The sequence below is a fragment of the Sus scrofa genome, chromosome 15, assembly GCF_054392235.1.
Source record: "Sus scrofa isolate SSC_HxYL_T2T_F1_AM1 chromosome 15, Sscrofa_HxYL_maternal_Yorkshire_Landrace_v2.0, whole genome shotgun sequence".
NCBI classification, from domain to species: Eukaryota; Metazoa; Chordata; class Mammalia; order Artiodactyla; family Suidae; genus Sus; species Sus scrofa.
In genome coordinates this window covers 70346801-70407748 of record NC_139397.1, presented here as the reverse complement: position 1 = coordinate 70407748, position 60948 = coordinate 70346801, and the positions used below count along the sequence as shown (strand labels likewise).

The 60948-nt window shown below is 38.9% G+C and overlaps 1 protein-coding gene and 1 long non-coding RNA gene across 15 annotated transcripts; one reads left to right on the top strand and one right to left on the bottom strand.

The window, feature by feature from the left end:
• Nucleotides 1-7801: 7801 nt before the first annotated feature.
• Nucleotides 7802-27447, bottom strand: LOC106508273 (uncharacterized). Of its 4 annotated transcripts, XR_014829983.1 has the most exons (5): nt 27172-27447; nt 25947-26075; nt 25553-25630; nt 12517-13294; nt 10901-12192 (listed from the first exon to the last, which is right to left on the bottom strand). It is a non-coding gene; the product is annotated as an uncharacterized LOC106508273 (long non-coding RNA). The 4 variants fall into 4 exon arrangements; XR_001305011.3 differs by lacking the exons at nt 10901-12192; nt 12517-13294; nt 25553-25630 and adding an exon at nt 7802-8571 and having other exon boundaries at nt 26583-27447; XR_001305012.3 differs by lacking the exons at nt 10901-12192; nt 12517-13294; nt 25553-25630 and adding an exon at nt 7802-8571.
• Nucleotides 27448-27551: 104 nt separating this feature from the next.
• On the top strand, nt 27552-54245 carry ERI1 (exoribonuclease 1). Of its 11 annotated transcripts, XR_014829967.1 has the most exons (8): nt 27552-27803; nt 33679-33857; nt 37198-37408; nt 41099-41182; nt 42707-42955; nt 43470-46050; nt 46241-46362; nt 46777-46861. XR_014829967.1 is itself a non-coding variant. In XM_021075032.2 (7 exons), the coding sequence occupies exons 1-7, from the start codon at nt 27696-27698 to the stop codon at nt 51364-51366; spliced, it is 1050 nt and encodes a 349-aa protein (XP_020930691.1). In that variant the 5' UTR covers nt 27552-27695; the 3' UTR covers nt 51367-54245. The 11 variants fall into 11 exon arrangements, 3 of the variants coding, with proteins under 3 accessions (XP_020930691.1, XP_020930692.1, XP_084856337.1); XR_014829959.1 differs by adding an exon at nt 51124-51899 and having other exon boundaries at nt 42707-42949; nt 43465-47023; XR_014829961.1 differs by lacking the exon at nt 46241-46362 and adding an exon at nt 51124-51899 and having other exon boundaries at nt 42707-45520; nt 46777-47023.
• The last annotated feature ends 6703 nt before the right edge of the window (nt 54246-60948 follow it).

Below are 60948 nucleotides of genomic sequence, written 5' to 3'. Positions count from 1 at the left end.
AAATGGTGTCATCAACTCATATCTAATCATATACCCTCTGTATCCCATTTTCTCATGTCTGAAATGAGAAGGCTGATCTCTGACCTCTGAAATGAGAAGGTCACTTAGGTTCAAAGAGAAATCTAGCTCTTTCAGAGCTAATAATCCAGGCTAATAATATTTCAGCTCTTTTCTCTGGGTAAGGAAGAGAAAGATAGGTTTATCCAGTTACTATTATTTTTCCTCTCCTCGGTCCGAAAGAAAAGGAAAGAATTTGTAGGAACAAAAATAAATTACTATAATAATACAGAAAAATATATCAAGATTTTTAAATGATACAAAGAAAAAGAGATGAAAGCACATAAATTTATTCATTAATGTCTTATAGCTGGGTCACGAAGTCTATGCAGAACTTTCTAGTGGCCCAAGTGAAAAAGAAAACTTGGTTAGTTACTAAACTCACTTTACTCATAAGATAACAGCAAACCAAAGCAAAGCTTTTCCTATAAACTTGTTCCGAGAAAACCCTCTCCCATAGGTCTTGAATCAATTTCCTAGGGCTGCTGATAACAAATTGCCACAAACTGGGGAGGGGGGCTTAGAACAGAAATGTTCTTCCACAGTCAGAAAATCAAGGTCTGGGCAGAGTTGTTCCCTTGTGGGGGCTCTGAAGGAAAATCTGCTTCACCCCTCTCTCCTAGCTTCTGGGGGTGGCTGACAGTCCTTGGCCTTCCTTGGCTTGCAGCTGCCTCACTCCAAATTCTACCTGTCATCATATGGCCGCCTTCTCTGCACATCAGTCCCTATATCCAAATTTCCCTCTCCTTTCTCTTATAAAGACACCTGTCATTGGATTTAGGGCTCCCATAATCCAGTATGATCTCATCTTAACTTGATTATACCTGCAAAGACCCTATCTCCAAAGAAAGTCACATTCACATGTACCAAAGTTGGGCCTTGAACATATCTGTTTAGGGAACACAATTCAACCCACCACAGGTCCCCATAAAGAAGCCCTGAGGACGTAGGAGAAGCAGGCCTACCTCCTCCAGCTGCTCTGTTCCCAAAGCCCTCCCTCCCATGTTCCTCTCCTCCGCATCCTGCCTCTCTGATGCCAACTCCCTGACTGCCAGGATATTCATGATGTCCTGACAGACTGTTCTGGACTACCTGGAGGGATATTAATAAATAATAGTCACTAGACCAAACAATTCTTTGTGCAAGAGATGGAAAAGTACTATGAACACTTGAAGCCACAGCTCCCTTGGAAGAACACCAGGTTTTAGAATTGTGACCAGGTCATCCTGGCTGACTCTAAGCAAGGCTTTTGGGTGGGGACTTAGCCATCTCTACCCTCACGTTGGGTTACCATTTGAGTAAGTTGTCTTAGTTTTAGGTAAAGTAAGTAAATGGGCAGAGTTTTTGTGCAGAAGCCTAGAGAAGAGGTTACAACAATGGAGGGGCTGGGCTGGCCTGGCATGGTCCACTTTCCAGTTGTAGGACAAGTTTTTCTTTGTTCGTTTGCTTGCTTTTTGGCTGCACCCACAGCATGTGCAAGTTCCAGAGCCAGGGATTGAACCTGACCCGAGCCACAGCAGTGACAACACCGGATCATTAACCCACTTCGCTATCAAGGAATTCTTAGGATGAGTTTTTAGTCCTGTGGTTAGAGGGTTAGAGAAAGAAGCTGGTTAAATGAGTTTGAAAAAGAAGTGAATTGGGGAGCTTTGAGGCACATGAATTTTGCTTTGGGGGTCTAGGTTGTAGCATAGAGCACTGGGTGGGGGGGGGGTGCTTTCTCCGTTTCTCCGTAGAACACAGCTTGGCTATGGAGCAGGGGGACCCTAAGGAACCTGTTCCACTGAGGGTGCAAGAGGATTTAAAGCACAGGGAATTCAGCAGAAATGGAAGCAGCCTTGTGTGTGTGTGTGTGTGTGTGAGAGAGAGAGAGAGAGAGAGAGAGACAGAGACAGAGACAGAGACAGAGAGAAACACTGGGAGCAATGACACTGAATAAGTGGTCCCTTGCTCAAAAGCTTCTGGGCAGAGGGCTTACTTAAAAAAGCCACAGTGGGGAACAAAACCAGATTTTCTGCTGAACAAATATAAGACAAATCTGAGGTGTCCCAGGAACAAGTAGGAGAACTTTTCAAATTTTTTTCAAATGCCAACTATTTTTTTATTGTAGTAAAATATGCATAATATAAAATTGAACATTTTAAAATCATTTTTTTGGTCTTTTTGCCTATTCTAGGGCCACTCCCGTGGCATATGGAGGTTCCCAGACTAGCAGTCTAATCGGAGCTGTAGCTGCTGGCCTATGCCAGAGCCATAGCAAAGTGGGATCTGAGCCGCATCTGCAACCTACACCACAGCTCAGGGCAATGCTGGATCCTTAACCCACTGAGCAAGGCCAGGGATCGAACCCGCAACCTCCTGGTTCTAGTCAGATTCCTTAACCACTGAGCCACGACGGGAACTCCAAACATTTTAAAATCATTTTTAAGTGTGATATTTGGTGGCATTAGGTACACTCTTACTGAGGAGCAACCATCACCACCATTCATCTCCAAAACTTTTAGATCATTCTAAATTGAAACTCTACCCATTAAACACTACCTCCCCATTCCTCCCTTTCCCCAGCCCCTGGTAATCTCTACCCTACTTTCTGTCTCTATGGATTTAACTACTCTAGTTATCTCACATTTTGGAATTATACAACCTTTGTCCTTCTGTGTCTGCCTTCTTTTGCTTAGCATAATGTCTTCAAGCAAGGTTCCGCCACCTTGCAGCATGTATCAGAATTTCCATCCTTTTTAAGGCTGAATAATATTCCACTGCATGTATGTGCCACATTTGGTTCATCCATTCATCCATTGACAAATTAGAACTTCAAATGTGGAGCCTGAGGTCCCACAGCTATGTAAGTGTGAGGGGCCAAGCTAACGGCTCATACATTAATACCAACATGACTTCTGTACCCACAGACCTACCATCCTTATGGATATACAGTTACTGAAGTGTATATATATTTTTTTCATCTGGTATATATCTTAATTTACAGCTAAGGAAATGAAAATCAGTTGGGCTTAAGGTACCCAGCCAGGTCGTGGATGCTCTTTCCTCTAGCCTTGCTTGTCCACTGACCACTGGACATGGCTCTGCCAAGAATGATCATGAGGCCCCTCTTCCTTAAACTGAACAAGGAAAGGTGGTTCCCAGCAGCATCTGGGGGAGTCATCCCACCCAGTCAAAAAAACCCAAAAACAAACAAACAAACAAACAAAACAGAAATGAGTCTCTCCTCTCTGCTCACAATCTAGAGGTTGGATGGCAACTCTTTCTGTCTTTGAATTCTCACTTCCTTTTATGAAAACAGATTCTATTCCAGATAGAATCCTCTCAGATTTCAGATTTATTTGTTCATTTTCTATTAATAGTTATATAGAAATCATAAATACAATACTTCTATTTGGCTCATCTGACTGATGGAATTTTGACAAGATGTGATTTAAGTGCTGAGAGTGACACAGCTGGAGGGCTATTTGACTATAATTACTTAGGGTTTTATCATCTTCACTCCAAATGGAAAGTGCGCAAATGTGAAAGCACCAATTATTCCTTATTACTTGAGATATTTTCTGTAAATATCTAACTCTTTCCTGACTTTTTTTTTTTTTTTTGTCTTTTTGCCGTTTCTTGGGCTGCTGCCAAGGCATATGGAGGTTCCCAGGCTAGGGGTCCAATCGGAGCTGTAGCCACCGGCCTATGCCAGAGCCACAGCAACACAGGATCTGAGCCGCATCTGCGACCCACACCACAGCTCACGGCAACGCCAGATCCTTAACCCACTGAGCAAGGACAGGGATCGAACCCCCAACCTCATGGTTATTAGTCAGATTCGTTAACCATTGCACCACAACAGGAACTCTCTGACTTTTTATTAGTCAAATTAAAAGGAAAATGATCAGATGCTTGTATAGAATTTTTTTTCTTTTTATAGCTGCATTCACAGTATATGGAAATTCCTAGGCTAGGGGTTGAATTGGAGCCGCAGCTGTAGGCCTATGCCATAGCCACGGCAACACTGGATCCTTAACCCACTAAGCAAAGCCAGGGATTGAAACTGCATCCTCACAGAGACAACACTTGGCCCTTAACCTGCTGAGCCACAAAGGGAGCTCCTGATTGTATAGAACTTTAAAGCAAACAAATGGGCCTTTAAAATTTCTCAACAAAACAATTAAGTGGTTAAAATATGATCATCAGAGATGATATCCAGATTCAATTAGGATGGTATGTGTCACATTTCTGATAGTTAATGGAATGGTAAATAACAAATCAAATATTTACATAGAAAATACAACAGAACATTTTATGAACAATAGCTTACTGCCATAGTAAGATGACTAAGCTCAACATTGCAGATAAAAACAGCAAAGGAAAAATCCGAAAGCAAAACTCTTTTTTAATCAATTTTTTCTCCAAAAAAAAAGCCTATTAAGTAAAATGAAATGAAATTACGAATTTTCTCTACCTATTAGTATGTGTCCTTCCAATGGACACAAAAAATTTAACATGCATTGGGCTGTAACAGGTGTCGACCTGTTTAAGGGGAGGTGTTTGATTTTCTTTTTTTTCTTTTTAATTTTTTTAGTATAGTTGATTTACAATGTTCTGTTTTATTTTTCTTTATGTGACCTGGTGTGAATACAAGGGTGCCAGAGTTCTTGAACCTGAAGATATTTCAAAAAAAGTCACAGCAACAAATCTTCGGGTTACTTGTGCTTGTTAGATTGAATCACTATGGGACTTGGACCTCACGGCAGAGTAGTTGTACAGTAAGTTGGCTAGTTGTCCCTTTTGGACAATCTGTACCAAGTGGGTGGACATCCTGGAAAACTCAAAAGTATCATAGTATCTCAGGGTTGGAGAGTACCTTCTATACCACTGAGTAGCCTGCATGTACTTATAAATGAGCTGTTCAGTGACCAAAGTATTTATTTAATTATTGTATCAAAGCATAATTCAAACAGTGATCAGCATTTGGCCACGGCATTTATGAAGTTTAGTAATTCATCTATAGGAGACTCAAACTATGGTGACATAAAAGATCAGGTTGCCATTGGTTGGGAGCGGGATGAAGGAGGGAGGGATAAGTAAGTGGAGCACACGGGAGTTTTAGAACAGTGGAACTACTTGTATGACACTCTAATGACCCATTTATGACATTCATTTGTCAAAACTCATAGAACAATGCAATACAAAGAGTGAAGCCTAATGTAAACTATGGACTCAGTTAATAATATTGTAGCCATATTGATTGATCAGTGGTAACAAAGGTACTACACTAATGTAAGATGTCAATAGAGAAACTGTGGGGAGGGGAGAAGGGACACAGGGAATTCTCCAGACTTTCTGTTCAATTTTTCTGTAAAACTGAATCTGCCTTTTTTTTTTTTTTTTTTTTTTTTGGTCTTTTTTTAGGGCCTCACCCACAGCATACGAAGGTTCCCAGGCTAGGGGTCGAATTGGAACTGTAGCCACTGGCCTACGCCACAACCACAGCAACGCCAGATCCGAGCCATGTCTGGGACCTACACCACAGCTCACAGCAATGCTGGATCCTTAACCCACTGAGTGAGGCCAGGGATCAAACCTGTGTCCTCATAGATACTACTCAGATTCATTTCTGTTGAGCCACCATGGGAATTCCTGAAGCTGCCCTTTTAAAAAAAATCTATTAACATTTATTTATTTATTTAATGGCACTGGTGGCATATGGAAGTTCCTGGGCTAGGGATCAAACCCCAGCCCCAGCTATGACCTTTGCCACAGTTGCAACAACGCAGGACCTTAGCTCACTGTGCCAGCTGGGGATCAGACTTATGTCACCCAGAGACAATGCTGGATCTTTAACCTGCCACATCAGTAACAGGAATTTTTAAATAACTCAATGCTGAATTTTAATATTTATTTGTAATAATAAAAGGTCAATAATAATATAATTGAAAACTAGCATTTCAAAACCAAGCCAGGACTATGATGCTCTGATAATGTTTTATAAGTAAGGCACTGAATACTTTCCTCTGCTATCTGGTTTGTTCAGCCGTCTGGGGACTGGTCCAGGTCCTGCCTCTTGTGGAGCTGGCATGGACCTGGTGAGCATTCGTCCACTGGTACAATCTTGGCAAGAGCTCGCCTTGGGTGCACTGCACCTCCAGGATCACTCTGGTTCCCACCAGGGTGCCAAGAACCAGGGGCAGCTCCAGCATGGGTTGGTGATCGTTGCTACCATGCTGCCCAGCCACTGCATCATACAGCACTGGCTCCACCTGCCTGCCTAGCCTAGCCTGTCACCACCGCCCCAAGCCCCGGCACCAGGGATGGCAAAGATGCTAAACAAGTGGATCTGCTCTGAGCCCCCCTATTCGAATGGTGGCCAAGGCTAACAGGTTGCAGGAGCAGGCAGCCGAGGTGGCTGGGAATGAAGCCCCCACATGGGGCTGGTTTATTTTCTGCCTCCCCAGCCCAGTTTAGGGCTGCAAACAGGCAGTGCTTAGCTCTGAATGTTCAGTCTGTCATTCCTAAAGCCTGGATGACAGTGCTTGCAGCCTAAAAATAAACTCCCACTTCCCTTGGGGGCACTGGGATTTATTCTATTTAAATTTCACAGATTGTTTTCATTCCTCCGGGTTTGAAGCACTGGAGGCTGAAATCTGCTTCTCAGCTCTTTGTATGTATTTGTTTTAGTGACAGAGTCACCCTTGCAACAAGGGCTACTCCTATGGCAACTGTCACAAACAAGATCAGGCTTCTACTGAGGGAGGAAAGAAAGCCTCCCAAGAAAGCCAGGCACTTTCTTCCATGGATATGAATCTCCCTTTTAGGGCCTGGTGAGCAGGAGGTGAAGAAAGACTGGCATGACAAGGATGTTTTCATGATGAAGTCTAGCATGGTGCTAACTCAGCTGAAAAAAATTTTAAAGTGTGCCCTTCCCTTTGGGTTAGAAGTAAATGTTGGAATTAAGAGTTAATGCTTATTTCAAACAGTTACATGAGGGGAAAGTGTTACACCTTAGCTTATATTCATACAATTGCATGCACTGTCCTTGATATTATAGATAGATGATAGATATGATATATATATAGAGAGATGGCTATATATATAGATAATGCATAAGATATAATGCACATATAATATATAATTGTTGCATATAATTAAATAATATTCCATTTATTTTGCAACTTTGTAATTCTGAGAAGATAGTTTGGAAAACACTTGCAACGCTTTATTAATTAATTAATTAATTAGTCTTTTCAGTGCCGCACCTGTGGCATATGGATGTTCCCAGGCTAGGGGTCTAATTGGAGCTGCAGCTGCTGGCCTACACCAGAGCCACAACAACGCCAGATCCAAGCCACATCTGTGACCTACACCACAGCTCATGGCAATGACAGATCCTTGACCCATTGAGTGAGGCCAGGGATCGAACCTGCAACCTCATGTTTCCTAGTTGGATTTGTTTCTGCTGTGCCACAACGGGAACTCCAGCAACACTTTATATTTTGAAGTTTATCTTAAATTCTTATATATAGAGTTGAGGTTCAAGATTTCTCTGGATCCAGTCTGAAAAGCAAGGCTTCATTTCCTTCTAAAAGAAGAGTTCTCAACCCTATTAGATCCTGTGCTCATTTTTTATGAGTATTTTGTAACGCTTCCTTAACTACGCAATTCAGAGTTAATTTCATTTACCTACACCATAATTTAAAAAAAATTAATACAATGCTCTAACTAAAGAAGAGTTCTCAACCCTATTAGACCCTGTGCTCATTTTATTTTTTATTTTATTACTCAAATGAATTTACCACATCTGTAGTTATATAATGATCATAACAATCCAATTTCACAAGATTTCCATCCCATAACCCAAGCACATCTCCCCACCCCCAAACTGTCTCCTCCAGAGACCATAAGTTTTTCAATGTCTGTGAATCAGCATCCGTTCTGCAAAGAAGTTCAGTCTGTCCTTTTCTCAAATTCCACACGTCGGTGAAAGCATTTGATGTTGGTGTCTCATTGTATGGCTGACTTCACTTAGCATGATAATTTCTAGGTCCATCCATGTTGCTAAAAATGCCGGTATTTTGTTCATTTTAATGGCTGAGTAATATTCCATTGTGTATATGTACCACATCTTCTTGATCCACTCCTCTGTTGATGGACATTTAGATTGTTTCCATGTCTTGGCTATTGAAAAGAGTGCTGCAATGAACAGCACTCTTTGCGAGTCATTGTTTTCTCTGGGTAGATGCCCAGGAGTGGGATTGCTGGATCGAATGATAGTTCTATTTTGAGTTTTCTGAGGCATCTCCATACTGTTTTCCACAGTGGTTGCACCAACTTACAATCCCACCAACAGTGTAATAGGGTTCCTTTTTCTCCACACCCTCTCCAGCACTTATTGTTTGTAGACTTTTTGATGATGGCCATTCTGGCTGGTGTATGTAACCTCATAGTGGTTTTGATTTTCATTTCTCTAATAACGAGTGATGGTGCTCATTTTTTATAATGAGTATTTTGTAACACTTCCTAAAATGCAATTCAGAGTTAATATCATTTACCTACACCATAATTAAAAAAAAATCAATACAATGCTCTAACTAAAATATAAAGGTGAAATAAAAGGGAAATGATTACTAAGAATATGGTACAGGGACAGGATGTAGAGTCTGACACGTAGAGTCACATGTGAAAGTGACGGCCACAAATTAAAGCTGATTCAGGTGTCTCATAATGGCAAGCAAATTATCCCAAATTGGTGATAAGATTTTCCAAAATGACAAACAACTCTTAGTAAAGCAAGCAAAACAGTGTAATATTTCTCTTTATACATTGTAGTTGCATTCATGAAATTCAGTGTATATCAAAACCATGCAAAAGATATTTTGTCCTTATAGGTAACATGAATTGGGTTCTAGGCTCATAGAATAATAAATAGGGTGTTCAGTTTATTTGATTTTCCTACACAATTATCAGATGGAATATTCAAAAGTTTATAGAACAGTTCCATGCCAACACCACTACCCCAATATTGTGACAACTAATCCCCCCTCCCACACAGATTTCCAAAACATCCCCTAGGGGTAATTCCAAACCACCCTATCACTGTTCTAAAGACAGAACTCTGACTCCAAGAGGATCATAATGTTAATATATTTTATTCATTGACTTGAGATGTGAATCAAAGAATGGAAGGAGAAATTGCTAAAAATCAGACTGTCTTAAAATCAAATTGATCATAATGAAAGGAGTAAATTCTTAGACCTTGCCACTTTGAGAAAGAGCTGAAATGACTTGTTTATTCACAAACAAAAGGGCTATGCCTCCAAAAGCTTTTCTAAGCATTTTGTAAATGCAGCTGGTCCCAAAGCCAGGTGATGCCTTAGGAGCTCAGTCATGGGGAATAACACAGTAGCAATGAGGCCAGCGATGAGCTGAATGAAATGGGGGCATGAGATGCAGTATTCTCTTCTTCTCCATCTTCAAAGAACTGCCTGTCTGTAGAAACCATATCAAGCCAGCTTGAGCATGGCATCCCTTCTTCAGGGCTAAGTGCCATTTGCTTGTCCAGAAATAGCATAAATCACAAGCATATTCTATATGCAATCTATCAAATAGTGACATGGAACTGTGAGAAGCAGGGAGACTGGATTAAGAGGATGGAGGCAAAGTAAGAATTCTCAACCCTGGTTGCACACTGAGATAGTGTGGGAAGACTTTTAAAAATACGGATGGCTAGGCCAATCCCTTTGGTATTCATTTTTCCCCAGTAAGTCTTAGCTAATTATTTAGTTTTATGTCCATATTTTATAACTATCTGTCCCCATTAAGATTCGTTTTGAGAATTAACCTGTATATTTCAATAGTTTTCTCCCTTTAAATTCGGGGTTCAGGATACTTATAACACATCTTGTTATGAAATAGAAAACCAGTGACCCTATATTTGTTTCATTATCTAATGCCTCTACCACTTAACTTCCCATTCATTGAAGCTAAAAGCTGTCTGTAGTCCTATCCCCTTCTCCCTCCAATTCATATTCTCCTAACCATAAACTTACCATCACATTTTCAATGCAATTTGTGGACCAAAAAAAAAAAAAAAAAATGGTGCCTGCTGTTTCAATAAACAAAGAGTGTTGTCTGCCATTCTGATAGACATTGAATTACACACTCCATCAAGCCATCAGCCATTGCAACCTCCCCTCCTCCACAAACAGTGCCCTCTTGAGGGGAATTCAGGGTGGAGGAAAAACTGGATACTGGCTTTAGGTAGCTAAGATGCATATCAAAGAAATATTTTCAATCACCCCAGACTCTTGCATCTTCCCATACATAGAAGAGCACTAAAATCATTAATTGGAGATGTCTGTGTGACTAGCAGTAATATTTTGATATTCAGCTACTTGGCTTTTTTCCAAGCAATAACTCTCTCTCTCTCTCTCTCTCTCTATATATATATATATATATATATATATATGTCCTGGCTCCTCCCTTACCTCTTTGGAACAGTGTCTCAGAGCTACCTGAGAGGCTATAGTCCTCAGTAAGTTCACTGAATAAAACATAACTTACAACGTTTAGGTTTTATGTGTTTTTTTTTTTTTTTCTTTTAGGGCCACATGTGCAGCATATGGATGTCCCCAGGCTAGGGGTTGAATTGGAGCTGCAGCTACCAGCCTATGCTAAAGCCACAGCAATGCCAGATCCAAGCCGCATCTGCGACCTATACACCACAGCTCAAGGCAACGCTGGATCCTTAACCCACTGAGCAGGGCCAGGGATGGAACCCACATCTTTGTGGATACTAGTCAGGTTCTTAAGCCACTGAGCCACAACGAGAACTCCAAGTTGTATGCAGTTTTTTTTTTTTTTTTTTTAGCCGACAAATCTTTTCCCATCTCAATCCACGCAGTTAGCTTAACTTGGTCTAAATTGATAGCCATGGCATCCTGAGTTCATTGGTAGAGGTAGGACCCTGGCATCAATTTTACAAGCTCATCAGGTGATTCTAATGTGCAGTCAAGGTAGAGAACAGTAATTTGGCAACCGGAAACAAAAGAGTGAACATCTGCCCCTTTTGTAAGTCCAGAGCTTTTACAAAGTAATTAAATACATATGAATGCTTCCACAAAGGAGGTATGGGCCATGATGCTATATTCATTCTGTAATATTAATTTAGCAGTATGACCTTGGGGTAGTTAATTTATCTAAGACTCAATGTCATATGTCAAAGGAGGTTAGCTATGGCCCCTGCCTTACACAGGTGTGAGGCTTAAGTAAGATAATATGCGAAAATCACTTAGCACTGTGCTTGATAGGAAGTATTCAATAAATACCTGCTACTTCATCATCATCATTTTATTATTAATAGAATAAAAATATTGGATTGAAGATTCATACGCAGCATATTTTCCTCCATGAAGGAGTAAAAAATCACTTCGTATTCTTGGTGGGATTTTTCTTTGAATATAGGGGAGGGGATTGAATAGATTTTCAATGTTAATAACTGAATCTGTTCCCAGTCCCTTTGGCATTCCCAGCCTTGAACCTGTACTTGTTAATTCTCCTCCACAAAAGCACATACTAGGCTTTATTTACTTTCCCTCAGAATATCTTGTATCTTAATTTCTATCCATTTACACTCTATAAATACAAATCCCAGGTTTATATAGCCAGCACTTTTCTCGCCCTAAAAGCTCTGCAAAATGGACTAGCAACTTCATGTCTAATGCATAGTCGACCAGGTTGGTGTAAGGGGATAAGACAATCTGTGGTAATGAAACTGAAAGAACAGGGTGAGAGTGTTGATTTCTTACTTCAGTTCTTTCCTACCACCAGGAAGAGAGAGAGAGAGAAGAGAGAGAGAAGCATTTGCTCTAACTTTTTAGAGGGGTGAGCTGGGCTAAATGATGTGAAAGAGTGGACTGGCAGAGGCTAACAGCAAATCCAAGGAGTTGCACCCTAAGAGCGGGATGAGCAGCCTCTAGGGACTCCCCCGCCAACCCCAAGCTGAAGCCTCCAGAGCAGCCCAATGTGATGAGGCAAATCCAAGGAAAAGGAATGCACTCTCTCCTGAGAGCTAGATCAGAGTGCCCCTAAACCCCCAAACTGTGTCTGCTAAGGCTCTTGTTTGCAAGTAAAAGAATTCAACTCGGAGTTCCCGTCGTGGCGCAGTGGTTAACGAATCCGACTAGGAACCATGAGGTGGCGGGTTCGATCCCTGCCCTTGCTCAGTGGGTTAACGATCCGGCGTTGCCGTGAGCTGTGGTGTAGGTTGCAGACGCGGCTCGGATCCCGTGTTGCTGTGGCCCTGGCGTAGGCCGGTGGCTACAGCTCCGATTCAACCCCTAGCCTGGGAACCTCCATATGCCGCGGGAGCGGCCCAAGAAATAGCAACAATAACAACAACAACAACAACAACAAAAAGACAATAGACAAAAGACAAAAAAAAAAAAAAAAAAAAAAGAATTCAACTCCAATAATTTAGGAAGGAAGAACATTATTCAAAGGCTATTGGGGAGCTCCCACTCAAATGAGGATGCTGGAGGAGCAGCCTTAGTGATGGAGTCAAAGGAGGCTGGGCTGCCAGCAGAACCACAAGCCAGTCCAACGAGGACACCACTGCTGCTGTCGCTGACATAAGATTCCTCCCCCTATGCACAACTTGCCCACCACTGATGCTGGCATGAGATGGTGGGTGCTGCTGCATACACTACTGCCACAACCTTTGGGAACTTGACATTGCTCCCCTATCTGCCCTCACCCCTCTGCCCCACCACCTGTAGGTGGTTTCTCCACTACCCTGCTAAGTTTTTAACAGTTAAGTATCCTATGGATTATCCTGAGAAGCTTACTTTCTACTCAATAAAAATAACAAGTGATAGATTCTGCATATATTTAAACTTATATAAGATAGGAGAGTTGCACTGTATTTCCTCCATTGTGTTCTACTTCAAGCTCTCAAGAATTCAAAGCAGAACATTTCTGTAGAGTGAAATGAGTATCTTAAATTAACATGGCAGTAGGACTTGGAGGAGAGAGAAGCAACCTCATCAGTTCTACATCAAGCCAAAGCAGATACAGATGAAAATTTGGCCAGGTTCACTGGACTTTCAGTTCACTTGTTAAGGAGAGTGTGCAATAGCATCCAGGGTCGTGGTGATGACAGGTCTCTTTAGGTGCACTGCTCTGACCCTGACTGGTGCCCCCTTGATGGTGCATAGTTACCACTCTGGAAGCTGAATAGACATTTCTGCAAAGAAGATATACAGATGGCCAACAGGCACATGAAAAAATGCTCAACATCACTAATTATTAGAGAAATACAAATCAAAACTACAGTGAGGTACCATGGTCAGAATGGCCATCATTAACAAGTCAACAAATAACAATTGCTGGAGAGGGTGTGGAGAAAAGGGTACCCTCCTACACTGTTGGTAGGAATGTAAATTGGTACAACCACTATGGAAAACAGAATGGAGGTACCCCAGAAAATTAAATATAGAACTACCATATGACCCAGCAATTGCACTCTTGGGCACATATCTGGACACAACTTTCCTTGAAAAAGGTACATGCACCCATATAACTAATCCATTTTTTATGCAGCACTATTCGTAATAGCCAAGACATGGAAACAACACAATTCCCCAACAACAGATGAATGGATTAAGAAGATGTGGTATATATACACACAATGGAATACTACCCAGCCATAAAAGAACAAAATAATGCCATTTGCAGTAATGTGGATGGAATTAGAAACTCTCATACTAAGTAAGTCAGAAAGAGAAAGACAAATATCATATGATATCACTTATATCTGGAATCTAATATACAGCACAAATGATCCTTTCCGCAGAAAAGAAATGCATGGACTTGGAGAACAGACTTGTGGTTGCCAAGGGAGGGGGGAGGGAGTGGGATGGACTGGGAGCTTGGGGTTAGTAGATGCAAACTATTGCCTTTGGAATGGATAATCAATTAGATCCTGCTATATAGCACTGAGAATTATATCTAGTCGCTTATGACGAAGCATGATAATGTGATAAAAAGAATGTGTGTGTGTGTGTGTGTGTGTGTGTGTGTGTGTGTGTGTGTGTGACTGGGTCACCTTGTTGTATAGTTGAAAATTGACAGAACACTATAAACCAGCTATGAAGGAAAAAATAAAAATCATTAACAAAAAGAAAATGTGGTATACTACTCAGCCATAAAAGAACAAAATAATACCATTTGCAGCAACATGGATGGAACAAGAGACTCTCATACTAAGTAAGCCAGAAAGAGAAAGACAAATACCATATGATATCACTTATATCCAGAATCTAATATATGGCACAAATGAATATTTCCACAGAAAAGAAATGTATGGACTTGGAGAACAAACTTGTTGTTGCCAAAGTGGAGGGGGAGGGAGTGGGATGGACTGGGAGCTTGGGGTTAATAGATGCTAAGTATTGCATTTGGAGTGGATAAGCAATGAGATCCTGCTGTATAGCACAGGGAACTATATCTAGTCACTTGTGATGGAACATGATGGAGGATAATGTGAGAAAAAGAATGTATATATATGTGTGTGTGACTGGGTCGCTTTGCTGTACAATAGAAAATTGACAGAACACTGTAAACCAAATATAATGGAAAAAATAAAAATCATTAAAATAATAATAAAATAGAAAAAAAAGGACCTACGATCATGCCATTTGAAGATTTTGCTGTGTGATTATTGTTGGTTTCTCATTTTTCCTATTGACAGCTTGGAGTTTTGTTTTCTCAGGTCTGTTAAACGACTTACCACTTACCCATAAGTTTTTCAGCTTCCAGAATTTTGTTGCCGTTGTCTCATCTCCTATCCAATGTGTGTGGGTTTAGGTCCTAAAAATACTTTTTTTTGTGTTTGTTTTCTCAAGAGGAAGGAAAAGTAAATGCACATGTTCGATTCACCACCTTAATCTAAAAGTTCAAGAGTCTACTTATTCTGCAAGGTTCTGTTCTTCTGTGAAGCATTCTTCTGATTTAATTTGCCTTTAGCCGAATTAATCCTGTACCTCATAGCATTTGAAGATTTTTTTAGTGTGGTACACAAAAAAACTGGGATGTAATCCATTTGTTATATATGCTTCTTTTCCTGGAGAAAATATTAATTCTAAAATTTTAGGACAAAGTTCTATCTACAGCACCTAAGTGTTTGCTATATTCAGGAATATATAATTAGGTTTACAAAAGGGTAGTTATGAACCTTCTTAAAAACTGAACACTTATTTGGATATATTTTCTACCAAATAAAAGTTTTTAATTTTTTTTTTTTTGCTGTCTTCTCATATTAAAACTGAAAATCTGTTAGCACTTCCACAACATAGACGTCTATTTATACATCAAATAGATTACTTTTTTGAATTGATCGCCCTCTAGTGGCATTTCAAGAAACTAACTTCTTGCACAGCTGGTGAGCGGCCTTTAAAGAGAGGGCATTCCTCTCTCTTTAAAGAGGAATGCATCTCTCTGTCCTTAAAATTTTTCTACTTTAATATTAATGACTTTTGGAAATCAGAGAAAAGCTATAATTTTAATTATAGATTCATTTGATTATATAATCATTTGATGATAAGTTTCCGATACAGGAACATTACGAAGCTGAACAAAAATACAAATATAAATTAGATGCGTTTTTTAAAAAGTTTTTGGCCATGCCTCAGGCATGCTGAAGTTCTCCGGTCAAGGACAGAACCTGTGCCACAGCTGTAACCAGGAGCCATAGTAGTGGCAACACAGGATCCTTAACCCACTGAACTACCAGGGAACTCCTACATATGTTTTAAAAATACAACTAATTTCTAACATTTACTTTGTTTTTCTTATCTCTTAATCAGACCCAGCTGAATTACAAAAACCTTCAAATGAATGACATAATTTAAATTGTAAATAAACATTTGAAGTTCTTTATAACAAAAAATCCATTTTATTTTATATACCAAAAAACCCAAATTGAGTTTCTTCTGCTCAAATTCAAAATAACTCTTTAATGCGTAGCTTTAATCATTTTTCTTTAAACAAAGGCATATAGAATGTGCAAAATAAACTTTCTTGGATGAGAGCATCAAAATTTGTACATACTCCCTTGACACTGATTTGTCACACTGGTCAGTGCTTGTCAGCAAGGCTATACATGGGGATGCTGTGGGCAGAGCATGGGACCTTGTTGGTTTGTGTTCAGGATGAGACAGGATATGATTTGTATCAGTTCTCACAAGTGTTTAAAGCAACTGCATAATACCATACAAGAAGACAAACTATTAGAACAAGGCATTATTTAACTCACAAATCATATAAATGGCATACATCTATATCTAAACTGAATAAAATTATTTAAGTTTCCAAATGTTTCACATAGCAAAGAAGTTCATGCCAAGAGAATATAAGAGAAATGGATATCACCAGATGAGAACCATAGAAGACACTCCCTCCCTTCCCCATCCTTCTGAGAGCAGAAACAGTGTTCAACCAGTTAAACTCATGGAGCCTTTCCAGTTCCTGCTCAGCAGAAATTGGTCATTTCTGTGACTATGTTTTCCCCTCCTCTTCTTCCTCCTCTTTCTCTTCTCTTCTTCCTCCTCTTTCTCTGACCAAATAAACATTTTTTAAATCCCAGTTATCCTGCTCCCACTATTTTGTATTGGCTATGGTCAGAGCAGTTAATTGTCCTTTGGTTTGTAAGCGGCTGGACCAAGAAGAGCCCCATCTGAGCCTGGAGAGGAAGGCACATCACCCAGAGATCATAGGCATTGAGCTGGATGCACCAGCTGAACAGGATCTGGGGTGATCTCCACTGGGCGGGGGGGAGGGGGGATGATCGTGCTTTCTGTGCAGGTAGAAGGGTGTGCATGAATATGTGTGTTTCACCAGGATTGTGGCAGAAACTGTTAGTTGTCTGAATATCTGACTTCCACTTTTTCAACAATAATAGACTTTTAACTCTTCATAGTTAACTACCCCTAAAACTAAAACAACATTTTCCTCAGCTTCTTCCATAGCTAGTGTGTTGTTACATGATTATGCTTCAACAGATGGGATATAAGAATAAATAATGAGTGTGACTTCTGGGTATGACCTTAAGAGAAAATGTACATTCTCCCTTTCAATTCTTCCCTCTTTCCACTGTGTGCTAGAATGCACACAGAATCCCCAGTTTCTAGAACATGGGGATGAGGACAGCATACAAGGAACAGTGGAGCAACAAGACAGAAGGACCCTGGGCCCTGGACAACTTTGCATTACAGAACCAAGCTTTAACTTCCCAGGAAAACTTCTATGTCATTTAAGCCACTGCTATTTAAGGTCTTTTCCTTACACAGTCAAATCTTTATTCAAAAAAAAAAAAATGCCAATGAAGGAAGCAGATTTCATAAAGAGCAGAATCCAACCAAATCTAGGGGTTTAAGGGAAACATTCTCTAAAGAATGAGAGCAATTAGGCTAGAAAAACAGGCTAGGGATTGGATCCCAGCGGCCGCTGTGACCTATGCCACAGCTGCAGCAATGCTGGATCCTTAACTCATTGCATCTGGCCAGGGATCGAACTCATGCCCCTCCAGAGACAATGCTGGATCCTTAATCTGCTGTGCCACAGCAGGAGATAACAGGCTAGAAAAGCTATCAGTAAAGAATAACCAGGGGATGTTGAGGTACTGAAAAACTATGGAAGGAGATAGAAGATATTTCCTGCTAAACTTGCAGCGGTCAGCACAACCCAGATCATTCTGAACCTTGTAGCCTCTTGAATAAGGAAGGTGAAGAAGATGAAAAATCAAAAGTTAATCTCATTATTTCTGGCATAATCAACTATATGGTTTTTAGAAGCATTTAGTGGGAAAAGAAATGACAGAGTAGTGGTTGGTTTTGGTGGGAAGATGATGAGTTCACTTTGGATGTGTGGCCTTTACTCTGAGGTATCATGAGTAGGCAATTAGTCATGTGAATCTGGTGCTCAAAATTAAGATCTTGGATGGAAATATAAGTTTTTGGAGTTATTAGCAAGCTGATGGTAAACAAAGCTAAATGAATGGATCAGAACATCTAGGAATAGATAGGAACAGCTAAGAAAGTCTACACTGAGAAAAGAATATAAGAGAAGTTCTAAAATTCAGCCCCCAAAATTCCCACATTAAATGACTGAATATGAGAGGGGACTGACCTAGAGTTCCCTAATGGGTCAGCAGGTTAAGGATCTCATATTGTCACTGATGTAGATCGGGTTAGATCCCTGGCCTGGGAACTTCTGCATGCCATGTAAGCAAAAAAAAAAAAGGAACTGACCAGAGAGACTGAGAAGGAATATCCAGAAGGAGTGAGAAAACCAGGAAGGTTTGTTGTCATGGAGACCGAAGTAAGAAAGTATTTCAGTAAATAAATTATGGCCAACAATGTTGGATGTGATTGCAGGGTCATGCAGGATGAGCTCTGATAAGAGCTGCTGGGCTTAACAACATGGAAATAATTGATGACCTCAACAGAGAAGTAAGGGCCTTGGACTGTAGGGGTGGAATCCAAATAAGACTAGGCTCTGTGGGGAATAGATGTGTGGGAATAGAGTCACTACTTTCTAGAGGTTTAGCTCTGAAGGGGAAAAGAGAGTAAGAGAGCAGCAGCTGCAGGTGTTTTGAGGTTGAAGGGGGTGTCTGATTTTTATTTCTTCCATTTTTATTGACGTATAGTTGATTTACAATGTTGTGATAATTTCTGCTGATCAACAAAGTGACTCAGTTATACATGTGCACATTGGTTTGGCTTTTTAAGTTGGAAAATTTTTGAGTTGAGCCCATTTACATACAGAAAGGAAAGCTCCATTTGCAAGAAAAAGATTGAAAATACAGAAGAGAGTGGACAGCACAAAAGTCAAAGTTCCTGAGAAGGTGGGGGTTGCAAAAATCAGAGAATATGGTGATAGTCTACAGAGAACGAAGGAAGGAAGGAGGGAGGGATGGAGCAGGGCTGAGACTAGGGCGAAGCAAATGAGGCACTCACTTTGGGCACAAAACTTGAGGCACCAAAAAAAGCACTTTAGTAATTAAGGCAAATACTATACTAGTACAATCTCTAAATAGATCAAAATTAATGCAAAAAATGTATGATGAACAAAATATTAAACAGAACAGAATCAGCCATGGGTAGGTGAAGATTTGGTGGTAGAGAGCTAAAACAGTTTTCTTCAGAAAGTTTTTATTGTCTTTGTGAAGCAGAAGGTGAGGTCTGTTGGTTGTCTGGTGAGAGTAAGTGGGGAAGTAGATGGGAAGTTGGAGGTGAGAGCAGAGGTTTGCAGTTGTTGTGCAGAGGGAAAGCAAGATGAGGCAAGAAGCATGATAGGGTTGCTAGGGAAGTTGGTGACTATTTATTTATCATGGCACTGATTGGCCTGTTCTGTGATTCCCCCAGGCATCTCTCAGAACTCTGGAAAAGGAGGAAGAAGGCAGACAGACTTATCGTCATGGGGGTTTAGTCAGGGAAAGAAATTTAGGATATTGCCAAGAGATTTAGTTATGATAATGGAGTAGAACCTTAGCTGGTAAGAGAGGAAGTCAAAATGAGACAAATAAGCTATGGTTTCCTTCACTGTGCCATAGCTTTTAAGAACCTACTGAATGGGAGAAAATATTTGCAATGATATGCCTGATAGGGGGTTACAACAGAAAATATATAAACAGCTCATGTAACTCAACATCAAAAAAACAATGCAATGAAAAAAATGGGCAAAAGATCTGATAGACATTTCTCCAAAGAGGAATGCAGATGGCCAACAGGCGCATGAAAGAATGTTCAACATTACTAATCATCAGGGAAATGTAAATCAAAACCACGAGATATAATTTCATGCCCGTCAGAATGGTTATTATCAAAAAGAATACAAATAACAAAGAGGATGTGGAGAAAAGAGAACTCTTGTACACTGTTGGTGGGAATGTAAATTGGTACAGCCACTGTGGAAAACAGTATGGAGGTTCCTCAAAAAACTAAAAATAGAACTACCATGTGATCCAGCCATTGTACTACAGGGTATATATCCAAAAGAGACAAAAACACAAATTCCAAAAGATATATCCACCCCAATGTTCATAGCATCATTATTTACAATGGCCAAGATGTGGAAGCAATGTAAATATCCATTAACAGATAAATGAATAAAGAAAATGTGATATATATATATATATATACACACACACATATATATACATGACATATCAAAATGCGATATATATATACACACATATATATTCATAGAGTAGAAAATGTGATATTTATGTTTTATGTATATATAAATATATCTCCATACATTCTTTCTTTAAAAAGAATAAAATCTTGCCATTTGCAAGAACATGGATGGACTTGGAGGATATTAAGATAGGTGAAATAAGTCAAGAAGAGAAAAATGAATACTGTATAATATCACTTATATATGGAATCTAAAAAAATACAATAAACCAGTGAATATAATAAAAAAGAAACAGACTCGTAGATATAGAGAACAAACTAGTGGTTATCAGTGGGGGGAAGGAAGGGGGAGGGGCAATACAGGGGTAGGGGATTAAGGGATACAAACTATTATATATAAAATAAGCTACACAGAGTTCCCGTTGTGACTTAGTGGTTAACAAACCCGACAAGTATCCATGAGGATGCAAGTTCAATCCCTGGTCTCGCTCAGTGGGTTAAGGATCCAGTATTGCCGTGGGCTGTGGTGAAGGTTGCAGAGGTGGTTCTGATTCCAAGTTGTGGTCGCTGTGGTGAGCCGCTACAGCTCCATTCAACCCTTAGTCTGGGAACCTCCGTATGCCTCGGGTGTGGCCCTAAAAAGACAAAAAAAAAAAAAAAAAAAAAAAAGCTACAAAGATACACTGCACAGGGAATAAAGCCAACATTATATAAATATAAATGGCATATAACCTTTAAAAACTGTGACTCACTGGATTGTACATCTGTAACTTATGTACATCAACTACACCTCAATAAAAAATTGTTTTAATAAAACAGGCTTTTGGGATTGGCATATGCACACTGAGGTATAAGGAATGATTGTCCAGTGGGGACCTACTGTATAACACAGAGAACTCTACCCAATATTCTGTGATAATCTATGTGGGAAAAGAATCTAAAGAGAATGAATGTGTGTACATGTATAACGGAATCACTTTGTTGTACAGCAGAAATTATCACAACCTTGTTAATCAACTATACTTCAATAAAACTTTAAAAAGTGAAGACAAAAAGGCTTAGTTATAGCCACTAATGTCAATGTATGAATGCTATTTTGCTACTAATTCCAAAAATAAATTTTAAAACTATGAGACAGGAGTTCCTGTCATGGCGCTGTGGAAACAAATCCAACTAGGAACCATGAGGTTTTGGGTTCAATCCCTCGCTTGGTGGGTTAAGGATCCGGTGTTGACGTGAGCTGTGGTGAAGGTTGCAGATGTGGCTTGGATCTGGTGTTGCTGTGGCTGTGGCATAGGCTGGCAGCCATAGCTCCGATTAGACCCCTAGCCTGGGAACCTCCATATGCTGCAGGTGCGGCCCTAAAAAGACAAAAGACAAGACAAGAAAAACAAAAACAAAAACAAACATACTACATTATAGTCTGAGCTGTTTTTTCCCTAAATTCATATGCTGAAGTCCCAACCCCCAGTACTTCAAAAGTGTTTGGAGACAGGGGTCTTTAAAGAGATAAATAAGTTAAAACGAGGTCATTAGAGTGGGCCAATATGATTGATGCCCTTGTAAGAACAAAGAAATATGGACAGTTACAGAAGGAAGAAAATGTGAAAAGACGGGGAGAAGATGGCCATGCACAAGCCAAGGAGAAAGGCTTCCAAAGAGACCAGTTTTGTAGACACCTTGATCTAGGACTTCTAGCTTTCAGAATTGTGAGAAAATAAATTCCTGTTGTTTAAGCCACGCAGTTTGGGGTACTTAATTATGGCAGCTCTGGTAAAATAATATACCATTTATCTTAATATTAGACAAAAAAATGTAGCTTCATAACTTATTTTCTCTCCCATGACCCCTGGAAAAATTCTAGAATTAAGGAAAAACATGAATTTGAGAAATTAATAATAACATCACCAACAAAACAGGAAACTCCTTGGCAGTCTGAAGGTAGTTGTGAAGTGTGGGAGGTAGATGTTTTATCTGAGGGGGATGAGGGCTCTGCCTGGGGTGGTGGGCACCGGAAGCAGCCTTGAGAAGGCTTGAAAGAAGGCAGAAACCAGCAGCAACATCTGTAGCTTGCCCATGACTTATATCAGGGTAGAACATTAGCGAACTTGGCTAGGGAGAGGGGTTGATGAAAATAAGTATAGTTGACCGCCCTTTGACGCTAACTTCTTTGCTCTTCCCCTTCTAAATTCCAGGGTAGATGGATTATGCCCTGGGGGGGTTGGTCCCTCAAAGTGACTTCTTCCTTAGAGACCAAAAGTGTAACCTTAAACAGAGCTGCCAGATGGAGTCACAACAAATGAGAGTGATTAATTCTGTGGTGATGGTGACAGGGCTCACTGACTTCCTTCTTAAATTCATCTCAAGGGTCACACATTCCTCCTCAATCCACATTACCAGACACTCCCAGGGCACATGAGCTCACAGGCCAAAATAACCCGGCACCTGTGTGGGAGCAAAGCGACTACAAAATGCAAACAACAAACTGAATCACACACACCAACTGAATCAGAATAATTAGAACAGATGAACCAAGAATTTCAAAGATGCATGATGAATAAGCTGAAGTAAATATTAACGAAGATATTAGCAATCTGAACAAAAATCATTAAAAAATGTAAATATGAGGCTGCCTCATTAAATTCTTAAGGTTTTCCAAAAATCCAGAAACTACTGAAATTGTTTTCTTTGATACGCCTATCGGCTTATTCAAGCTGCTGGCTAACCAGTATACCCCAAATATGTGCACACCAATCACTATTTCCAGACTGTGGCCTTTTCCCTCTCTCTTTTGTTTTTTAAATCCTGTTTTTGCCTGTAATGACTGCCTTCTCATGTGACTAAACTGCTGAAGCAAATTAACTAAAGGTCTCTGAGTTAATTTTTGACTAAATAAAATATTTGGACAGGAAGTACAATAAATAGGAAAAATGGCACAGAGAATATAGCTAAAGAGTAAGTTAGAGATTTGTAAAATCAGATTCAGGAACTTCCTCAGGTGGCTGCAGAAAAAAAAGTAAAAAATATGAAAACCATAAAAGGAAAGATAAGTAATATGTAGAATATGGAAGGCAGAAGCATAATGCCAACATTTAAATTTTATGATGTTAAAATAGAGAGTAGGGAAAAATTGGAGAAAATGGTAAATTTTCCTAAATTAAAGAAAAATGGGGAGTTCCCATTGTGGCACAGGGGAAACGAATCCAACTAGGAACTGTGAGGTTGTGGGTTCAATCCCTGGCCTCGATCAGTGGGTTAAGGATCCGTTGTTGCTGTAAGCTGTGGTGTAGTTTGCAGACGAGGCTCAGATCTGGTGTTGCTGTGGCTCTGGTGTAGGCTGGTGGCAACAGCTCCAATTAGATTCTTAGCCTGGGAACCTCCATACGCCGTGGGTGTGGCACTAAAAAGACAAACAGACAGAAAAAAAAAAAAAAAAAAGGATTTCAGATTAAGAGAAATCAAAGAAAACCAGACCAAAAAAAAAAAAAATCTACCTAGATCCATTATAGCGAAATTTAAGCACATCAATGACAAAAATAAAATATGCAGAGTTCTCAAAGGGAACAGATAATTTAAAAAGTATCAAAAGTCGGGAGTTCCCGTCGTGGCGCAGTGGTTAACGAATCCGACTAGGAACCATGAGGTTGCGGGTTCGGTCCCTGCCCTTGCTCAGTGGGTTAACGATCCGGCGTTGCCATGAGCTGTGGTGTAGGTTGCAGACACGGCTCGGATCCTGCGTTGCTGTGGCTCTGGTGTAGGTCGGTGGCTACAGCTCCGATTCGACCCCTAGCCTGGGAACCTCCATATGCCGCGGGAGCGGCCCAAAGAAAAGCAAAAAAAAAAAAAAAAAAAAAAAAAAAGACAAAAAAAAATATCAAAAGTCATGCTGATATCAGACTTTCAAAGCAACATCAGATACAAGAAGAAAATAAAGTAATACTTTTACAATACTAAAGGAAAAGACCTTGGAAACTGCAAAAAACCTTATATTAAATAGAGATTTTTATATGCAACTCCCCTGAGTTCAGAACTGGTACCATTACTATTTATAAATCACCAAGGCCTATGGGCAATGCAGTAAGAAAAGAAAAAGATAAAGGGGTATAAAGGTAGGAAAAGTAAAGTTAAAACATTTATAGAAATATGATTGTCCATCTTAGAAAAAAACAGCAGAATAAAAAAAACTTAAAATTTATAAGGGAGCTTAGGCATTATAAAAAATCAATTAATTCTTTTTCTCACCATAAATAACCAAACTAAAATTTAAATATAGTATAAAATAATATACCATTTATAACAGCAACGAAAACCATAATGTATCTAGGAAATTCACTTAACCAAGAATGGACAAGACCTCTATGGAGAAAATTGTAAAATTTTATAAAACATGATCTGAATAAACAGTTATATTTTTCAAAAGATGACTTAATATGTCTGTTTTCTTCAAATTAATCTAGTGAATTCAATTTCAATGATAATTTTTTTGGGATTTTAAGGACAAATAAGTTTATCCTCAAATATAGGTGAAAGACCAAAAATCCATAAATAGCTAAGTCAATCTTGAAAAAGAAGAGTAAGGAGGAGAAACTTGTTTTAGAAGATATTAAAACATATTGCAGGCTCAATGGTTAATGAGCCTGACTAGTAACCATGAGGTTGAGGGTTTGATCCCTGGCCTCGCTCAGTAGGTTAAGGATCCAGCGTTGAAGTGAACTGTGGTGTAGGTCACAGACATAGCTTGGGATCCAGCGTTGCTATGGCTGTAACGTAGGCTGGCAGCTACACTCTGATTCAGCCCTTAGCTTGGGAACTTCCATATGCTGTGGGTTTGGCACTAAAAGAAAAAAAAAAGACAAAGGAGACAAAAAAAAAAAAAAAAAAAAGAGAGAGAGAGAGAGAGAAAACCAAACACACACACACACACACACACACACACACACACACACACACACACACATTGCAGAGCTAAGCAATAAAAACAGTGAGGCAAGGACAACAGGGACAATGGAACAGAGCAGGGTACTCAGATACAAACATAAACATATAGAACTAAATGTACATTGGCACCAGGCAGCATGGGTGAATGACCTAGAAACAAATGACATTCTACTCTACACATGTTTAGTTCAGCCTAGAAAAATTTACAATACCTGGTATTTCAATACACAGATCTATAGTGGACAGTGGATTAATCCAGGGACATTAATGCTAAATGAAAGGTAGGTTTGTTTTTCACTGGGGTTATTAAAAGAATAACTGATTCAAGAATCTCTGTTTTAGGCATGTGCCACACCTGAAACACTTACGGAGGCTTTGTTCTTGAGCTGTCCAACAAGGGCACTTATTTTCTTAGGCAGAAGGCACTAGCATCATTGGGCTTCTCCCTCACTGTACAGGGAGAGCATCAGCAGAGCCAACATTTACAAAATGTGGGTCTCTCACATGCTAATACCATACAATCAAAGGAAAGTATGGGACATAGTGGTATTGAGCATCTCAGGCACATTCTCAGCTCAGGGCCTTTTCACTTGCTGCTTGTTCTGCCTGAAATTCTCTTCCCCCAGATAGCCTCATACTTTGTACCCTTACCTCCCTCAGGTCTTTGCTCAAAGAGCACATCATCAGAAAGATCTCCCAGGACCACTCTATTTATAACTGTTACCTCCATCTTACCAAGGAGCATCCCCCCATTCCCCTTACCTGCATATTTTCCCTCCATACTGTAAACGTTGTACTTATTTCTTCTGTTTGTTGTCTTTATTCCACTTCTTGAATATAAACTCGCTCAGTGGGGCCAAGAGTTTTATTCGTTTTGTTCAATGCTAATTCCTGGCACATAGAAGGTGCTCAATAAATATTTGTTCAATGACTGAATGGTTACTGTGTCTTAGCATTCTCACAGATACTGGCAACAGTACTAATGTATAAGCCCATCATTTGAAGGATAGATAAATGATCAGTCAATCCCTACTACTGAATCTTCTTTACTTTTGTCTTTTTAGGGCCATGCCCATGGCATATGGAGGTTCCCAGGCTAGGGGTCCAATCCGAGCTACAGCTGCCAGCCTACACCACAGTTTACAGCAACACCAGATCCTTAACCCACTGAGCGAGGGCAGGGATCGAACCTGCAACCTCGTGGTTCTAGTCGGATTCCTTTCCGCTGGGCCACAACAAGAACTCCTGATATATTTTTATTTACTGTATATTTTCCTACTTGGTATGTCTATTAATTTTGGACTGGATGCCTGATATGTTGAATTTAATATTGTTGAATCTTGGATTTTATCATAGAGAGTATTAGACTTTGCTTTGGCAGGCACTTAAGTTACTTACTGAGCAGTTTGCTTCTACCAGAGCTTGTCTTTAAGCTGTTGAAGGAGCTACAATGGTTTTCCTTTAGAGGCCAGTCTGGAGCTAAGTTTACCTCACTACTAAGGCATGACTCGTTGGGGGTCTCTATAGCACATTCCATGAATTCGAAGTCTCTCCACTTCTGCTCCAGAGAATTCAAATGATTCCCAAGTCCTGTGTGAGCTCTGAGAATTGTTTGGCTTACTGCTCCCCAATAATTGTTCTTTCCTGGCCTTGAGGAGTTTCACATGAAATATTCACTGATTTGTATTCAGCTAAAGATGCAAGGGTGCCCCTATGCAGATTTCTGAAGCTTTCTCCATGAACTCTGCCTCTTAAATCCCAACCAACTTGCTCTCTTCAAATTCCCAAATTCAATCCCTGCCTTCTCCACTCAGTCAGCCCTGTCTTTACCCAAGACCCTAGGCTCTGAGTTCTCCTTGTACTTCTGAACTGGAAACTACCTCCCAGCAGGTGGCCAGGGTGATACAAGGCCCATCTTGTTTGTTTCTTTTCTCTCAGGTACAAAGGTCCCTAACTGCTTATTCTTGAAAACAGTTGTTTCACATACTTTGCTCAGTTTCTTAATAAGTCCAGACCCATTTCTTCTTGTCCAGAGTGGATGTCTTAAATGCCTTACGGAAAATGAAGACTGTTTTATAAATGTTATTTGCTACGGTTAAAATTCATCTCTCTCCAGGGCGCCCATCATTTTCTTCTTAGTAGACGGTGACGGGTCATTTCCTCCAGTGGCAACCTCTAGGCTCTAGGGTCCGAACTCTGGCCTAGCCTTAACTCCGCGCCGGGAGCGCACACTCCCAGTTTCTCCCGCGCGCGCCTTCCTCTCGCCCCTCCCCCCCGCTCCGGTCAGCTTCAGCGCTCGCGTTCCGCCAGCCGGCTCACCGCGCCTGCGCGGCGTCTGGACGCCTTACGCTCCCGGAAGTGGGAGGTGTCCGCTGGAGTTTGTGTGGCCGCCGCCGCGGGAACGCGAGCCCGGTAATTTTTCAACGGAGAAAGGCGAGGCTCTCGGGCTTGGCCGAGTGAGAGTTAGCGAGTGGCGGACACCAGCAGTTCTCTTCTTAGGTGACACGCAGCATGGAGGATGAGCAGAGCCACCAGCCCGGCGGCGAGGCCCTGGCTCCCGCGCGGCGCGGGTCGCTGGGGTCGGAGTGCGGGGAGCAGCCGCAGCATCGGAATCCCGAGGTGAGAGTCCGTCCGCGCGCCCCAGTCTTCGAGGGTTTTCCCGCAGGAACCGCAGCCTGCGCACCCTAGGACCCCAGCCCCGGCCGCCTTCCCGGTCCCCAACTCTGGGAGCTTTACTCTGGGTGGTTGTCATGGAGCGCTCTCTGGTCCTAGTCACCCTCTGGAAGTGAGTAAACAGTAGACGAGAAGTACGTGAACTGCGGTTTTAGAAGTTATTTTAGTGGGAATTCTTCTGTAAACATTGGGGGGGGGGGCACGGTTCCTGTTTTCATTCTTTGTAGCCCTAGTTCGTAATTAGCCTGTGCTTTTAAAAATCTCGCCAAATGTTCTAGGTATGTCACTTCCTAAGACTTTAAGCCCACCTCCCAGCCTTGGCAGAAAGTATTGTGTCTGTTAGCTGGAGCTTTGTCTCTGATTTGTGCCCATTTACTTCTTTCTCCTGTGGACTTTATATGATACTCTTAATGCTTTTGATAGCTCACTGGTCAATCTTCGTTACAGTGGCAAAGTTGCAAAAACAGTCTTAAAACTTTATTTTCTTTGACAGATAATTATTTTTTGTTGACTAGCGCTGCAGAGTGTAAATAATACCATTAATAATACAGAGATGCTGAGCACCTCTTAGTGCGGGTACTTATAAGAGGCTTCCCAGCTCTTGCTCTTTTCACATAGCAACTAGAATGATCTTTTAGTAACATGAATCTGACTGGGTTCCGCCCTTCCTGAATCGTCATTTTCTGTGATGAAAAAGGGATTAATAGCTTGGTCCTTAAAGTTTTTTTTTTTTTTAAACACAATTTGTTTCAAGATGAAAGAAAATATGTTTTAATAATAACTTAGTAAGTAGGTGCTTATCAAAAGAAACCTTTTCTGCACCAAGAAGATTTTTATTATTATTATTTTTAATAGTTATTTCCCCAATACAGTTTTTTTCTACTGTATAGCATGGTGACCCAGTTACACACACATGTACACATTCTGTTTTTGCACATTATCATGCTCAAGTCATAAGTGACTAGATGTAGTTCCCAGTGCTACACAGTAGGATCTCATTGCTAATCTATTCCAAAGGCAGTAGTTTGTATCTCTTAACCCCAAGTTCCCCAGTAACCCCCACTCCCTCCCCCTTGGCAACCACAAGTCTATTCTGCAAGTCCATGATTTTCTTGTCTGTGGAAAGGTTCATTTGTGCCTTATATTAGATTCCAGATATAAGTGATATCATATGGTATTTGTCTTTCTCTTTCTGACTTACTTCACTCAGCATGAGAGTCTCCAGTTCCATCCATGTTGCTGCACATGGTGTTATTTTGTTCTTTTTGATGGCTGAGTAGTATTCTATTGTGTATATATACCACATCTTCCTAATCCAGTCATCTGTCAATGGACATTTGGGTTGTTGCCATGTGTTGGCTATTGTGAATAGTGCTGCAATGAACATACGGGTGCATGTGTCTTTTTATTTTTTATTTTTATTTTTTGGTCTTTTTGCCTTTTCTAGGGCCACTCCCACAGCATATGGAGGTTCCAGGCTAGGGGTCTAATTGGAGCTGTAGCTGCCGGCCTACACCAGAGCCACAGCAATGTGGGATCCGAGCAGAATCTGTGACCTATACCACAGCTCATGGCAACGTGGGATCCTTAACCCACTGAGCAAGGCCAGGGATCGAACCTACAACCTCATGGTTCCTAGTCAGATTCGTTAACCACTGCGCCACGATGGGAACTCCCAAGTGTCTTTTTTAAGGAAAGTTTTGTCTGGATATATGCCCAAGAGTGGGATTGCTGGTTCATATGGTAGTTCTATTTATAGATTTCTAAGGTATCTCCATACTAATCTCCATAGTGGTTGTACCAGCTTACATTCCCACCAACAGTGCAGGAGGGTTCCCTTTTCTCCACACCCTCTCCAGCATTTGTTATTTGTGGACTTATGAATGATGGCCATTCTTACTGGTGTGAGGTTGTATCTCATGGTAGTTTTGATTTTCATTTCTCTAATAATCAGGGATGTTGAGCATTTTTTATGTGTTTGTTGGCCATCTGTATATCTTCCTTGGAAAAATGTCTAGCAGGTCTTTGCCCATTTTTCAATTGGGTTGTTGGCTTTTTTGCTGATGAGTTGTATAAGTTGCTTATATATTCTAGAGATTAAGCCCTTGTCAGCTGCATCATTTGAAACTATTTTCTCCCATTCTGTAAGTTAGGAGAAACTTTTTGTTTCCTTTTTGGTTTCCTTTGCTGTGCAAAAGCTTGTCAGTTTGATTAGGTCTCATTTGTTTATTTTTGCTCTTATTTCTGTTACTTTGGGAGACTGATCTAAGAAAATATTCATAAGGTTGATGTCAGAGAATGTTTTGCCTATGTTCTCTTCTAGGAGTTTGATGGTGTCTTGTCTTTAAGTCTTTAAGCCATTTTGAGTTTATTTTTGTGCATGGTATGAAGGCGTGTTCTAGTTTCATTAATTTTCATGCAGCTATCCAGGTTTCCCAGCAATGCTTGCTGAAAAGACTGTCTTTTCCCCATTTTATGTTCTTGCCTCCTTTGTCAAAGACTAATTGATCATAGGTGTCTGGGTTTATTTCTGGGTTCTCTGTTCTGTTTCATTGGTCTGTATGTCTGTTTTGGTACCAGTACCACACTGTATTGATGACTGTGGCTTTGTAATATTGCCTGAAGTCTGGGAGGAGTTATGTCTCCTGCTTGGTTTTTGTTCTTCAGAATTGCTTTGGCAATTCTGGGGCTTTTGTGGTTCCATATAAATTTTTGGATTGTTTGTTCTAGTTCTGTGAAAAATGTCATGGGTAATTTGATAGGGATTGCATTGAATCTGTAGATTGCTTTGGGTAGTATGCCCATTTTTACAATATTAATTTTTCCAACCCAGGAGCATGGAATATCTTTCCATTTCTTTACATCTTCTTTTATTTCCTTGATTAATATTTTATAGTTCTCAGCATAAAAGTCCTTTACCTCTTTGGTCAGGTGTATTCCCAGGTATTTGATTTTTTGGGGTGCAATTTTAAAAGGTATTGTATTTTTGTATTCCTTTTCTACTATTTCATTGTTAGTATATAGAAATGTGACTGACTTCTGAATGTTAATCTTATATCCTGCTACTTTGCTGAATTTGTTGGTAAGTTCAGGTAGTTTTTGGGTTGAGTCCTTGGGGTTTTCAATATATAGTATCATGTCATCTGCATACAATGACAGTTTTACCTCTTCTCTTCCTATTTGAATGCCTTTTGTTTCTTTTGTTTATCTGATTGCTGTGGCTAGGACTTCCAGTACTATGTTGAATAACAGTGCTGAGAGTGGGCATCCTTGTCTTGCTCCAGATTTTAGGGGAAAGGCTTTCAGCTTTTCTCCAATTGAGTATTATATTTGCTGTGGGGTTGTCATAAATGGCTTTGATTATGTTAAGGTATGTTCCTTCTATATCCACTTTTGCACCAAGAACATTTTGAAAATAGATGTTTTGAAAACATTTCCATTATTTTATGCCAGAAACCCTGTGCATTATCATTTTTTTTTAAAAGCCTTTACATCTACACACTTAAAGAAAAACTTGGAAGCAGAATTAATTTTGATTAAAATCCTAAAAGAGGAGTTCTGATGAAATTTGAATTTACTTGGTTACAAAGACAAAAATGCAACACCTATTAATTTACAAGAACAAATGGCATTAGGGATAATGAAAATTTACTTAGATGAATTACAACAAAATATTTTGCTTAATTGAGCCTGAAAAAAAGAGACTGTATCATTTATTATTAAATGACCATCATTATTAAACAGGTTTTTAACAAGTATTACAGTTATTAAAACCAACTAGAAACATTGGCCCAGGCCTTAAGTCACTACATCTTAGAATTTTAGACTTTAAAATATAATGAAGTGCATTCAGTCATACTTCTCTCATTAAAAATAAACTTTCAAAAATTATTTTAGGAGTTCCCGTCATGACTCAGTGGAAATGAATCGGAGTAGGAACCATGAGGTTGAGGGTTCGATCCCTGGCCTGGCTCAGTGGGTTAAGGATCTGGTGTTGCTGTGAGCTGTGGTATAGGTTGCAGATGTGGCTCGGATCCCGCATTGCTGTGGCGTAGACCAGCATGTACAGTTCCAATTAGACCCTTGGCCTGGGAACCTCCGTATGCCGCGGGTGTGGCCCTGAAAAGCAAGAAAAAAAAAATTGTAAACTGATTTACACGATGATGTTATTGGCAGTATCTCAAATTGAAGAGTGAAGTAGCATAGAAGAGTGGTTTTTTTTAGAGAGAAGGGACTTGAAGTCCTCTTAAAGTAATTAGAAGGCAAATGAGATAACTATGCAAAGACCCAGGGGAAGGGCTTGGAGGGAAAGGAAGCATACAAAGACCCTTCACAAGAAAGACCATTCACCATAAAACTGAGGAAGCTGGGCACTGAGAATAAAAGGGAAGAAGTGTGTGGGTGAAGGTAGCGGTGGAGGAAGTAGACAGTGTTCTAGCATAGTATCTTCTAAATGTGTGTTGCATCACATTGAGGCTTAGAGTGAGAAAGTCCCTGAACCATCAGGATCAGTTCTAAGTCAGGGACTATGGCCTGTCCATGGTCATCTCTCCTTAATCTGCAATTAAAGTTCACAAGGGGACAGTGTGGTAAATTATGACTAAGTTAACGAGCTTTAGTATGAATTGATAGTAAATTCCAAAGTATTTTTGAAAATTCTGGAACATACCTAATATTTGTAACATTGCATGTGGAAAATAACATAAATGAATCTTTGGAATTTAACATATTAGTTATTTGGGACTACCTGTGGCACGATTAGAATCGAATTATATATTTTTCTTAACATGGACTTTGATTTAAGAAAGGAGGAAGGCATTATACTATGGTAACTATAGTTCTCTTGCATAACTGATACATGCATATAACTTTTGTGAAATTGTGTGTTTTGAAACTGAATATATTTCCTTTGCCTTGGGTACTAGCAACTTTTGAATTAGATTTCTGGTCCATTTTGTTTTTATAATGGCCAATTTCTGTTAACTTTGTAAAATAAGTCAAGTTAAAGAATTCTCAGGAAGGCATTAAGTTTATTTAAAACTTGGTTGTATAAGTTTATTTAAAAATCGGTTCATTTGGAGTTCCTGTGGTGGTGCAGTGATAATGAACCCAACTAGTATCTATGAGGACAAGGGTTCAGTTGCTGGCCTTGCTCATTGTGGGTTGAGGATCCAGTGTTGCTGTGAGCTGTGGTGTAAGCTGGCAGCTACAGCTCTGATATGACCCCTAGCCTGGGAACTTCTATATGCCGTGGGCGTGGGCCTAAAAAGACAAAAAAAAAAAAAAAAGTTCATTTGTAAAGTTTAGAATATTGTTTGTGAAAAAGTCTGACCTACAATCTGTAATGATAAGTAAAATCAACATTTGTTAATAGCTGTGGTGGGTATGGTATCAGGAGCCTGATATACTTGATCTCATTTAATCCTTATGATTTCACCCAGATACTGTTTATCATTACCAATACCAAATGCCGTTTGAGACAGTTTTATCTTATTTTATAAAGAAACTGAAGATCAGAGGCTAGTAAGTAACTACCCAAGGTTATGCTGATAGTAAATGGTCAGCTGGGGCTCTCTACTGAGGTTGCTCTGACTCCAACACCAGTGCTCTTTTTACTTAGCTTCATGTCCTGTGAGGAACCTCATGAGTCAGAAGAAAACAGGGTAAATTGTATTAGGAACACATATCTTCTTTCTATGAACTTTTTATTGAACATGTAGCATCAAAAGGCTTCAGGAGTTTGACTCTTTAAGATGCTTGTGCTAGCTATAAACTACATATGTATAAGTATATATGTATGTGTGTGTTTGTTTTTTTGTAGAAAAAGCAACGATGTAGACTTGATGGCCAAGAAACAAAAGGATCTAAATTCATTACCTCCATTGCAAGTGATTTCAGTGACCCAGTTTACAAAGAGATTGCTATTACAAATGGTTGCATTAATAGAATGAGTAAGGAAGAGCTCAGAGCTAAACTTTCAGAATTTAAGCTTGAAACCAGGTAATTAAAAGTATTTTTTTAAATTATAAAAGTAGTTCATGCTTATTCTAGAAAATCTTGAAAACACTGAAAAATTAAAAATCACATGTAATCCTACTGTAAAGAGATAACCATTAACAACTCAAATAACAGCTTTAGTTTACATTCTTATACATGAATCTTTATGTGTGATTCTGATTATTTCTGTTGATATTTTAGATAATAGGATTGCTGAGTTAAAGCCTTTGAATGTTTTGATAATCTACCAGAAATATATGAGTATCTGTCTTTTTATAGCAAGTATGTTTAGATTTTTTTTTCATTTGGTCACTTGGTTGATGGATAATTATACCTTATTAATGAGATTGAATATTTTCCCTTTTCATTTGGTCATTTGTATTATTTTTATAAGAGGGTTTCTGTGAAACCAGGTAGTTAAAAAAAAAAGCTTTCACCTGTCAGGAAATATTTTGTCTTCTGTTTTAGCCTCTCACAATATGCAGAATGATAGTAAGGGTTTAACTGTATATTGAATGAAAAAATAACGCAGCTTCAACTCGTGTGTGCGCGCACGCCTTCAGTGAGATGTATACATAGTTAAGTTTTAATAATTTTTTGTAAAACCAGTCACTTTATTTTGGCTTGAGGCATGGAACAGAAATGACCTTTGGAATCCAGGAAAATCATGTAGATTTTTGATATACAAGAGAATTGCCAGGCATCAAGAGAAGAAATGACTACACTGTTGGAGGAAAACTTACTGGTTTTGGGTCTGCTAGAATCCTTATTCTCTTATAAACAGTATTCCTCCTCTTTGCTTTAAAATAGAGCTTCCCTGCTCTATTCTGTTTTCAAAAGATCACACGTGTATTTTTTTCCCTTCCTGATTTTCTGCTCTAATTTTTACCTTCTTTCCCCCTGACTTTTCCTCTTATGAAAATACAGCCTACTAAAGATTTTCTGAGCAAAACTTTTGTCCTTCCTTGGTGTGAAGATTGGTTGCTCACTTCTGACTTATATGGGAGCTAGAGATCTAGATGTTTGTTTATATCCAAAATTACCAAATTTTGAGTACTTTTACTAAGTAATACTGTTATAAAGGTAAAACAGATCTATTTCCTATTTTGGAAAGCTCAATCTTTGGGGGAAAATATGCAAAATGATAATCCTAATACAGAATGACCCTTGCTTTATTGGAGTTCTGGCCAAGTACATCATGAGACTACAGAGGAGAATCTGTCTCAGGGATTCAGGGATGACATTCGAATTGATATAAAACAGAAAAGGGAAGGAGGGTATTTTGGGCAAAAGAAATCAAAACTCCTAATTTCTGTTTGTATGTTTTCTGCTACATAATCTTTTTCTTTGTACATCCAAAGTTATAGAATATGAAAATGTGCCACATTTTTGGAAAGTGGCTATTGTGTTTTGTTTGAAGTGTGCGATGTACTGTGGGGAGGGCGAACATCAAAGATGATGCTGAAGTGATAGGTCAGGTCGTGGCTCAGTGCTGAAGGAACTCTGTGCTGAAGTAAGCATTTTACCTCTGAAGCAGGAGGGAGCCACTGAAGGTATTTCAGCAGGAAGTTGGCTCTAGTGTTTACTGTTAATGTAGAAGAAAGGTAAAGAATGAAGAAGTGGGCTGTGATAGCAGGGATGGTTGCCATAGTCGAGGAAGCTAATGAGAGCCCTACCAAGAAAAATCCAAGAGAACCAGGTTATGAATGTTTTTCTGAGTTGGAATTGGCAAAAATGGTGATTGTTGGGATTTGGAGAGACAAGGGAGTTGTTAAAGATGCAGGTTTCTCTGGAGCAACTGTTGTATGTTTGTGTTGCCAGTAGATTTGCAGACAGCCTTTTAGTAAATACAGTTCTACCTTAAGTAATACAGTTTCTTCAAAAAAGAAATAAAAATTAAGACAGAGTAATCCAAAGCTGCACACATGACCCAGAGGTCATGCTCAATACCTTAATATTAAAGTAGTTAGGGGGTTTCCTTCCTAGGTTTTGGTAGTTTGGAAAATGTCAAGCAAATATAAACATATTAAAACATTTTTTTTTCTTAAAACAAATAGTTGGTTAATGTTGCAGAATTTTTCATGGATAAGATTCCTTTTTAGTGGTAGTTTAGGGAGGAAAACTAAAGCTTAGAAACGTTAGTGATGTGACCAAAATGCTTTCCTTGTCACTACACTTTTAATGACAGTTTAGATCCTCTTATATTTACTAGCATTTCATATTTGCAAGCCCTCATAGGACTCAACCAAGTAACAGTAAAGGAAGTCTACATAATGGTTGTGACTTCATTTTTTTTAAAGAAATACTGTTTGTTGAATGTGACTGCCATTACCCACCAATGTTATCCACTTAGAACAACCTTGCCCCACCTCCCATTTGTGGAACATATACTTTAAAAATATCTGTCAAACTGAAATCTCCTAAATCATATTCTACCCATGGTAAATTAAGGAATCTGTTTACAATTAAGAATTGTGGCACAGTGGAAACGAATCTGACCAGGAACCATGAGATTGCGGATTCCACCTCTGGCCTTGCTCAGCTGGTTAAGGATCCTGTGTTGCCGTGACCTGTGGTTAGGTTGCAGATGTGGCTTGGGTCTGGCGTTGCTGTGGCTCTGGTGTAGGCTGGCAGCTGTAGCTGTGATTCTATCCCTATCCTGGGAACCTCCGTGTGCCGCAGGTGCGGCCCTAAAAAGCAAAAAAAAAAAAAAAAAAAAAAAAAAAAGAATCTACTAACTATGACAGTGTTTTTCTGGACATGGTTTAGTCTAGGGTGTCTCCTAAATTAGTTTTCCTCCTTATATAGCTAACAGACATTCAACTTTATATATTAGACTCATAATGCTTTCATATTCATATGGATTTTTTTAGTTGTCTAACTTAACAAAAACCAAAAGAAAGGGAAGAGATAGCACAGTATGTTTAATTTTACCTGGATTTTCATTCTCTGAAATTTGTCAAAAATTTGGTCAGTAGACTAATTCAGTATTAATTTCAGTTTTTGTATCATGTTTGTCATCTTAGTGTATGAAGCAGGATGGCTGTGTAGGTGGTATGTCAATAAGGCTTATGGTTTAAAAGACCAAATATATATTTTATGTACCGTATCGCAAAAATGAAAAGTTATGTGTTAAGGAAAATCCTGATGCTGTTTTAAATGTTCTTTTTAAATTAGTTCTTTGCTAACTTAGTTTTGAGTCTTGGTTTCTTTACTTTTATTTTAGCTAGCATTTGCTAAATTATGCTGTGACTGTTAATGTTCAGTTTGGTGCCAGCAAGTAAGAGTTCAGGTTCTTGCCTATAAAATTCACCTGAGTTAATTTTATTCTCATTTTCCTTAGAGGTGTAAAGGATGTACTAAAGAAGAGACTGAAAAACTATTATAAGAAGCAGAAGCTGATGTTGAAAGAGGGCAGTTGTGCTGACAGTTACTATGACTACATCTGTATTATTGACTTCGAAGCCACTTGTGAAGAGGGTAACCCACCTGAGTTCATACATGAAATAATAGAATTTCCTGTTGTTTTACTGAATACACATACCTTAGAAATAGTAAGTCAATTTTTACATTTAAGTTTTATTTTAGCAGCAGCTATTCTGGGGTTGGGTGATACAGTGAAGGGTCCCATTTGCTGTGTTAGCTAGAATTAGAATTCTGTAGAGGGGATGTTTGCTCTTGCTGCGTACTTAATAGATAGGGTATAATAAAATAATTTTAGAGTCTGTTGCTCTCCTTTTACAGTAGCTAAAATAAAAGTATTTTTTCTGTTTGCTTAGAATCCATATCTGGCTGAATATCAGAATCTCCTGCAGATTAAAAAAAAATTACTGATACCTGGCCCTCATCCCAGAGATTCTGATTTAGTTGTTCTGTGGTAGGACCCCTGGTGTCATCTTTTTTTTTTTTTTTTTAAAGCTTCTCAGTTGGTATGCAGTTAGGGTTGAGAACCACTATGGTAGACTAATTTAAATGCTGATCTCTAAAAATAAGAAAATAAGATACGGAAATTATCTTTCAACTTAGAACTGATTATCTTTCTGGTGAAGTGTTTAATACCATTTGCCTTATAAAATATGAATGAGGATGTATTGTAATATCTCCGTATCCAGAAGTTACTTTTGTGGTATCCCCAGTTGCAACACACTGGGAGTGAGTATAAAAAGGCTTCGTGCATTAAAATGCATAGAATTTTTTGTGTTATCTGAAGTCTTTTTTAGTTATATTCTTAATCATCCTATTTATATAATTTCCTTATCCAAACAGGTCAATAAATTAAAAGGAAGAGAGTTATGATCATCAAGCTATGATCATCATCTTTCATAACTCACTAGATCTTACTTCCTCTCTCTCACTCAAGGACGTTCCTTTAGCCATTCTTCCTTATTTAGACATGAATGACTTATTGCTTTCCACTGTATTGTTCCCAGCGCATATGGACTTGTTATTTTTCACACCATAAAAAGCCTTCACTTGATCCCACTTCCCTGCCAGCTACCCAGGGCCTTTGTTCCACCATGGCAGATTTTTTTGAAAAAGTTACATGTTTTAAGTCTCTCTCTGTTTTCTCCCATACTCTCTTAAACCCACACCACTGTAGGCTTAAGTTATGTATTCCATTCCATTCACTACATTAAGATCACTCCTCAGTGTCATCTTTGACCTTCATGTAAGTCCTGGTGGAATTGACCACTCTCTCCTTGAAGCACTTTCTTCAAGTGACTGCCAGTACATCTCATTCCACTGGGTTTTCTTCAGCCTTGCTGGGTTCCCCTTCACAGTTTCCTTTGCTGATTCCTCTTTTCCCAACTTCCTAATATTTGATGCTGTAGGTTTACTCCCAGGTCGTCTTCTCTATGTAGATCCTTTCCTTTAATGATTTTGTCTTATCATCTTGTTCCATAGTTTTTAGAAACTATATGCTGATGTCTTCCGGATACATATCTTCAACTTGCTTTCTGACCCAAATCCAGACTGTTACTTAACATCTCTACTTGGACATCTAAACAGACATCTTAATGTGTCCCAAGTTGAATTTATCTTCAATCTGTTTTATCTTCAGCCTTTAGCCTTCCATGGTTTGAGGGCTGGTGACTCTCTTTAATTGCTCTCTTTAATTAACTTTGGAATTATCCTTGACTCCTTTGTTTCTCACATTACACATCCAGGCCAGCAGCGACTCTTGTTTGCTCTGTCTTCAAAATATATCCAGAACCGCACTGCATTGACTCAGCCTGAGCCCCACTGAATTCTTGTCTAGATTTGTTGTGTTCACCACTTAACCAGTTTGTTTCGATCTTGTTCCCTACAACCCATTCTCAATCTAGTGGCCAGAGTAAAATAGAAATCAGATCATTTCACTCCTCTGCTCATAGCTCTTTTATGGCTCCCCATTTAACTCAGATTAAAAGTCATATTACTTTCATGATCTGGCCTCTCATTACCTCTGATTTCACCTGCTTGCTGACCTGCTTGTTGTTTCTCAGAAGTGCCATGCGTGTTCCACCCCCTTACCTCCCAAGGCTTTAGCTCAAATTCCTTTCCTCTGGAGGTCTTGCTGCTAATTCCCTTCCTCCCTTCCATCCTCACTTCCTTCCTTCCAGGCCTTCCTTAATTCTTGCCTTCTAAATAAAGCCCAAGTGGTTCTCTGTTCAGTAGTGTAGCTTGGATACCCCCACACACCCAGTGTTTCTGATCCTTCTTTTCTACTCTGTTTTCTTTTCTACTCTGTTTTATAAGAATCTTTTAACTTATGATGTAATTTATTTAGGTGATTATTAAATATTTGGTCAACGAATACATAGTTCTCTGTAGCACCATTCTGTTAAAAGTATTACATAGTAAAATTTTATTATTAATGTCATATTTAGTATTTATTACCTGCTTGTAATGGTGAGGGAAGTTGTGACATATTTTTGAAAGATTTTCATTTAAAATTATGAAACAAAATACTGATACTTAAAAGGGTATGCACTTCATTTGTCTGTGAGATTCGGTTAAGTAGAATTTTTCCTTATGCAATATGTCTGGTAAGTAACTTTTGAAGTTCAGATGTTCTTTGCTGTTTGTTTACTCTTTTACAGTTTTTTGTAGGTGTTGATAATTAACCTGCTTAACATAGTAGTTTGTAAAAAGAATTTTATTATCACTTATTTTTCTTAATTTTTTAATATTCTACTATAGGGAATATTCTTTTGTCTTTTTCTTTATATTAACCTAGTATTAATAGTTGCTGCCAATAAATCTTTAGGCTTTGAAATTGTCTTGAATTTTTAATAAGTGGTTTAGTGTGATCTGGTTTAGGGAGGTAGCATTGGGCTCAGGAAAAAGCACTTAGAGACAGACCTGAGCCTCATAATTAACAATACTGTCCTTTATGAGCTCACGGAGTTGTTAGCATAAAATAAGGCAAGCATAGGAGTTCCCGTTGTAGTGCAATGGAAATGAATCCGACTAGGAACCATGAGGTTGCAGTTTCGATCCCTGGCCTCGCTCAGTGGGTTAAGGATCTGGCATTGCCGTGACCTGTGGTGTAGGTTGCACACGTTGCTCTGATCCTGCATTGCTGTGGCTGTAGTGTAGGCTGGCTGCTATAGTTCTTGGTTAGACTCCCAGCCTGGGAACCTCCATATGCCATGGGTGCAGCCCTAAAAAGCAAAAAATAAAATAAGGGAAGCATGAACGCGTCTTGAGGAGGTTAAATATTGCTAAGATATATAGTGTTATTAATGCCCTTTAAACTGCCACATATCATATAGTTAAATTTTGACTATTCAGAATTCAGTTTGATGGAATCTTAAAAATAAAAACTATTCAGGAGTAAATGGGAGAGCAGTAATTTGAGCTAGTTTGTTATAACGCGAAGACTGGCATTTCTTTAAAATACTTTATTATTTCAAAAGCTGTTAGTATCTTGTGTTAATAGACTTTACAGTTTCAAAATAGTGTAAAAACTCATCAACACTCTACTCCTCTGGAAAATGTTTATTTAAACTTTGGTTTGAGGACTTGGTTTTAGACACTCATTTTACCTTAAAAAGTGTTAAACTATGAAACATAATTTTTTACTAAAATTTCAGTACTCTGGGAATAGGGCATTATTCTTAAATTGTTAAAACTCTAAAAAGGTCTATGCCTTGAGCACCTGTAAAATTATAACCTAGTGTGGCTAACTTTGTCATGTATTATGTATCATGTATCTAAAGTCATAGAAAATATTTTAATTTGCTGTCCTTCCTTTGTAGGAAGATACGTTTCAGCAGTATGTGAGACCAGAGATTAACACACAACTTTCTGATTTCTGCATCAATCTAACTGGAATTACTCAGGTTATAATTCTATGTTCCTTTTTTCTAGAGTTTGAAAGGAGTTTTGAAGTTAGGGATTTATTTCATAGTTTAAGAAAATTATTGTTGTAAACAATTAAATGTGATACTTTCCTTCTTTGGTAAAGATCTTTTGTATTGTAATATTTAAAAAAACAGAAAAGCAAGTTTTAAAGCTAGTAAGATTTTTTCAGCCTTTCCTTTTAAGAAGTTGTAATGGTGAAGGTAAACATCTCATTTGTTTGGAGCATTAGTGAAATTAGTTAGCTGAGCTTTATATCCATGCTGAGCTTGGAGATAAAATTTTAAAATGTATCTATTTACAGCCTAGTTTTATATAGCTTTTTTTTAGGTCTTTGATTTTTGATTGTATTCTAATGTGGTAGATCCTTTGTTCATTTATTTAGTTCTTTGTTCATTCTTTCATTTGTTCACTCACTCAACAAATATTTGAGTGCCTGCTATGATATTTTCCAAGGTATGAGGGAGACAAAGATGGTCAAAGGAGTTTCTCCTGAGCTCTCTTAACATTTGTAAGATGGGGACAGACAGAGTAAACCAGTGGTCACAGTACAGCTAGGAAAACTGATAGTGTTTCATCAGGGTGTTATGGGCATCTGTAGAAGGAGCTCCCTGTGACAGAGGGAATGGAGGGCTCTCCTGGACAAACTCAGGTTGGTGAGCTTGGCTGAGCATATAGGTAAATAGGTAGAAGAGAATGACTGGGCATTTCAGGTCTGAAGGGCAGAACTGTAAGTGGTTTGGTGTGGTTTCAGGTGCATTATAGGCTATTGAGAAAGTAGTCACAAATAAAGCTAAAGTGATAGAGACAAGCTAGATCATGAAGGGTCTTGTGTGTCTCTGTCTGGAAAGTCTTGGAGAGTATTTGTTTTGGAAAGCTGTCAGCTTTGAGATAGGGAGACTACTCTAGAGGGCTGTGGCCCCCAGCTGAGAGGAGATTTCCCTTTTCTCCCCTCTGGAGACTCAGTAAGCCACTAAATTGAGTACTAAAAAAGAGAGAACCTCTGTGGATGATCCTAATCTTAATTTTGGGAGGAGTATGTATTTTCAGTTGAAAGCAGTCCTGGGAGTTCCCATTGCGGCACAACGGAAACGAATCTGACTAGTATCCATGAGGATGGGGGTTCAATCCCTGTCCTTGCTCAGTGGGTCAGGGATCCAGTGTTGCTGTGAGCTGTGGTGTAGGTTGCAGACACAGCTTGGATGCAGCTGTGATGTGGGCTGGCACCTATAGTTCTGATTTGACCCCTAGCCTGGGAACTTCCATGTGCTACAGGTGCAGCCCTAAAAAGCAAAAATAGAAAGCAGTCCCTAATACTTGGCTATAAACAATTTTTAATTGTCTTAAAAATGGAATTTTAGATTAGCACAGGAAACCATCAAGAGTTTACAACATCATTGATAAGACTTTTACCGTTCCTTTCCCTCCAGTGTTTGTGTCTGAGTTTTTTGTAGGACTGTGTGAAGCTAACCTGATTTTTATGTGTTTTACTTTCATATCCTCAGGATCAGGTGGACAAAGCTGATACCTTCCCTCAGGTACTAAAAAAAGTCATTGACTGGATGAAATTGAAGGAATTAGGAACAAAGTATAAGTATTCTATATTAACAGATGGGTAAGTCTTGAGGAAATTTATCTTTTTTATATACTTTTAAAAATTAAAGATATCTGTATTCATTTAACTTTTATTTTTTATTTTATTTTTTGGTCTTTTTAGGGCCGTACCCGAAGCATATTGAGGTTCCCAGGCTAGGGTTGAATTGGAGCTGTAGCTGCTGCAGGATCTGTGCTGCAACTACAACCTACACCACAGCTCACAGCAACACCAGATCCTTAACCCACTGAACGAGGCCAGGGATCGAACCCAAAACCTCATGGTTCCTAGTTGGATTTGTTTCCACTGCGCCACGATGGGAACTCCAGAAGAAGAGTAAATATTAATGTGTAAAACTAAAATGACTTTACCAAAACATTGTTTTTATCAGAACACTTCCTTGCTTAAAGAAGTCCAAACTCTTCAGTCTGGTTTTCTAGGCTCTCTCATCTAATCCCACCCTACCTGTGTAGTCTAATCTTCCTGCCATTTTTCTTTTTTACTCCAGTCAGGATGACTCATAAATCACATAGCCTATCCTTTCTTTGTGTATTCATACAACTTTCCTTTCTTCTGGAAGATTCTTTTCCTTGACTATTTTATTATTATTATTATTATTGTTAGCTTTCTTTTTTTAGGGCCACAACCGAGGCATATGGAGGTTCCCAGGCTAGGGGTCAAATCGGAGCTACAGCTGCCAGCCTATGCCACAGCCACAGCAATGCCAGATCCCAGCTGCGTCCGTGGCCTACACCACAGCAACACTGGATCCTTAACCCACTGAGTGAGGCCAGGTATTGAACCTACAATCTCATGGTTCCTAGTTGGATTCATTTCTGCTGCTCCATGACGGGAACTCCTATTTCTTTATTATTACTCAAAGCCCTTTATAGTGTCTTTTACTCCAGACACACTGACTTACATTGATCTTTTTCTTGAAGTCCTACAACCTCTGTGATATGGACCATTCATGTTGGCATCTGACTAAATAGTCTGATAACTTCATGTGTGTAAGACTTATGTTTGCAAGGGGATTAAAAACATGCTCCAAAAGCATTAAATGAAAAGCCAAGTGGGGAGATGAGAGAGCTTTAAACAAGGATTATAGGCATCGTGCTGAAGCAGCTCTTATACTGCATGCTGTTGGTTGAAGAAGAAAGTCCCAATTAACAGCCGTTTCAAATTGTGGATAATTGGACAGTAAAGCTGAGGTGTCATGTACATGAAGGGTTTAGAGGCCCTCACGTACAGTAGGAGAACATCACATCAAAATAGAACTTTGGGAAAATGTTGATGGGTCTCTTAAGAAATCTGTTACTGATTTTCAACATGAATGAGCAGTGTTCCTGGTAGAGTTGTAACAGAGCGTATGCACTTCTGTAAAAACCTCATGTTCTGGAGCAGAGCATTCAAAACCTGTGCAATTTTACAGCCAGATTACTAACAAAACAATAACTGATACCCCTAGAAATAGTTTGCACAGCCCAGGCAAGCAGCTTGGGGTCTGTGGAAGTTGCCTCAAAGGATGTTACAAATGCACAGATGCCAGAGAAGCTTGGGAATAGGCATTTTGTTTTTAATTTTCTTAGCATATACTTACAAGTACTCCTGTTGCTGGTATAGCAGCTTAGCTGAGAGCTTTTTCTTTTCTGCTAAAGGTTATAATTTCTACTGCTGTGATTCTGATTGCATTCGACTAGGAGAAACCATGTGTGAACTAATGCAGTTTCTACATTGTACAGTCAGGATTATCCTAAACTACCTAGGTTTATTGGTGTTGTAGAAACACATGCTATGGCATGTGTTCCCTTTTCTCCAGCACTTGTTTTTTTTTTTTTTTTTAGGTCTGCATCTGCGGCAAATGGAAGTTCCCAGGCTAGGGATTGATATGGAGCTGCAGCTGCCAGCCACAGCCATAGCAATGCCAGATCCTAGCTGCTTCTGCAGTCTGTACCACAGTTCACAGGCAATGCTGGATCCTTAATCCACTGAGTGGGGCCAGGGATCAAACCCACATCTTCATGGATACTAGTTGGGTTCTTGCTGAGCCACAACAGGAACGCCTAACTTATTTTTAAATTTTATAATGATTTTTATTTTTTCCATTATAGCTGGTTTACAGTGTTCTGTCAATTTTCTACTGTACAGCAAGGTGACCCAGTTATACATACATGTATACATTCTTTTTTCTCACATTATCATGCTCCATCATAAGCGAATAGATATAGTTACCAGTGCTATACAGCAGGACCTCATTCCAAAGGCAATAGTTTGCATCTGTTAATCCCAAATTCCCAGTCCATCCTACTCCTTCCCCCTCGGCAACCACAAGTCTGTTCTCCATGTCCATGATTTTCTTTTCTGTGGAAAGGTTCATTTGTGCCTTATATTAGATTCCAGATGTAAGTGATATCATATGGTATTTCTCTTTCTGACTTACTTCACTCAGGATGAGAGTCTCCAGTTCCATCCATGTTGGTGCACATCGTGTTATTTTGTTCTTTTTGATGGCTGAGTAGTATTCCATTGTGTATATATACCACATCTTCCTAATCCAATCATCTGTCAATGGACATTTGGGTTGTTTCCATGTGTTAGCTATTGTGAATAGTGCTGCAGTGAACATGTGGGTGCATGTGTTTTTTAAAAGGAAAGTTTTGTCCAGATATATGCCCAAGAGTGGGATTTCTGGGTCATATGGTAGTTCTATGTATAGATTTCTAAGGTACCTCCATACTGTTTTCCATAGTGGTTATACCAGTTTACATTCCCAGCAACAGTACAGGAGGGTTCCCTTTTCTCCAGCACTTGTTATTTGTGGACTTGTTAATAATGGCCATTCTGATTGGTGTGAGGTAGTACCTCATGGTAGTTTTGATTTGCAACTTCTTGATAATCAGCTACTTTTCTCTCTCAACTATCATGTTCATTTGTTTGTATCTTTTGTTTTATATCAAAACATACCCTGATACCCAAAACATACTCAGAGAAATTCATGTTATGATAAACCTGGCATTGAAATTAAGCTGAGCAGTTATTTTAGAATTGTGAAAAAATCCTGAAGATAGAGGTGTGCCCAGGTAATCAGAACCTTAAAAATGGTCAAGATAAGCCCAATGAGAATTAGTTTGTGAAAAAAATTAGTATATTCAACTTCCACTTTTCTTTGTTTTTCAAAATTAATTAATTAATTTATTGGCCTCACTTGCAGCATGCAGAAGTTGCCCAGCCAGGGATCAAACCCTTACCACAGCAGTGACCTGAGCCCCAACACTGACAATGCTGGTTTCTTAACCCACTGAGCCATGAGGGAACTCCTGTTTTTCAAAGTTTACTTATTTGTTTGTTTTTTGCTTTGTAGGGCTGTACCCACAGCATTTGGAGGTTCCCAGGCTAGGAGTCAAATCGGATCTACAACTGCCGGCCTACACCACAGCCACAGCAGTGCCAGATCGAAGTCTATACCACAGCTCACAGTAACACCAGATTCTTAATCTCCTGAGCAAGGCCAAGGATGGAACCCGCAAGCTCATGGTTCCTGGTCAGATTTGTTTCTGCTGCACAACAGTGGGAACTCCTAAAGTTTTATTTTTGAATTATTATTTTGGAGGAAGAGGTTAATTTTATAAGCTTGATGTTATGGTGATGGGTGAATATTTTTGAATTATTATTTTGGAGGAAGAGGGTAATTTTATAAGCTTGATGTTATGGTGATGGGTGAATATTCACACATTTTAAGAATGACTTAAAATCCTCATTTTTAATAATAGTGTATCATTGGAGTTCCCGTCGTGGCTCAGTGGCTAACGAATCTGACTAGGAACTATGAGGTTGCGGGTTAGATACCTGGCCTTGCTCTGGGTTAAGGATCCGGCGTTGCCATGAGCTGTGGTGTAGTTTGCAGATGTGGCTCGGATCCCACATTGCTGTGGCTGTGGCGTAGGCCGGTGGCTGTAGCTATAGCTCCGATTTGACCCCTAGCCTGGGAACCTCCATATGCCACAGGAGCAACCCAAGAAATGGCAAAAAGACAAAAAAAAAGACCAAAAAAAAAAAAAAAAAAAAGAATAGTATATCATTTATTTAATCCATTTTTTTCCCCCTGTTTTTAAGTTCATGGGATATGAGTAAGTTCCTGAACATTCAGTGCCGGCTAAGTAGGCTTAAATATCCACCTTTTGCCAAAAAATGGATCAATATTCGGAAGTCATATGGAAACTTTTATAAGGTAAGATTTCTATTTTGATTATAGTGTTCTTGATAAGTTTATCATACTTTGTGGGTACATAAAGTTGTAATTTACTGTGTGCTTTACACAGAAAAAGGTCATATAATTCGTTGTTATTGTTTGGATTCCAAATTAGTTATGTTTTTGTGAGTTTAGAAAAATAAACTATTTTCCTCACTCAACTTGTTACTTAAATAGGGCAACTATATATATATATATATATATATATACAATCTTCAATAACAGATTTGAACCTGTGGGGGTATTCAGTACATGAATTGTGTGTGAGACAAATGCTGATTTTTAATTTTAATTTTATTAAAGTTAATACTTGTGAATAGTTTAAATTTTTAAAAATAGTACTGCAAGTCTTGTAACAAATGGCAGTTTTTTCACTATGGCCCTCACCAGTACTGCTTCCTATTCTCCAGAGGCAGACACTTTCAACTTTTTAAAGCTATGTCTTCTCATCTTAACTTTCCTTTATCTAAATTATATGGTTATGCTGCTTCTTGTTTTTTTTGTTTGTTTTTTTGTCTTTTGTCTCTTCAGGGCCTCACCTGCAGCACATGGAGGTTCCCAGGCTAGGGGTCTAATCGGACATGTAGCTGCCAGCCTATGCCACAGCCACAGCAAAGCCAGATCCGAGCCATGTCTGCAACCTACACCACAGCTCACGGCAACGCCGGATCCTTAACCCACTGAGCAAGGCCAGGGAATCAAACCTGCAGCCTCATGGTTCCTAGTTAGATTCCTTTCTGCTGCACCAGGAGGGGAACTCCTGCTTCTTGATTTTAAAGTCTCAAGTGTCTGCTGAGTTCCTGTAATGGAAAGTGAAGGTGTAGCTCTGTTAAAAAGCCATCATTCCTGGATGTCCTTCCCCTCCCTGCGTCTTTCTGAGTTATATTAGCTTTATAATCAAATCACTATTTCAGTATTTACATTTCCTTTTTTGGGCCACACCCTTGGCATATGGAGGTTCCCAGGCTAGGGGTTGAATTGGAGCTGTAGCTACTGGCGAACACCACAGCCACAGCAACATGGGATCTGAGCCCCGTATGTGACCTACACCACAGCTCCTGGCAATGCCAGATCCTTAATCCACTGAGCAAGGCCAGGGATCAAACCTGCATCCTCATGGATGCTAGTCAGATTCGTTTCTGCTGAGCCACAAGGGAAACTCCAGTATTTACATTTGTTTTAACTGTAGAGAGTGTTCACAACTTCTCCCCAGATTTAGTAATTGACTTCTTTAGTTGTTTTATTACCCCGTTTCTCTCCACTCAACCTGTTAATCACTTCTCAGTTTTCAAAACACTCAGGTGATCTGTCAGTCCCCCCCCCCCCCCCCCCCCCGCTTTTCCTTGGAGACTATCTTTCTGGAGCCTTTAATTCTGTTCTAATCTGAACTGTTTGGGCTGCTTCTGAAATCATCCTAGATTCCTTTTGCTTCACTATTATGTGTTATTCTTGTGTCATCTTTTTACCTTTACAACCTCATTTTGGTGAGGCATATCCTAACATAGGTTCATGAAAAAGGTGCTGTTGTTTAAAAACTTTTTTTTTGTGGTTTTAGCATTTAAAAAAATTGAAAGCTATGCCTACAGAAAAGTAGATTTTGACAGACTGTTTTAAAGTAAAACTTTTGTATTTGTTTTTTGTTGTCGTTGTTTTGTTTGTTTTTTTCATTTTTGGGCGCCTCTTGGCATATGAAGCTCCCAGGCCAGGGATTAGATCAAGCTGTAGTCTCAACCTAAGCTGCAGCTGGGGCAACACTATGTCCTTACCTCACTGTCCGGGATGGGGATTGAACCTGTGTCCCAGCATTCCCAAGATGCCACCTATTCTGTTGCACCACAGCAGGAGCTCCTAAAATCCCTTGTAAATTCCACCCACTTAACTCCCTTCCTTCCTCCCAGAACTCCTGTAATCCATACTTTCATGGGAATCATTTTCTGGTTTTCCTTATAACTTTAGTATCTCTGTGTTGATCCTTATAGCATATAGTTCAGTTTTGCCTGTTTTTGAACAAGGTATATTAGTATCACAGTGGGTATATTATTTATTTTGCTTTTTTCCTAAACATTATGTTTGATGTTCATCCTTGTGTATGTAGCAAGTGTAGTTTGTTTATTTTATTACTGTATAGAATTATATTGTGACTGTACCAGAGTTTATTTCTTCTACTTTGGCTGACCATTTGATGGTTTTCACATTTTGGGGCTTTTGTGAACAGTGGTGCTATAAACATTCTTGTTCATATCTTCTGGTTCATTGTGCACCCATTTCTCCAGAGTATAAACTTAGGAGCTGAGGAGCTCCTGTCATAGGGCAGTGGAAACGAATCCAACTAGGAACCATGCGGGTTCTATCCCTGGCCTCGATCAGTGGGTTAAGGATCCTGTGTTGCCATGAGCTGTGGTGTACGTTGCGGATGAGGCTCGGATCTGGTATTGCTGTGGCTGTGGCATAGGCCAGCAGCTACATGTCCGATTAGACCTCTAGCCTGGGAACCTCCATGTGCTGCAGGTGAGGCCCTAAAAAGACAAAGGACAAAAATAAATAAACAAACTTAGGAGCTGAATTGTTGAGTTACAGGATATGTACCACATTGACATTACATGATAATGCAAAAGTAGTTTTCCAAAGTGGTTGTACCAATTTATACTCTCACAAGAAGTGTCTATGAGTTTACAATTGCTCCATGTTTTTGTCAGCATCTGGTATTACCATACATTTGAAATGTTTGTAGATGTATGTATATTGCCATCTCATTGAGGTTCTAATTTGCATTTGTCTAATTATGCATGAAATTGAGGTCTTTTCCCTATGATTATTAGTCATTTGGATTTCTTCTATTCATAGGATAGGTTGTGTGTTTCTAGGAATAGTCCATTTCAAGTTATTCAGTGTGTTAGAAAAGGTACTTTTAGAAGTGCATTTTCTGGATGATGTTTAGTGGAAGGCTCAGGATGCATTGGCAGTATTGCAGCTTAGGATAATCGTTGATGTTTATCTTGGTGCTTTTATGTCATTTGCTCTGTGATTCTCCCAGTAGCCCAGTGAGTAAACAGTATAACTATTACTGTCATTTTACAGTGGCTCTAAGATGCATAGGTGACAAAGCCAGCTATATACAACCACATCATGTCAAACTTATCAAATTTTCTTCCTGGTAGGGATATACAGAAGACAAAGTAGTGGTTCTCAAAAGTGGAGGACATGTTGGAATTTGGGGAGTGTCTGAGATTTTTATATTTATCAAAATGGAGCAAGTATTTAAATAGGTCTAAAATAGCATATGTTCTCTTTCATTCTGGACCTTTATTACCTTTAGTCATCTAGAAAAGCCAGATATTCTTTCACTGTATCTAAGGAGTCAGTCAAGTAAAATAATACATTATGGAAAAATGCCATTCAAAAGAATTAGTTTGGGTTAAAATGGTAGATGTTCAGAACAATCATTTCTTTTCATAAATTATTCATTAAATTACAAAACTGTAGACTTTTTAGATGTCTTAAGGATTCCATCTGTGTTGTGTATTTTTATCTAAAATTCTTTTTTTTTTTTTTTGTCTTTTCTAGGGCTGCTTCCCGCAGCATATGGAGGTTCCCAGGCTAGGGGTCTAATCGGAGCTGTAGCTGCCAGCCTATGCCACAGCCACAGCAACGCCAGATCCAAGCCATGTCTGCGACCTACACCACGGCTCATGGCATCGCCGGTTCCTTAACCCACTGAGCGAGGCTAGGGATCGAACCTGCAACCTCATGGTTCCTAGTCGGGTTTGTTAACCACTGCGCCACGATGGGAACTCCTTTTTTTTTTTTTTTTTTTTGGTAAAATTCTAATGTATTTTTAAAAAGCTCTGAGAAATAGCAACAACAACAACAACAACAAAAAAGACAAAAGACAAAAAAAAAAAAAAAAAAAAAAAAAGCTCTGAAGGTTTGCTCTTTATTTGCTTCATTTAACCCAGAGTGTTTGTCCTTTGCCTAACTTTATTTAGCTATTACTATTAATTTGCAACTTCTTTTTCCACTTCACAGTGACATGCAGAATAGTATCGAATTATTTTCTAAGCTGTTTGTTTATTTTTCAGGTTCCTAGAAGCCAAACCAAGCTAACAATAATGCTTGAAAAACTCGGAATGGATTATGATGGGCGACCTCATAGTGGTCTTGATGACTCTAAGAACATTGCCCGAATAGCTGTTCGAATGCTTCAGGATGGGTGTGAACTCCGGGTTAATGAGAAAATGCATGCAGGACAGCTAATGAGTGTGTCCTCTTCGCTACCAATAGAGGGCACCCCAGCTCCACAAATGCCCCATTCCAGAAAATAACAGCACTTTTGCTCTTTTGCCCGTGGATCATTCACTCTAACTGGAGCTGCTACCAAAGAGGTAGCAGATGAATACTTATTGAATTAGTCCTGCAGTGCAAAACTTAAGCACCTTAAACATTTAAAATCTTATTTCAGTTATAGATAGATGCATATATATGTGAACAGTTCTGTGGGGAGGGCATATTGAATTTTTTGTCATCAGCACTTTTGATATGAGCAGTATTTGTTACACAGTAGCAGTTCCTGCTTAGAACTGAATTTGTAATTTAAGGTGTCCAAGATGTGTTCTTTTTGGTTTTAAAATGTTGGCTCTCCCCTTGAATGTCATTTCTTATTGATGTTAAAATATGTAAAATGTATTTCTACATTAACAGCATTAGATCAGATTATTTCTTAAAATACAGAAAAGATGGGAAAGATAGGCCCTATATAGCCTTTGGTTTTTAAGAGTATCATAGTCTTTTTGGTTTTTGGAGTTTCTTTGTGAAGGTCAGCTGCGAGTGGTGAATTTCATAAAGTACTTGGTACACATATCTGCCTGTGGGTTTTTTTTTTCATAATTGAAAGACCTGTGATAGATTATAGGATCTCATTAGAAATGCAGGTACTCATGAGGTTAATAGAAAGTCAAAAGAAAATACCATCTAAGGAAATGTAAAGGCTACAGCTTAAACTTTATAATGTATAAATAAATCATTGGGGGTTTTTGGATTAGTGGGGTTTTTTATTTTATTGTTGTTCCCCTTCCTCTTAGGTCATATATCTGTCCTAATTCTTAAATCTAAGAGACCACGTTTCGAGTTAGACTTAATTTTTGTATTTGTAATGAACATTAAGAGTGAGGCTAATAAAGTCAATGTTTTTTTTTAAACTATATCTTATATTTTATTATTATAAATTGATTTTACATAGTGAGTGACCACAAAATGTTGAATAGTTAATTCTTAACTAATTCTGAGAACAAAAGTTGTTTATGGAATTTAGAAAGTAAAATTCTCCTTACCTAGAAGCTAAAAATGCATATCTTTGGAACTAGATTTCCCCCTGTAGCTTTCTTGGAACAATTTCATTGGCATTGTTTCTTATCATTTACTTTCTAATAATAATTGTGATGTGGGGCACAGTCTTTAAGATATTAACCTGCTGTGGCCCCTTTTGCCTGGCAAAGCAATAAAGCTATCTTTTTCTCCTTAACCTCCCCTCCCCCCAAATTTGTGATGCTAGTTTTTTTTAATGGTTTATGCATTATAATCAAATGAATTGTATACGGTCTTCCAACACAGATGCATAGGATAAAAGTAGGCATTTTTCTTGGTATGAGAATTCTCCACACAGTGCTATAGGCTTTTTGCTTGAAAGAGTGAATTTCTGCTGTTAAGCAACAGTTGTAGAATCAGCATCATAATGAATAACAAGTGGATAACAGAAGGTACAAGAATATACAATGCCCTTAGACAAACTTAGATACAGATTATAGTAAAACCAGGAAATCTAGATGTTTTAGGTTTACACAATAAACTCTAGGGGTGAAGTGGATATAGGCTGAAGATTTTTGTGACTCTCTAATAGCATAGTACGATATACCATAAAGTATTACTTGACATTTTAAAGCAGGTCCTTTAAATTCTGAGTTACTGTGCCAGGGCCAAGTAGTAGAGAACAACAAATCATTACCAAGGTGTGGATCCACTCACACTCCTTGGGGGATTTTTCCACATAGCTTTCTTACCATAGAATTCAAATTCATGCTGCAGCTTCCAGAGCTACTCACAATAGCAAAAAATTGCAATATTACAATTTTACAAATGGGAATATTACATTGCCCTCTTCCTTTGTTTTTAAGTTAAGCTGCTAATCTTTTTGCCTATTTTTCTTGTTGCCAAGTACCAACAAGCTCGTTTTATATGTCTTTTTAAGATCTTCAACATTATAAGCGTTCATTATCCTCTTGGCTCAACCAAATGTCTTGTGATGCTTTACTGTACTAATTTTTTTAAACTTTACTGAGGAATAATTAGCAGATATGTATATATTTAAGTATAAATGTGATAATTTGATAGATATCGTGGAATGGTACCAAGGTCAAGATAATTAACACATCACCTCATGTAGTTAGCTGCTTCTTTTTTTTGTTTGTTTGTTTGTTTTTGTTTGATGGTCAGAATGCTTGAGGTCTACTCTCGGCAGCTTTCAGGTATACAGTACCAAATTAACTATAGTCACAATACTGTACATTACATTCTCAGAGATTATTCATTGTAAAACTGAAAATGTGTATCCTTTGACCTACATTGCCCCATTTCTACCATCCCCACCCTTTGGCAACAGATGTTCTATTGTTTCTGTGAAATTGCTTTTTTTTTCTTTTTCCTCTAGATTCCACATGTAAGTGATACCATACAGTATTTGTTTTCTTCATCTGGCTTATTTCATTTACACCTCCAGGTTCATCCACATTGTCACAAATGGTAGGATATCCTTCATTTTTTTATGGCTAAATAAATTCCTCTGTGTGTGTGTGTGTGTGTGTACCATTTTTGTTTGTTTCAGGGTATAAAAGTACTCTTTTGAGAGTTCATTTTTGACTTCTCCTTTGACCCATTAGTTAGCTCAGAAGTGTGTTGTGTAATTTCCACATATTTATGAACTTTCTTCCTTTCCTTTTATCGATTTCTAGTTTTATATGATTGCAGTTAGAAAAGATAATTGATGTGGTTTCTGTTGTCTTAAATTTGTTGTGATTTATTTTGTGACCTCACATATGATCTATCCTAAGAATGTTCCTTGTGTGCTTGAGAAGAATATGTACAGTTATACCTCAGAGATGTTGTAGGTTTGGTTCCAGACCACTACAATAAAGTGATTATGATAAAGTGAGTCACATGAATTTTTTGGTGTATTAACATTATACTGTAGTTTAGTGTGCAGTAGCATTATGTCTAAAAAATGTACATACCTTAATTAAAAAATACTTTCATTGGAGTTCCCGTCATGGCTCAGTGGAAATGAATCTGACTAGTATCCATGAGGACACAGGTTCGATTCCTGGGACTTGCTTAGTAGGTTAAGGATCTGGCATTGCTGTGGTTGTGGTGTAGGCTGGCAGCTGCAGCTCTGATTCAGCCCCTAGCCTGGGAACCTCCATATGCCATGGGTGCAGCCCTAAAAAAAACTTTTATTAAAGCTAAAAAATTCTAACGTCATCTGAGCCTTCAGTGAGTTGTAATTTTTTTTGCTAGTGGAGGATCCTTCCTTGATGTTGATGGCTGCTGACTGATCAGGGTGGTAGTTGGTGAAGGTTAAAGTGGCTGTGACAGTTTCTTAAGACAGCAATGAAAGTTTGCCACATTGATTGACTCCTGTTTTCACAATTTCGCCATAGCATGCAGTCCTGTTTGGTAGCATTTTATCTACCTTTCAAAACTGGAATCAGTCCTCTCAAACCCTGTCACTGCTTTATCAGCTAATTGTAATACTCTAAATCCTTATTGTCATTTCAACAATCTTCATGGCATTTTCACCAGGAGTAGATTCTGTCTCAAGAAACCACTTTCTTTGCTCATCTGTACAAAGCAGCTTCTCATCCATTGGTTTTCATCATGAGGTTTCAGCAATTCATTCACATCTTTAGGCTCCATTTCTGATTCTAGTTTTCTTGCTATTTCCACTACGTCTGCAGTTACTTCCTCCACTGAAGTCTTGAACCCTTCAAAGTTATCTTTGGGAGTTGGAATAAACTTCTTACAAATTTCTGTGAATGTTGCTACTTTGACCTGTTCCCATGAATTTTTAATGTTCTTTTTTTTTTGTCTTTTTGCCTTTTCTAGGGCCACTTCTGTGGCATATGGAGGTTCCCAGGCTAGGGATCTAATCAGAGCTGTAGCCGCCGGCCTACAACAGAGCCACAGCAACGTGGGATCTGAGCCTCGTGTTCAACCTACAGCACAGTTCACAGCAACGCCAGATCCTTAACCCACTGAGCAAGGCCAGGGATTGAACCCGCAACCTCATAGTTCCTAGTTGGATTCGTTAACCACTGAGCCACAACGGGAACTCCGAATTTTGAATGTTCTAATTGCATCTAGAAGTGAATCCTTTCCAGGAGGTTTTCAATTGACTTTGCCCAGATCCATCAGATTGGAAATGTATTCCTTTTTTATTTTTGTTTTGTCTTTTGTCTTTTTAGGACCACACCCATGGCATATGGAGGTTCCCAGGCTAGAGATCTCATCGGAGCTATAGCTGCCGGCCTACACCACAGCCATAGCAACGCCAGATCCAAGCCACGTTTGTGACCTACACCACAGCTCACGGCAATGCCAGATCCTTAACCCACTGAGCAAAGCCAGGGATCGAACCCGCAACCTCGTGGTTCCTAGTCGGATTTGTTTCCGCTGTGCCATGAGGCGAACTCCTTAAAGGATAAGACCTTAAAGTAGGAATATTCCCTGATCCATAGGCTGCAGAATGGATATTGTGTTAGCAAGCATGAAAACAACGTTGATCTTGTTGTATATCTCCATCAGAGGTCTTGGGTGACATGGTGACTTGTTGATGAGCAGTAATGTTCTGAAAGGAATCTTTTTCTGAGCAGTAGGTCTCAACAGTGAGTTTAAAATATTCAGTAAACCTTGTTGTAGAAATATGCTGTCATCCAAGTTTTGTTGTTTTATAGAGCACAGACAGAGTAGATTGTCATCATTCTTGAAGGCCCTGGGAGTTTCAGTGTGGCAGATAATGGCTTCAGCTTTAAGTCACCAGCTGCATTATCCCCTAAGAAGAGAGTTGGCCTGCGCTTTGAAGCTTTGCAGCTAGGCATTGACTTCTCTCTAGCTGTGAAAGCCCTAGATGGCATCTTTTTCCAATAGAAGGTAGTTTTATCTACATCGAAAATCTGTTGTTTGGTGTAGCCACCCTATTAAGTATCTTAGTTAGATCCTCTGCATAACTTGCTGCAGCTTCTACATCAGCACTTGCAGCTTCACCTTACACTTTTATATTATGAAGACAGCTTCTTTCTTTAAACCTCATGAACCAGCCTTTGCTGGCTTCACACTTTTCTTCTGCAGCTTCATTTCTTTCAGCCTTCGTAGAATTGAAAAGAGGACCTTACTTTGGGCTATACTTTGACTTAAGGGAATGTTGTGGCTAGTTTGGTCTATCCAGACCACAAAACTTTATCAACAATAAGGCTGTTTCACTTTCTTATCAATTCATGTGTTCATTTTTAATTTCCTTCAAGAATTTTTCCTTTGCATTCACAAGTTGGTTGTTCAGTGCAAGAGGCCTAGCTTTTGGCCTATCTTGACTTTTGACATGCCTTTCTCACTAAGCTTAATCATTTCTAGCTTTTGATTTAAAGTGAGAGATGTGCAATTCTTCCTTTCATTTGAACAATTAGAAGCCATTACAGAGTTTTTAATTGGCCTAATTTCAATATTGTTGTATCTCCGGGAATAGGGAGGCCTGGATAGGGAAAGCCATGGGAACAGCTGATCTGTAGAGCAGTCGGAACACACATAACATTTATGGATTAAGTTTACTGTTTAATATGGACACCGTCTGTGCTTCAAAACAATTACTGCAGTAATAGCAAAGATTACTGGTCACAGATCACTGTAACAAACATAACAATGAAAATGTTTGAAATGTTGCAAGAATTACCAAAATATAACACAGAGGCACAAAGTGAGCAAATGCTGTTGGAAAAATGGCATTGATGAATTTGCTTAACACAGCATTGCTACAAACCTTCAATTAAAAAAAAAAGGTGCAGTATCTGTGGGGTACCATAAAGCAAAGTGCAACAAAATGAGGTATGCCTGTATTCTGCAGCTGTTAGATGGAATGATCTGTATATGTATGCTGGGTCCACTTGTCCTAAAGTGTCATTCAAGTCCATTATTTTCTTAATTGATTTTCTGTCTGAATAATCATTGATCCCATTGTTGACAGTGGAATTTTGAAATCCTCTACTCTTACTGCATTGCTTTGTTTTTGCTTTCAGATCTGTTAATAATTGTTTAATATATTTAGGTGCCCCAGTATTGGTATGTACATATTTACAATTGTTATATCCTTTTAAAATTAATTCAGACCTCTTAATTATATAATGACCTTTGTTTTTGTTAAGCTTTATGTTAAAGTCTGTTTTGTTTGATATAATTATAGCTACTCCTCTCTTTTGTTTTCCATTTTAATGGACTATCTTTTTCCTTCCCTTTACTTTTAGCTTGTAAGGGTCCTTAAAGCATAAGTGAGTCTCTTGTAGTGAGCATATAATTAGGTCTTGTTTTTATACCTATTCAACCACTCTATGTCTTTCAATTATAAAAACAATTTACAGGGAGTTCCTGTCGTGGCTCATTGGTAACGAACCCAACTAGGATCCATGAGGATGCAGGTTTGATCCCTGGCCTTGCTCAGTGGGTTAAGGGCCCGGTGTTGCTGTGAGCTGTGGCATAGCTCCAATTTGACCCCTAGCCTGGGAATTTCCATATGCTGAGGGTGCAGCCCTAAAAAAAAAAAAAAAAAAAAAAAAAAAAATTACGTTTAGATTAATTATTGATGGGTAAGAATTTATTATCTCCATTTTGTTAATTGCCTGTGATTATTTTGTGATTCCTTTGTTCCTCTCTTTGTGTTTGTCTTTGGGAGTTGATATTTTTGTAGCAGTATGCTTTGACTCTTTTCTCTTTATCACTTGTGTGTCTGTTCTGTGCTTTGTCTTTGTGATTACCATGAGGCTATCATTATAAAGTTGACCCTTGAGTAATGTGGGTTTGAACTGCATGGGTCCATTTATATGTGGATTTTTTTTCCGGTAGTAAATATTACAGTCCTCATATGATATGCATTTGGTTAAATCTGTGGATATGGAATGGTAGATATGGAGGAACCAAGTATATAGAGGACCAACTGTAAGTTATACACAGAATTTCAATTGCATGAGGGTCAGCAACCCTAACTTCTGCATTGTTCAAGGGTCAACTGTACATCTTATAATTATGATAGTCTTTTAAACAGGCTGGTAACAACTGCACTTAATTGCATAAAAAAGTTCTGCACATTTGCTTATCCTACCCCCACATTTTATGTTGTTGTTTCATTTTATGTCTTTTTATGTTGTGTATACATTAACAAAGTATTTTATTTTTAATACTTTTGTACCTTAATCTGTGTGCTTGAGTTAAAATAGATTTATTTATTTATTTATTTATTTATTGTCTTTTGTCCTTTTAGGGCCGCACCTGTGGCGCATGGAGGTTCCCAGGCTAGGGGTCTAATCAGAGCTACGGCTCCCGGCCTACACCAGAGCCACAGCAACGCCAGATCTGAGCCACGTCTGCAACCTACACCACAGCTCACGGCAACACCAGATCCTTAACCCACTGAGCGAGGCCAGGAATCAAATCCACAACCTCATGGATGCCAGTTGGATTTGTTTCCGCTGAGCTACAATGGGAACTCCCTTCTCTCCTCAGATTTCTATAATGCAAATATTGTTTCACTTGATCTTGTGCCATAATTCCCCAGAGGCTGCTTAAGAAACAAATGTTGTTTAATATTCCAGAAAATCAAAAATATTAGTTAATACTTTACTCTTGTCAGTTTTTATTTTTTACTGATGGTATTGCTGTTATTATATACTACATACTATAACTAATATTTATTAATAATAATTTATTTACAAACAACTCTTTGCTATTTCCTTAAGCATTAGCTGTGTTAATTTCCTTGCTTTCTACTTTTCACTTATTGTAACATATTCACATACTGTATTATTTGAAATCCACAATCTTTAGAACCAACTGAGGTGTATATTGGAGCACTGTATTCTGTTTGTGTTCTTTTAGATAAAATACTAAAAAACACTTGCTGTGCAAAAAACCTGTTTTCTGAAGTTTTTTTGCCTAGAGATAGACCAGTTTAAACTCCTTTATAGGAATAAGTTTCTACCTGGATTTAAGTGAAAAACCATGAGAGATGGTATCTTTGAAGACTAATTTCAATGGTTGCTTTTTAAAGATAGGACCCATTGACTTGCTCTCTTCAGCATATCATCATGAATATTACCCCCAATATGATTATGCAAAATAGAATAATTTGAAGGAGAGGAAGAGAGCTGGTTGTAAAATTACTAAGGAGGGGAGGAGGCAGTGTGGTCACAATGAGTGTACATTTGGCATAGGCTATGGGTGGGGTTACCAAAAGAAACTCCCAGCCTCTTGTATGAGCCTGCCTGTGTGTGCTGGAAAAGCCTGATAGGATCTGTTTATTATGGAACAGGGGTTAGCAATCTGCTACCTCTGAGCCAGATGTAGCCCACTGCCTTTTTTTTTTTTTTTGGCTACCCTGAGGCATATGGAGTTCCTGGACCAGGGACCAGATCTGAGCCACAATTGTGACCTATGTCGCAGCTGCATCAATACCAGATCCTTTAACTCACCGTGCTAGGTTGGGGATTGAACCAATGTCCTGGCGCTACAGAGATGTTGCCAATCCTTTAGCGCTACATCGGGAACCCTCCCCCACCCCAACTGCCTATTTTTGGGTGGCCTTCCAACCGAGTATAGCTTTTACGTTTTTAAAAGATTGAAAAAAATCAAAAGAAGAATAATACTCAGTAGCAAGAAAATTATATAGAATTCAATTTCAGTTTCTGTAAAGTGTTGGTGGAGCAGAGCTACTACCACGCTCATTTGTTTACATGTTATCTCTGGCTGCTTTTGTGCTACAATAGCAAAATTGAGTAGTTACAAACAGAGACCATCTGACCAGCAAGGCTGAAAATAGTATTGTCTAGCCTTTGCAGAAAAAGTTTACCTATCCTTATGCCCTACCTCCCTTGATCTAGAGCTATGTATAAGTTCCATCAGTAAATAAGAAGTCAACTGTGGTAAATGATAACTTAGAGCTGGATGCTCAGGTATAATAACAATCAGACCTGAATTTGAACACTGAAAGTGCTTTAATCCATTTTTTAGTAGGCCGTGCACTATTGTTTCCATTTTATAGATGGAAAAATTGAGTTACAGAGATGTTAACTTGCCAAGATTTAAGTAGTGAGAATTTCAAACTCAGGGAATCTGCATTGAGTCTTTACACTGTACCCCTTTGCTTTGCCATCTCCCTTTATATACTTAAGATCATTGATATCTAAGAACAGATAGGTTGTCCTACATAGTATTAACATCTTCCAGCTTCAGTTTATCCGAACACATATACATATTCCTTTTTTTTTTTTTAATGTTCACGCCATAAAATTTGAAGTTCCCAGGCCAGAGATCAAACCCAAGCCACAGCTGTAATCAGAGCCACAGCAGTGACAACACTGAACCCTTAACCCACCAAGCCACCAGGGAACTCCCTGCTGCAGTCCAAATTAGACATTATAGTGACTGATTGTACTAAAACTACATATCAGGAAAGAATGTGATGTTCATTCTTTGGATAGAACATAGAAAATTCTGTTAACTTTGCAGGTGACAAGCTTGCAAGGCTTATTGGGCATGGGGGTGACTGGGAAAGGGAAGGGATTGATGTTTAAAATTCTTCCCATTGTTTTTGAGGCAAAGAC

Bases quoted from the DNA above. Each gene is read 5' to 3' on its own strand.
- ERI1 (XM_021075032.2), top strand. From the start codon at position 27,696: ATGGAGGATGAGCAGAGCCACCAGCCCGGCGGCGAGGCCCTGGCTCCC. The intron at 37,409-41,098 runs GTAAGTCAATTT...CTTCCTTTGTAG, and splicing joins ATACACATACCTTAGAAATA to GAAGATACGTTTCAGCAGTA. The intron at 42,817-46,908 runs GTAAGTCTTGAG...CCTGTTTTTAAG, and splicing joins TATTCTATATTAACAGATGG to TTCATGGGATATGAGTAAGT.